Below are 72089 nucleotides of genomic sequence, written 5' to 3' on the forward strand. Positions count from 1 at the left end.
ATGGGGGAAGCAGGAAGGTTAAATACAGCCAGGCAAGTTTTTTTGTTTGTTTTATGTAATCACCTTTACACCTTTTTCTTCTGGATTTTAAGATATAATTAGGAAGGTTTTGACCACTCAATGCATAGAAAAAGTCAACCAATGTTTCCTAGTACTTGCTTAAATTCTATTTTTACATTCAGGTTTCATACCCATTTGTAGTTTATCCTTGTGAATAATTTAAAAAATCCAATTTTATCATTTTCCACGTAATTTTATGCAAATACTATTTATTAAAAAATAAATGACCTAACACTACACCTCAAAGCCCTAGAAAAAGAAGAACAGACCAACACCAAAAGTAGTAGAAGACAGGAAATAGTTAAACTCAGAGCTGAAATCAACGAAATTGAAATGAAAGAAACAATACAAAAAATTGACAAAATAAATAGTTGGTTCTTCGAAAAAATAAACAAAATTGATAAACCTTTAGCCACACTAACAAAGAGAAGACGAGAGAAAACCCAAATCACTAAAATTCGGAATGAACAAGGAAATATCACAACAGACACGACTGAAATACAAAACATAATTAGAAGCTATTTTGAAAATCTATACTCCAACAAAATAGAAAATTTTGAAGACATCAACAGGTTTCTAGAGACATATGAATTGCCTAAACTGAACGAGGAGGACATACACAATTTAAATAGACCAATTTCAAGTAATGAAATAGAAGAAGTCATCAAAAGCCTTCCAACAAAGAAAAGTCCAGGACCAGATGGGTTCTCAGCCGAGTTCTACAAAACTTTTAAAGAAGAGCTCATTCCAATACTTCTCAAAGTATTCCATAAAATAGAAGAGGAGGGAACCCTCCCAAACTCATTCTATGAAGCCAATATTACCCTGATTCCTAAACCAGACAGAGACACATCAAGAAAAGAAAATTTCAGACCAATATCCTTAATGAACATCGACGCAAAAGTTCTAAACAAAATTTTAGCAAATCGCATACAAAAACATATTAAAAAGATAGTGCACCAAGATCAAGTGGGTTTCATCCCAGGGATGCAAGGTTGGTTCAACATCAGGAAATCAATAAATGTCATTCACCATATCAATAGACTTAAAGTCAAGAATCACATGATTATTTCGATAGATGCAGAAAAAGCATTTGATAAAATACAGCACCCCTTCATGCTCAAAACACTAGAAAAAATAGGGATAGTGGGAACATTCCTTAACATTGTAAAGGCCATCTACGCTAAACCCATGGCTAATATCATTCTAAATGGTGAAAAACTGAAAGCATTCCCTCTAAAAACTGGAACAAGGTAGGGATGCCCTCTTTCACCACTTCTATTCAATATCGTCCTTGAAACTCTAGCCAGAGCAATTAGACAGATCAAAGAAATTAAAGGGATACGAATAGGAAAAGAAGAACTCAAACTATCCCTATTTGCTGATGATATGATGGTATACTTAGAGGAACCAGGAAATTCCACCAGAAAACTTTTAGATCTCATAAGTGAATTCAGTAAAGTAGTGGGATATAAGATCAATGCACATAAATCTAAGGCATTTTTATACATAAGTGATGAATCTTCAGAAAGAGAAATTAGGAAAACTACCCCATTCACAATAGCTTCGAAAAAAATAAAGTATTTGGGAATCAATCTCACAAAAGAGGTGAAAGACCTCTACAATGAGAACTACAGAACACTAAAGAAAGAAATTAAAGAAAACCTTAGAAGATGGAAAGATCTCCCATGTTCTTGGATAGGCAGAATTAATATTGTCAAAATGGCCATACTACCAAAAGTGCTATACGATTCAATGCAATTCCAATTAAAATCCCAACGATGTACCTTACAGAAATAGAGCAAGCAATTATGAAATTCATCTGGAAGAATAAAAAACCCAGAATAGCTAAAGCAATCCTTGGCAGAAAGAGTGAAGCAGGGGGTATCGCAATACCAGATCTTCAACTCTACTACAAAGCAATAGTAACAAAAACGGCATGGTATTGGTACCAAAATAGAAAGGTGGATCAATGGTACAGAATAGAGGACACGGACACAAACCCAAATAAATACAATTTTCTCATACTAGACAAAGGTATCAAAAATATACAATGGAGAAAAGATAGCCTCTTCAACAAATGGTGCTGGGAAAACTGGAAAACCATGAGCAACAGAATGAAACTAAACCCATATCTCTCACCATGCACGAAACTAAACTCAAAATGGATTAAGGACCTCGGAATCAGACCAGAGACCTTGCATCTTATAGAAGAAAAAGTAGGTCCAGAGCTTCAACATGTCGGCTTAGGACCAGACTTCCTCAACAGAACTCCCATAGCACAAGAAATAAAAGCAAGAATTAATAACTGGGATAGATTCAAACAAAAAAGCTTTCTCTCAGCAAAGGAAACTATCAGCAATGCGAAGAAAGAGCCTACAGAGTGGGAGAAAATCTTTGCCACTCATACTTCAGATAGAGCGCTAATCTCCAGAATCTATAAAGAACTCAAAAAACTCTACACCAAGAATGTAAATAATCCAATTGACAAATGGGCTAAAGAAATGAATAGACACTTCACAGAAGAAGATCTACAAGCAATCAACAAACATATGGAAAAATGTTCAACATCTCTAGTAATAAGAGAAATGCAAATCAAAACCACCCTAAGATTCCATCTCACCCCAATTAGAATGGCAATTATCAAGAATACAAGCAACAACAGGTGTTGGCGAGGATGTGGGGAGAAAGGTACACTCTTACATTGCTGGTGGGGCTGCAAATTAGTGCAGCCACTCTGGAAAGCAGTGTGGAGATTCCTTAGAAAACTTGGAATGGAACCACCATTTGACCCAGCTATCCCACTCCTTGGCCTATACCCAAAGGACTTAAAATCAGCATATTACAGAGATACAGCCACATCAATGTTCATAGCTGCTCAGTTCACAATAGCCAGATTGTGGAACCAACCTAGATGTCCTTCAATTGATGAATGGATATAGAAAATGTGGTATATATATACAATGGAATATTACTTAGCCATAAAGAATGATAAAATTATGGCATTTGCAGGCAAATGGATGAAACTGGAGAATATCATGCTAAGTGAGATAAGCCAATCTCAAAAAACCAAAGGAAGAATGATATCGCTAATAAGTGGATGATGACACATAATGGGAGGTGGGAAGGGTTAGTGTTGGGGTTGGAGTTGCATTTAGGGAGGGGGGCAGGAATGGAGGAAGGAAGAACTGTATAGATGGAGGGGAGGGGTGGGAGGGGAGGGGGGAAGGGAAAAAATGGCAGAATGAATCAAACAACATTACCCTATGTAAATTTATGATTACACAAATGGTATGCCTTTACGCCATGTACAGACAGAGAAACAACATGTATCCCATTTGTTTACAAAAAAAAAAAAAAAAAAATTGTTTTCCACCAACTGAATTTTATTGTATCCCAAATATCCAGTGCAGTCGCGTCTCTTTCTGGATGGTCTGTTCTGTCCCACAACCTGTATATATTCTTGGGCGTGGATGATGGTACAAGTTTTCATTATAGAGTTTGCCTTCCCCTCCTCCTTCCAGCTCCATTGCTCTTATTTTTCATTGCTTTCCTGCCTCTTCTTGTTTGACTGTCCTTTTGAGACGACTGTATTCAACTTGACATATTTTTAAAAATCCACATATATTCATTCCCTCGCCAAGTTAAATATCCCCAGTTTCTTAAACTTTTAGCACGTGCTTTCCAGGCTATTCATGATCCTAATCTTTTCCACAAGTCATTCAACCTTAAAATGTGGAATCCAGGAATGAATCCATTGGCGTAGGGGTGATAATGACACGATAGGGTGAAACTTTTAAAAAGTAGTGTCATTCAGAAGTAGAGGTGGGTTAGGGAAGAATCAGCAGAGGAATGGAGTGAGCAGGAAAGGAACGCCCACTCTGAGCAGTGGTCCTTACCAAGGGAGCAGGAGAGGCCTCTCCTCCAGTCTGGACCTTTGGGGCAGGTACCTGGTGTCTCAGCACATTGTGACAAAAGAGTTCTGCTCTGGGAGGGCCCGGGAGGCCTGACTTTCTACTTTTTCCTAGTCCCCGACCATAATCCCCTACTGTTAGATTCCTAGCTACGTTATGGGCCCTCTAAACCGTGTGTCCCCTCCCAGTTCCGGGGGCAGGCGATCCTCTTTCCTCTCCGTGTCCCTTGACTTGCACTCTTCAGTTGGGCTCTGCTGGCGCTCTCCCCCGCCCGAATCCGCAGTTGGTTCTTCCCGCTCCCTCCCCTCCCCTCTCTTCCCCTCCCGCCCCGCCCCTCCGCTCCCGGTCCCTCCCCTTCCGAGCCTCCCCGCCCCTCCCCTCCCCGTCCCTCCTCTCCCTGCCTCGCCACAAGCTCAGCGCACTGGGGTCCGCCCCGCCGCACTGGCTCATGATGTGATTTGCAGGCGTAGGACCGGAAGCGCCAGCGGCGCGGGAAGGCGAGGGTCATTCCCAGTACCCGCCCCCCGTGCTGCATCCTTCGCAAGTAGGAAACGGCGGAAGAGGTCTGAGTCCTGTGCGGTTCCGCAGGGAAGCATCGTCTCCGCTCAGCTGTCCGTGCACAATGGACTCAGTACCTGCCGCCGTGCCTTCTGTCGCCGCTTCTCCCGGGGACCCCGAGTTTCTGGGACCCCTAACGGTGCTCTACGCAGCCCTCGTAGGAGGGACCCCGCTGTGGCCGGCGGGTGGCTGAGTGGTGAGCGGAGTGGCTGCACTGACTGACGGCGACGGGGAAATGGAGCGTGTCAGGCCCGGGCAGGCAGCACCGAGCTGTATTGCTAAGCGAGCCGGTGAGTGCACTGGACGCTCTCCTCATTGCACTTTGTCACGCAGTACTGAGAGGTGGCAAGCCCCTCGCTAGGTTCCCAAACGCAGCTGACGTCACAGTAGGTCTTGTCCCTCCGGAGACTGTTGGGAGGTGGGGCCAGAATGAGAGTCCTCTGGACACTTGAGGAGGGCGGTGTGGAGTAGAGGAGCGAAGGCTGGTGTTTGATACGCTCGCTTTGAGCGCACATTTAGAGTTAGACATGGACTTTCATAGAAGGAAGTTAGATTCCTCATATACTTAAGTTTTTGTCTTTGTAATTTTTTTTACTCATACAGACCGGGTTGTCTGTGAGAGAAGTATCATAGGGAGGGATTCTAGCCAGGTGTTAGACAATATGATGTCGGCAGGGCCTATTCCAAATGGAAATAGATGCTCAATTTCAAGTATTTAAACACTGCGGGCAAACAAGAAATATGACACTGCCAGGATCCTGTCTCTCAAAGAAGCTATTGGAGAATTTTGATGAGGTAGTTCTCAGATGATGGTGGTGGTTTTGGAACTGCCATGATGATTCTTTGTGACTGTTTTGTTATGAATGTAAAGTTTCTCATTGCTTCTAACCTGTCTATTTCAGCTAGTTGCCACATTGCCCAATGATGTTCAGCCTGGACCTGATTTTTATGGACTGCCGTGGAAGCCTGTACTTCTCAGTGTCTTCTTGGGAATTGTTTCATTTGCCATTTTCTTCTGGAGAACTATTCTTGTTGTGAGTAAATTCACTTCCTTCTACCTTAGCACATAAATGCATGGGGTATTCTGTAGTCACTGCCCCTCCCCTTTCCAGTTTACTAACTTAAACACAAATTAGTGGTTGAAGTCACACTCACTTTATGAAATAATTTAGTGTAATCTTTGTGTTGGTAAAGACTTAAGAAAACAAGCTAACCTGAAAAATCTCAAGGAGAAATCGTCAATTTATAAGCTTCTTGTATCAAAACCTAAAGATTAAGAATGAGGTAGGTACAGTGAGTAGAACTGGTAATTCTTATAGCCATTCTCTCCAGTAGTTTCATATGTGTCAGAAGTCTTCAAGTGAGATAAAAGATGGGATAAGTTATATAAATATCCTTTTATGTAGCATAATATGTTCGGTAGTCTATCCTAAAGAAATAACTAACTGTGCTTTAATGATTTTCGGTAAGGGTTTTCAGCAGAACTGTGTATTAGGTTGAAAACTTAGCACAACTTATTCCATTACAGGGGTATTTTTAAGTTCTTGTATGTTCGTATAATGGAATAGTAGACAGCTTTATGTATTTCAAAGACTTGAGGCACAGAAAATGCTCACAATTTAATGTGAAGTAGAAAAAAGCAGAAACTAAGATTTAAATGTTGATGAACTGTATGTTATATAAACACATACACAGGAAAAAGTGCTGCAGAGGAGTATAGCAAAATGATAAAAAGGAGATGAGGTAATTTTTCAGGTGTTTTATATAAGCATTTCCAAGATTTTGTCATTCTATCATATGTTAAGAAAATAACTTTATATTTGTTTATATAGATTATATGTTGTCCAGAGACATATAATTAAATTTTTTGTTTCTTAGTCTTTTTTTTTTCTGAGCCGAATTTGTCTATATATGTGTGTATGTGGACATATATGTATGTGTATGTACACATGTATATATGCTTAAAGATAGGTAGGTTTGTACTGTAAGTCATTCTGCCTGATAGTTACTTAACATAATCGGAGGAAAATTATTTTAGGTAAGTGAACTTTGCATGAAAAGCCATCAGTGGAAACTCAATAGTTAAAGTGGCCAGAAACATTGTCCGCAAATTTCTCCAAATCTTAATATTCCTTTTCTGATTACTTAATCATATCAGACATACCATTGTTAATACAATTTGCTCTCCTTCTACAATTGAGTATAAAAGCACTTAAAAAGAAATGCCTTCTTAAATAGAAGAATCCTTTGCATAGATTCCTGTGAGGACTTTTCTAATCTCATCTCCTTGAACTTGTTCTTAGCTAAAAGGAAAAATGAGGATAGAAAGGTAAAGAGAAAAGGAAAAAATGAAAAGGTTTTCTATTTCTCTCTTGGTTCTTTCAAGAACCCTGGCACCTGTTTCTATTTTCACTAGGTTAGGTAGCATTTGGGTCTTAGCTGCTGCTCCTCACTCTCAGCCTTTGACTTTGGAGTTTTGGTCCCTGCCTTTGATGCCTGCTTTTTGCTACTTCCCATTTTCCCCTGCTGTCATTTTGGGTGAAAGCTTACTCTCTGATTAGTAAGCCTAGGACATGAGAATGACATGTCCATTTCTTTCTATGTTGGAGTTTTCTGAATGTATTTTTCTATAACAAGATCATTCTAAGTGGTATTTTAGGGTCTACAGTATTACCAAGATACCATGGATGATCTGTGGATACATCTGAGTATCCCATCACCATTTATAACATTGTAAAGAGAAATATATGCTAATTTACAGAGAAATTTAGTAAAGTTTTAAAAGAATGATTGCTTAGGTTTTATTATGTGACAGTTCATTGCCATCTTTGGGAAATAATTCAGGTTTTGCTCTTTCCAGAAAATGTTAACTGTCATTTCTCTTGTTGCTTGTGTATTTTCTTCTAGCAATCTTTTTTTTTTTTTTTTCAGAATTCTTACTGCTATTTTTAGTGGTTTTCAGAAATAGGTGATGTAGCCTCTTAGATTATTTCTAAATTCAGCCAATAGCCCAATTGAAATTGGAGTTCTAAGATTTTTTTTGGTGAGTGAAAGCAGCACATGTCGGTGGTGGGTTTGTGGCTCAGTGATAGAAGGGCTTGCTTAGCATGTGCTAAGCACTGAGTTCAATTCTCAGCACCACATATAAAGAGATGAATAAAATAAAGGTCTATCGACATCTAAGAAAATAAACAAGTGGCAGATCTTTAATTTTGTTTCCTCAGAGTTCTTTGAACAGTCAGTTTCTAGACTTTATCCTGACTGTTTAGAATTATCAAATAAACAATTTTGAGTAAGTGAAGCATTAGTGTACTTTTATGAATATAGACATTTCTATTATTAAAGGTAAGTTCTCACGTCATAAGATTGGAATAGATATATATTCACTGTAGCATAAGATACATACCTTAGTATTTTTATATGACAGATGCTAATGAAATTCTTGTTCTCCTTTACTAATTTTTTAATCCAGAACCAGACAGTTAGTATATTCTCATTTGGTTTTGATTCTGTTTTTTTAAGGAGATGCATGACATCCAATTTAATATTTATTTCTCTCTCTTTTAGGTCAAAGAAAGAATATATCAAGGTAAATTTTTAGCCTTCTTCTGTAACTTGTAGTAACCCTTTGTATTTGTGTTTGATGTGTGTTTTATATATGTTAGAAGTAGATAGTGATTATTGATGTTTATTATTTTTTTAACTCCTATAAATTTTACTATTCCTAGGTTGCTAACTTGGAAAATAGAGTAGATGTTGATGGTACCAACTGAGATAGGAGATGAGGAGGAACAAATTGTGGGAAGAAAATGATTAGTTTTAAATTGGGGCATATTCACTTTGAATATTGATGTAATGCAGATGTAGTACATTTGAACAGTATTTTGTGCTAATGATTTAATCATACATTCAATCATTGATTTAAGTAGATAAAGAATGGTACTGTCAGTCAGTATGCTTTCACTTTGTTTTTCTTTTCCAAAAATTTACATAAATTTAAAGTGATTCCATTTTCTGAAAAGAAAGTATTTTAAGAAGTGAGGGGAAGAAGAAAGAAAAAAAAAAGAAATGAGGAATATCAAACTACATTTTAGTGTATTTCCCATGTTTGAAATGAGCTTCAATTGAAATATCATCGTTCTTATATTTTTCTTAAATTTTAATGGTGTTTCACACCCTTATTGCTATTAACTGTAGATTGTTTTTCAAAGGCTTAATCGTTATGGAAAGAAGTACTTCCTCATAATGCCAGATAACATGTCTTTGCTTTTAGTCGATTTAATTGAATTTCATTTACTGATTGTAATAATCTGGATTCCATCCCCCTTTTTAGTTACTGAACAGCAAATTTCTGAAAAGTTAAAGAATACGAAGAAAGAAAATGAAGAACTAGTGCAAAAAGTGTCAAATAATGTACTGAAGGTAGAATTATTTTTGTAGTTTCTTTCCCCCTTGAATTTCTAGCTTGAATCATTTCCACTTGTTTTATAGTTGAGATATTTTTAAATCATTTTTAAATGTTTGTTTCATTCTGGAAGGTGTCACTTACCTGGAAGTAAGTTTTAGTAAGACTATACATGTATCTTTTACTTCTGAATGCTTTATTTTACATAGATCAAGGAATTAAAGAAACACATCCACGAAACCAAAAAACAAAATATGGTCCTCTCCGACACAGCAATGAAATATAAGGTACAAATCCCTTGTTTTATGGGAGTTACATTCTAAACTCATAAGTCAATGTAATGAGTAACTATTAATCTTGACATCTTTTTTCCTAGGATAAAATCAAGCTACTTGAAGAAACTAATGAGATTCTTGAGGACAGAGCTAAAAGTCTTCATGATATGTTAGAATCTGAGAGAGAACAGAATGTCAACAATGAGGACTTGGTAAGAGTTTTGGTGGCTAAGTGTTAGTGTGCTTTGGCTTTTGAACCCATTTTGTAAAATGGGTTCAGTTGGACTTTCCCCGTGGTGTTAAGTAAAGTCAGATTAGGAGTCAGGGAAGTTGAATCGACTTTTGCCCATTTTGTGGAACTTTTCAGTACTGATCCAACAAATTAATTTTTATATTTGTGTCCTCATTCCTGGATAATTTTCATATTGCTTTACTCTGACCTCTGAAACATGCAGAAACTACTGCCCATCGAAGAGTGTTTGTATATTGTTTTGTTTTACAGCATCCTATTTTTTAAAACTTTTTACTTTAGGATAGTTCTATAATTACATAAAAGTTGCAAAGATAGTCGAGAGTGTTCTGAAATATCCCACCCCCAGGTAAGCTTGATCACCTAGCTGAGGTAGTGTTCACCAGATTTCTCCACTGGGATTCTTCCAATCCCTTGCCTATTCTTTGGAAGTTACTATGTACAGTCCATAGTGAAAGTGTGAAGAGTTAAGGGCTAAGGATACAGCTGATGGTAGAACACTTGCCTAGCATGCAGAAGGCCCAGGATTCAATCCCAGGCACTGCAAAGAGTGAAGAGTTCTGTTCCACTACCTGGAGGAGCAAATATCCTTATAATTTTTTGGAATTCTTCTGTATGTGAGATTTGTCTATTCTCCCTTAGATTCTCTCATTTTTACTTCAGGCAAGAGAGCTTTAACATGATCTTGGGAAATCTTTTTTCTCCATCACTAGAAAAAAATTCCTAATTTGAACTGGTGTACTTAAAAGAGTAACTAATTTTCTGTACGTTTAAAACTTTTATTTCCTTATTTCATTTTCATTTTCTGTACTTTGACCTTTTTGTCTGGTTACCTGAAATGTAAGGGGGTGGGCTGAAATACATTTTGTCTTGTTTATCTTTTTTAGCATATATGTATATTTCTATCAGTATTTCTACTGAAATCCTCATGCATATTTTGTGTTCAATTTTCACCGGGCAGATAATAGAAAAGAAGAACTCTGTAGAGAAGTTAAAGGCTGTTATTTCAGTGAATGCTTCAGAATTTTCCCAGGTAAACTTGCCAACACCTGCTACAGGATATTAATACAACATATTAGTTTGGTTGAAGACCGAAAATTTAAGGTGTGCTAAAATGTGCAACAAATGAGAACTACATGATGTCTGGTTTGGGAAAGTGTAACTTTGTTTTTTTCTGAGGAATAAATTCACTAACTGTGGTGTTTTGCATTAGGTTCAAATTGCTCTTAATGAAGCTAAGCTTAGTGAATACAAGGTGAAGTGCGAATGCCATCGGGTTCAGGAAGAAAATGCTAGGCTTAAGAAGAAGAAAGAGCAGGTAAAGAAAAATTGATGTCATACATAATGTAAGCTAGGAAAGTGATATTATTATCTTGTGTCTTGGATTTGTTTCTAAGGTAAGGAATTATTCATGCAAGACCTTTTCTAAGATGTGCAAATTTAAACCTTTCTCCCCAAATGGAGTGCATATATGCGTTCTCCATGTGTTTGGAATTTTCTATTCCTTACAGCTTATTTCAGTCCTTAGAGTGTTGGTCTTTTCTTATCAAACATCAATCAGTTATTAACTTGATAGCCTCAAAGAAACTTCTTCAAGCAGAAAATTAAGTATTTTATAACCCTTTTTTGAGTAGTTACTTCTTCACGGGCCAAGGGAAGTTTATATGATATGATAAGGAGTCTGAATTCAGGAGCCAGTGACATATGCCCATCCATTCTTACTGGAAGGAAGTGATTTGAATTGGCAGCAATTTTCTGGAGTATGCAATCAACAGGGTCAACTTCCTTGACAGCTCTGACGTTCTTACTGCAGCTCTGAGGGTTGGGGCCACTCTTATCTCTCCTTAACTGAAGTCTCAACCCTTAGTGACAGGCTACCAAGGAGGTATGGCTTTCTATTTCCCTGTCTAAATCTTGTGGTCCTGATGTCTCCAGGGCAAAACCCCACCCTAACCCATAGGAATTCACATGTTTTGACTTTTCAGTTGCAGCAGGAAATCCAAGACTGGAGTGAATCACATGCTGAGCTCAGTGAGCAAATAAAATCATTTGAGAAGTCCCAGAGAGATATAGAAGTAGCTGTTACTCACAAAGATGATATTATTAATGTAAGTTTATTCTCCAAATACATGCTTGGTCTCAGGAATTCTCCTGAAAGCTTCCGAATTAAAATTGAGAGACTCTTCCAACCTTTTACTTCTTTTCTAGGCTTTGACTAATTATATTACACAGCTGAATCGGATAGAGCTTGAATCGGAATGTGAGGGTCAAAATGAAGGAGGAGGTGAGTCAGATGAACTAGCCAATGGAGAAGTAGGAGGTAAGATTGGTCTCAGGGAGTTTGAATTCTTGTTTGCTTTCCTGTCTTTAAGTAGACAGATGCCACTTCTCAGCTGACTGAATTTCTTCTTAAGCTCTGTGCAGAATTGTAGGTGCATCTCCCTGGATCTGTAGAAATGTCTGTTGCATTGGCAGAGGTGGGTTGCTGGGGTGTAGTGTAGCAATAGGCCTGTGAAGAATAGGCATGTGAAGTTCCCATTGAGAACTAGGTAAGTACAGTGCAGAGCAATAGTCATGTCTTCAACCTCTGAGTATTGAACATTGTACAGTAAGAGACACTTGTTTCTCAACTTTATGCAGGTGATATTTGATTTTGATACTCATCATCTCTATGGCTCTGTGGTGTTAAGGCCCATGGCAGTTTTAAGAGTAGTGAGGTGGTTGGAGCCTTAAACTAAGACTGTGAGAACAGAGGCTAGAGGCTATAAGGAAGGTAGAGGGAGGAGTAGCAGTGTTTACTGATGTGGAAAATATTTCCAGATGTTCTCTCCCAAGTTGGATATAGCTTGCATAGAGTGTTTTACACCACACCTGTTGGTAGATTGAAGGATAAACTAGAGGATTGAATCTTTCTAAATAAGGCCCTTACTTCTCCAGGTGGAGACAGATCTGTGAGAGAAGTAAGACTTTTATCTTACAAGAGTAGCACAGATAGCATTTTATTGCACAAACTAGGAATTCATTTTTTTCCTTAAATCTAAGCTTGCAATTCTCTTAAGAGTCAATGAATTTATTCAGTTGACTCAGTCGTTCAATGGTTCAATTGATTTTTTCCTTTCAGTGTTTGAACGTGATTATTATTAGTTTGGGGATGTTGGGAGAATGTAGAGTTAAAAAGCAAGGAAATGAAAAGCAGTTAACATCTTTTGTTTTTCAGGTGACCAGAGTGTGAAGGTGAAAACTCGAATTAAGCAGCTGATGGACGTCTCTCGGGTATAGTTCTTTGTGAGAGTCCCATAGTGCCTGTGAATGCTTCCTGTGCCTCACTTTTAAGAGTATGTCTCCCTTCTGTAATTTTTAGACACAAACTGCAATATCACTAGTTGAAGAGGATCTAAAACGTTTACAACTGAAGCTAAGAGCCTCGATGTCTGCAAAGTGTAACCTAGAAGGTGGGTTCTTCTGGAGATGAAATTGCCATATGCTGGGAAGCCTCAAAATCTTATGGAAAGATAAGGAATGGCTTTTTACTCTTTTGCTTCTCATTTTTCTCAGCACTGCCCCCTCAAACAAGTTCTCAAGTCCTCATACACATATAGAGATCAGTTGTTTTATCTTTTAACAGACCAAATAAAGAAATTAGAAGATGACCGCAATTCACTCCAATCCGCTAAAGCTGGGCTGCAAGATGAGTGCAAAACTCTGAGTCAGAAAGTGGACATTTTAAATGAACTATACCAGCAGGAGGAGATGGCTCTGCACAGGTAAGGTTTTCATTGTTTGTTATTGCTATCACTCTGTGACCTCGTACACATAATTTTATCTTTTTGAAAGAATATTTACAGTTTCTTCCAGTTGTAATTAATAGAGATTTTTTTTTTCCTTTATGGTTTGTGTGCCATTACTGGCATTGTTCTTTCCATCTAACCGATTGTCAGATTCATATGAAGTGGGAGTGGCTAACTGGTACTAACAGTTACTGATGTGGAAATACCTGTCTTTTGAAGATCCAGATGCTTCCTCTGATCCGACCATTGTTTCAGTTTCCTTTCATTGTGATCAGTCATGTAATTCTAATATGTTTTGTACTTATATCTCTAACTGTTGACCTTTAAAATTCTGAGTGATTTGGATGGCATTTTTCAGAATAAAAACTTCTGAAAGGAATAAAATTTACTTACTGAAGGTATTAGTGAAGTAAGTTTTGAACTCGAATATCTCAGCTGTTCACACTAAACAATTGAACTGTGACGAGGACCTTAGCAGTTCTGATTACAGAAGTGCTCGTTTTTAGTATTTATTTATATATTAATCTTCTGAAATATACTTGTCACTGAGCTAGTTTTCTTTGTAAAGATATAATTTGGCAGTTCATTTGAAGTTTTTATCCACAAAAATATTTGAATTCTCTAATAACAGGTTGTTTGTGTCAGATTTTGTATTTGCTACTATATTTTATTCTTCGTCATATATATAGCAGTCTTTGTCTTGTGAAGCAAAGACAGACCTTACAGACCTAACTCTTTTTAGGCGTTTTTGACTTCTACTGCCTAATGCCATTAAACATTGAATCCTTACCCTTAACTTTTCTAATTCTTTCTCTCCAAGCAACCTGTTTAGAATCTCAAAATTTTGTTCTAAATGCTTGGCCGACTTCAGAGAAACATTTCTTGTTTCATCACTTGTTTTTTTTAAAGAACACCTTTTTTTCTCTGTCCCTACTAGTAATCTGAATGACCTAAATGGCAGTTGATTTTCTTTGTGATGCAGTCGAATGTAGCACACTTTTCTTCAATTCCTGCAAAATCCATTCAGTCCCGCTCTGTGGTTTGTACTCTGTTCCTCATCCCCAGGCACTGTTAGCTCATGCCTGGGTCATCTTTTCTGTTACTACCTAACTAATCACCTGTCTTTATCCTGCATCTTTTTATAACTTCTTTCAAATTTGGATTAATTTTCTTTACAACCGCTTGAGTGGACTTTCTAAAATTCTAGTCCATCCGTGTCAATATGTGCCTGAAGCTTTGAAGAATTAGCTTTCTATTTCATGACCTGTTTTTTCTTTCTTGTATCTTTTGAATAGTTTAAATATTTTTAATTGTTTTGCTTATCCCCTGTGTAAGCTTGGTGTAATCACAGATTGTTATATTCATCTTCTTATAATTTAAAGGCCATGCTGTATATCCTGAACTTCATGGAAACCTGACATAGATTAAATGATTTCTTTATTTCTGTGCTTTAAGTAGTCCCCAGATTAGATTAGATACTGTCGTGGTAATGGATGTGAGTACTTCATGTACTGCAAACTCCACAAGACGTTCATTCACCATTCATTCAATTTATACACATATTTACAGTTTCTGTAGTTCTTCATCCTACATTGTTGGTCTCTCCTTTGAAATTACTTTTTTTCTGTTCGAACATTGTCCTTTAGTGATAGGTTTGAAGTGTCTATCAGAGCGTAGTATAAGGATAAACAGAGATGAGCATTTTTATCCATTAAATATTGCTACTTTTATAATCTCTATTATAGTAGGTGGACATTCTAAGCTTCCTGCTTAGAGTTAAAACCAGTTTCCATTTTTAAAGGATCTTTCTTCTGGTTGCCGAATTTTGACTGTTACTTAGTTTAGCACTTTTCAAGATAGCCAATTAATTATCTTGTTTTAAAATTTTTCTTTAAGGAGTCCATTATCATTGTTGTTTCCTTTGTAAATGTCTCACCCCTGCCCTAGTTTCTGTAGTCATTTCTCTCTGGCTTTTTAACTGTTGTATCAGGCAGTGCCTAGGTGTAGTCCTCCCCACACCCCCTTACCTCTTGCATTTGTTCGACTCAGGGCCATTAACCATCTCTTGAATTTTGGAGTCTTTTTCTAAATGTTAATTTTACCTCATTCTCTCTTCTAATTTCAGTAAAACATGTTAGAAGTTGATTTCCCCTGCCTCCCACATTCTGAATTTGCTTCATTTTCGATATTTACTTCTGACCTAGTTAAAAGTGCTAAGATTTACTTTACTTCTCACGTCTGCTCCTAAAATCATTCATTAATGAGTTATTAATTTCAGTTACTATATTTCAGGTTTTTAAAAAACTACTGTTGTAGTTTAGATGGACACAATACCTTGATTTTGTTTATTTATTTCATGTGGTGTTTTGGATGGAACCCAGTGTCCCACATGTGTGAGGCAAGCACTCTAGCACTGAACCACAACCCCAGTCTTTTTCAGGTTTTTGTTTTGTTTGTGGGTACCACAAGCTCAAACCAGAACGTTGAGCGTGTGCTCTACCATTGGCTATGTTCCCCGCTTCCTTGCTCTTGTCATAAGGGACAGGGTTTCACTGTGTGTCCCAAGCTATCTTAATCTGATCCTTCTGCCTCTGCCTCTCGAGTATTTAGGATTATAGATAGGCCACCACATCCAACTATTTCTTAGTTTTGGAGTTTTTATTCCTTTGATGAAATTCATAATCTTGATTTTACTTCCCGGACTATGTAAAGTCACAGCGATTCCTTAATGCCAGCCTTAATTGTGTGTCTGAGATTCCTTTTTCTAATGGATCTTGGCCACATACACATATCTTCCCTGCCTTATCAACTCTGATCCCTTCAAACACATTCTGTGTATTCTTCTCAAGGTGATTTGGTTGTTCTTAGTACTCTCAGGCTAGTTCATTGATCATTGGAAACAAAATTCTCTCTCCTCTTCCTGAAGACTCAGTATTTTCCACATTCCTTCTTAAGGCAGAGTCAGGGGGAAGTTATTATATTCCTTTAGTCATCATTTATATTTGTTTCCCTTTAAAATGTCGACGGACCTTTATTTCATTCATTTCTCTATATGTGGTGCTGACAATCGAGTCCAATACCTCACACATGCTAGGCAAGCACTTCAGCACTGAGCCACAATCCCAGCTGAGTCATCATTTATACCTTAAACAGTGAGCTCCTTTCTTCTTCAGCATTTTACAAGGTAACTAGTATATTACAGACACTCAAAATATTTGCTGAAGAATTAAATGAGCACTTATAAAAGACTACATAACCCCCTTTTCTATTTGGTTACTCTAATTCTTCTAATTTTCCTTCTGATTCATGGAAAATTAAGTTACAAGTTACTTATCTTTTGAATTGGAACTATGGCTAAAGCAGTGTAAGGATAGCAGAAAGTATTTTTTAAACCGTTAAATGTGTCTACCTTTGTTATAGTAGATGAATGTCTTGATTTTCATGATCAAAGTTAAAACTTGTTGTCAGTAGATAATATCCTGATCATGGGTCAGTTTGGATTTTTTTTCTGGTTGATAGACATTGTCACAACTCAGATTTGCCTTTTTGCTTAATCACAATTCTTTTGAAATTGGTGTCTAAAGTGTGAAAATGTTCTGTGGTTAATTGTATGGTTAGTTCAGAAAAGCTTTCTCTCTGACTGACTCTATCTTGGTAACAGTTTTGGATTGGGAAACAAATTCCTGCATGACAAAGATGTACTTAGCTATGGCAGAAATGACAAAGAATTCTCCCCTGCTCTATCCTGATATGTTTGTGTAAGGTTGATCAGTCCTGACTTTCCACTTAGAAGTAAAGTGAGTTTTCATCATCTTGAGCCTAGGAGACTTGCCCTTGGGGCACATATTGTTTTTACATTTGTTTTATTTACTGGTAATTAGAGAATTAAGAGCAGAAGTTAGAAAATGTAAATGATTTACCAGTTTTGATTTCCTAAATTGCAGGTTTGAATTGCTTCCTATTTTATAATCCTAAGCATTTTAGAGAAGGGTGGGAGGTGACATTTGAATAGAGCAGTCACACACACTGCTAGGGGAAAAGAGAAAGTTTGACTTGAAAACTGGTTTTATTTTTAGGAAACTGAGTCAACAAGAGTATGAGAGACAAGAAAGAGCACAGCGGCTGTCAGCTGCAGATGAAAAGGCAGTTTTGGCTGCACAGGAAGTTAAAACTTACAAGTGAGTTCAATGTCTAATGAACTCTAGTGTTAGCTTTCTTTTGAATCTGATTTGACATGATGTAGAAGAAAAGAGCACAGAAGTATAAGTAATGAGAGGATATGAATACATTCAATTCACACAGAAGAAAAATAAATTTCAATTGAAGAAATGAAAAATATTAACAAAAATTGACTTATACCCAAATGCTGTCAAGACCATATGGGAACTTGGTTCATGCAAACAGTTCTGAGGGTTTTGTATGTTGGAGTAATTCTTTAAGAAAGCACTTTGCTATGCAGTGTTTTAAAACCATTAATGTGCCATTTGATAGAGCTGTGAAATCTCTATGGATAAAATTTTAAAAAAGAAAAGTTTTAAGGAAGAAGATATGCCTAGCAAAATTATTTGAGAACACATTGATGAATAGTTAAGGAAATTATAATTTATCAATTCAGAATCTCTTGCAGTTAAGTTAGAAAGCAATTAGATAGTATTAGGTTTTATATGTTTATTTTTCTTTATTTTTTTTTATTTTTTTTTGTTGATCCTGGGGATTGGAACGAGGGACGCTTTACCACTGAGTTATATCTCCAGACCTTTCTTTACTTTGAGACAGGGTCGGAGTTGCATATATTCTCACTAAATTTGTGAGGCTGGCCTCAAACTTGTGATCCTCCTGCCTCAGTCTCCCAAGTCACTGGGATTACAGGTGTGTGTCATTGCACCTGGGTGTAATGTTAATTTTGATCTCACATGATTGGTATAACTAGATAAAGTGTGTTTTTTATGTATGATGAAGTCTTTAAAAGTATAGCTGACAGAGTAAAGGGAACATGGTCAGATTGTTTCAGACTTTATTCAATTGTTTTGACTAATAAAACCAAGTATAATTTTTAGGTGCAGAATTGAAGCAATGGAGGAAGAAATACAGAAAGCAGAGCGCTCATTTAAGAATCAGGTAGTGATTAATACTGTTCTGTAGTTGCAGAATTTTTTGATATCTAATACAGACCATTATAGACTAGTATAATGAGTCCCTAAACATTTTTTTTAATGTGTTGTCTTCTTCAGATTGCCACTCATGAGAAGAAAGCTCATGATAACTGGGTAAGTCTTTTTCCCCCCTTTTCTTATTTTGTGTATAGCCTATTGCCTCTGAATTTGAATATTTCTTTCTCTAATAGCTCAAAGCTCATGCTGCAGAAAGAGCTATAGCTGAAGAGAGAAGGGAAGCTGCTAATTTGAGACACAAGTATGTGATTTTGATACCTTCCTGTATGTTTTATAGTGTTTTAAGACTATGCTAGATGGTATCTAAGAAGGAGTAGATTACTGTTTCACATTGAAGTCCATTCTTTCTCAATATTCAAGATTATTGGAAATGACCCAAAAGATGGCAATGCGGCAAGATGAACCTGTGATTCTAAAACCAATGGCGGGAAGAGCAAAGACACAATACCCTTCACAGAGAGGTAGGGGGCACTTTGTAAGGGGAGGTAGACTATTTCTTGGTGCAGAGTGTATGTAAATTACTTTTTATTTCTGTGTGTAATGGTTATGAAATAATCTGAATGACTTGCTAAAGGGCAGACCATGTAAAGGCTGCTTTTAAGTGGGAACAAGGCATTGTTGTCCTTAGGTCCACTGAGCAAGAATGGGTCTTTTGGCCAGTCTCCTGTGAGTGCTGGAGAACGTTCCCCTCCACTGACAGCAGAGTCAGCTGGGAGACTTGTCTCTGCTACTCTGAATGGAAGAGATATGGGTAGAAGTGAATTTGGTGAGCATTCACATGTTGCTTTGCAATAAACTGTTTCAACGGGTTTTTTCCCCCCCTTTTGAGTATTCTATTGAAAACATTATAGAATGTGGGCCTGTACATATATGGAAGAAAATTTCTTATTTTGTCTTATTGGATAAATAGTGTGCTGTAAAATCTGCTGTACAATAGACAACTTTTTATTCCTGGAGGTCCCTGTATTATTTTTTTTCTTTACAATTTTACACTGTGAAGTGTAAGCCTTTATGTTTAAATTAACTCTTTATCATCTTCCTTTTTCAAATATTCTAAAAGTAGCCTTAAAACTCTATGCAGGGCTGGGGAGATAGCTCAGTTGGTAGAGTGCTCACTTTGCAAGCACAAGGCCCTGGGTTCAATCCCCTGCACTGCAAAAAATAAAAAATAAAAAAACTCTATGCAGCATTATATTTCCATTTTCATTATAATAATGTGAAATACTGAGTCTTATTTCCAATTTTAAATGTCTGTAGTATTGGTAAGATTGGAAGTCAGGTTATAAACAGTGAAGAAAAGCCAGCCTACATACTTCAAGTCTATAGCTTGAAGTTCAGGACCAGTACTTTTAATGTGCAGGGCTTCCTGCTGGTCTTTCAGTCCAAGGCATTTCTTTTTTTACTTACTTAAGTCTCTCCATAAATTGTGACTTATATATTGGGCAACCAGTCTTTAATGTTGCTTTCTAGTTATTGTTGAACCCTGACCTGCCCACAATTGGTTTCTATCTTCTGCAAATTACATGCAAGGTCTCTGTTCTTTCTTTCCCAAGGGTCAATGGATGGACCTTTTCCTCATCCTCGATGGTCTTCTGAAGCATCTGGGAAACGCTTTGTCTCTGGTAAGGGGCCAAGTCATTTCAAAGACTCTAGGATTGTGGATGCAGGATATTTATTCTTTTCGCGTTGGAATGATTCTAAATTCATTCTCTGACTTCAAACAGATCTGGGACGTGGTCCAGCTCCCTGTGAACAGCAGCTCCAAGAGCTCTTCTCCAGCCAAGGTGAAGGATGAGGGCAAGGTAAATTCTGCAGGCATTGTGAATCATGAGGTCATGCAGGAACATTAGCTTTCCTACAGCACTTGCTCTTTACATCATCCCTGTTTGTGTTCTATTTGTGCTACCACATTTGTTTTTTGAAAAGCAAACCATTCCCCAAGAACCTGAGGCCCCCTCAGTTCCCTCAGTTACTTCTTTGGATGAGCATCTAACAGCAGTAAGTACTTAGAGGTTGAGGACTGAACGGGGTTCTGTGTATTTCTGGGAAGGATATGAGGAGCATGACATTGACCTTGTTTCCCTTAAACTGCATGCAGTACTGAGCTTACTTTTCTCCTTAACTTGGGAGTGTTGCTGAAGTGTGTGTAACCATCATTAACTTCAGAATGTGAAAAGTCATCACTCCAACTTCACATTGTACTTTGTGTTGAATGTTCTAAGGCAAAGTGAATTCATTATACATTACATAATTCATCATTATTATCCTTGGGAGTATGCTGTTTAGGAGTTCCTCCATTTGTACAGTAGGAGGCAAACCTGATTTTGAGTGATTTAAATTAGATGGGTAACAGATTTTCTGGAAGTGAAATAATGTTTCAGTGAATAATGATAATGTGAAATGACCTGTTGAGCTATTCCCAAGCAGTAAACTCATTTGTTCACATGAGTGCATTCTTTAGTTACTTGTGTAGCTGTTATATCTGGTAGGTCTTCTGCTGCTCTGTATTAAAATAAAAATTTAATTGCTTAGTTTCCAACCCACTTCTCCTAGGAAATAGTCATTATCTCATATGGTGTACTGTAAATAAAAGTAAATATGAAAGCTTTGTCTTTCTAATTTGTGTATATAGTATCGTGTTGGAAAATACTTGCGATTTGTTGTATGTCTATACCAGGAATATACATTTTTTGAGAAATCTTTTTATCTAAGGGCACCTTACATAAGACCCCAAACCCCTTCTCAGTTGAAGACTTTAAAGAGTGTAGAGACCCTTTGATAGAGAGGAGTAGAGGTGGGAGGAGCATAGCTTAGAGGCAAACCTGGGATTGAGTTCAAGCCAGGCCTTTTACATGCACTGAGACCTTCAGCAAATTTGCCTCAGTTCCCACTTAGTTAAAATAAGACACTAAAAGTTCTGGGAATTTGACTGATATATGAAAGATTTGCCAAAGATGCTCTGAACAATAGCTATTATTACATGCATAGAGAATGGAGTTTTCATTATGTTCTGTACCTTCTTAATATGCAAGTCTTGAGCTATTGTGATGAAAGAGCTGTGTTTGGGGAGGGGCTCCCTTTGAAATCGGCTGTAGTGTATAGAGCATGACGTACTGGTCAGAAATCACCTGTTAATACCTTTCTGCCAGTCTTCTTGCCTTTCCCTTTCCCGTGCAGATATAATCAGTAACACACACTGCTCGCTCTTGGGGCATCCTTCTAACCACTGTCAGCTGCCAATGGGAACGTGTGGGAGTGGTAGAGTTTTGTTGCACTGATGGTGCTCTCTGGACAGGTGCCTGTCCTGGATTTCGGCGTTTATCTTGTTGGTACTTTGTCTTAATATACAGGAATTTTGAAACTAACTGCTCTCAAATCTTAAATCACAGGTTAATATGGCTACCAAAGGTCCCCCTCATTTCCCAGGGGTATCTCTGATGGGCTCCCCTGTGGGAGGGCCCCTACCACCACCTGTTCGATATGGACCACCACCTCGGCCACTTCCTGGGCCACTTCCTTGGCCACTTCACCTCGGTGGGCCTTTTGGACCTCCACCATTTGGTATGATGATCTGAACACTACTGATTGACCTGTAAATCATATTCATCTTTTCTTTCTATTCCTTGGTAAACCAGTTGCTATCTCTGGGCTTTACAGTGCAGGAACAAAGGTGACTTAGTACATTTTAGCTTTTCCTCCAGTTTCTTGGGGCACATAAGGCAGGCACTAAATAATCTTATACCTAGATAGGCAGTAGCTCTCTCTCATAGACAAGGAAAGCGGCTGTGTAGAGGAAAACCAGAAAAATTACTTGTGCAGATGTTTGTTGGAAATCAGTTGCTATGTACTGCAATGGATGGAAAGGTGGATGAGACGGACAGTGTCACAGATATGTAAAGCCTACAACATGAAGTCGTAACCACCCATGATAGAAGCATAAGCAATAGGTTACAGAATATAGAAAAGGAAATGTCAAACCCTTCTCACCTTGAGAAAATTCAGAGAGAAGTGTTAAGGAGGATTTAACACTGACCTCATAAATGTTGCTGAGTTGAATTAGGTGACTGTGGAAGGCCTTTTCCAGGAGGGCATGCACCTTGATTCTGATGGCATGTATAAGGTCCATGCTGAAATACACCATGAATTTTTAATTGATACAGTAGTAGACAGTGGCATTTCCTTTTATCAAAATTTCTTTGATGCAATGAAGTTCTTATTTCATAATCTATCCTCTTGTCATGGTATATAGTACTTCTAAATAAAAATGGAGGTCTTTTGAGATAGAAATAATTCTGCCATCATATGGTGGGGATACAAAAATGACAAGCCTGGAGCTAAGTAGAGCCATGCTTAAATCCTGCATATGTTGCTTCATGGCTGGTTGGCCATAGGCTATAAACTAAATTTGTTCAAGCTCACTTTGCCTCTCCTGTCAAGGCAGGATGTCACCACTTGATTTTCTAGACTTGGGAGAAATGATGAGAAACTATATTAACATACTGTGAAATCATCCTCATTTATACATTTGTGGGTATTTACATAACTTCCTTTTTATTTTCCAGGTCCTGGTGTGCATCCACCAGTACGCTTAAGAGAATATGCACCAGGCGTTCCACCTGGAAAACGGGATCTGCCTCTTGACCCTCGGGAATTTTTACCAGGACCCCCACCACTTAGACCTTTAGGTTCATTTGGTCCAAGAGAGTATGTCATTCCTGGTACCCGAATACCACCCCCAAACCATGGTCCCCAAGACTACTCACCATCACCTGCTGCAAGAGACTTAACACCTTCAGGCTCTAGAGATGAGCCTTCATCTGCCTCTCAGAGCAGTAGCCAGGACTGTTCGCAGGCTTTAAAACAGCCTGTAACCATGACCTCTGACACTTAGTCAGAATGTGGACTGTGCACTCTTCATTGTGTAAAGGGATTATTGGCTTTGAAATCCAAAAGTCTTAAGGGTTTATTTTTAGAAGTAAGCTGCCTTGGCAGTCTGCATTTTTGAGCCAAAAAATTCTAAAGTATCATTCCCCTTTTAATTAATGATCACCACTTAAGCTAATGTAGCCTTCCAACTTTGAAGTGTGCAATAAGGAATACCTGTGTTTTAGTTAATGTAGCATATATAATTGCTAAATGATTTAGAATGTCATAAAATATGAACATTTCTTGTGGAAATGCTTTAAGAACATGTATTTCCATTATCCTATTTTGAGTGCAGTCCAGTTGATAGAAAGCAATGGTTGTTCATAAGCTTCATGTTTCTGTCTTAATATCTGGTCCCAGATTGTTATGGTACAAATGTTCACTCAACTTATTTCCTAAACATATTTCCCTTGTTGCTGAAGTTCTATGTGTTGGTAGTAAATAAAAAATTGTTTATTAATATTCCTCAAGTGTCTGTTGATTCATTGGATTGTCATGAAGCTTGTGTCATTTGGAAAGCATGTAAACTCAGAGTCAGAAGTGAAGACAGTGTGACCTGGCAGCAAACTCCCTGTTGCTCACTGTTAAGGAAGCTGGCCCTTGTTCACCTGTGGACTCTACAAGGGATTTCTTTTACTCCTGAGAAGTCTGTGGTTCTATTTATAGCACATTCATGTGCTTTTTTCCAACCCTCACTGCCTATCTGAGGATGAGTTTACATTAGCAGCAGGGATTGTTCTACCTGAAGTTCTATTGCATTTGCCATTATTGCCTTAAGGGTGTATACCAGCAAAATAAAAGTGATACGTCATGTCTATAAAAAATAAGGGCATTTCTTTTTTAAAATGTACAGTCTCTTCTTCCCATACCTTGCCACTGATTTTCATGAAATATGACCAAAAAAATTACAATAATATAATCCTATGAGAAAGAATGATGGAAACTCTAAGGCTTCTGACTTGTCTTCAATCAGCAACTATGGGCTGAATTAAATCCTTTTTTTGTTAGATACTATTTTACAATGAATATTTGAACACTGCTACTTTTACTGAAAACTCAATTAAGTCTCAGAATCTGGAATTGTACCATATTTAAAGTCCTGAACCTGTAACTACTATCTTTGAAATGATGCTTCTAAGAACTAGTTCTCCAGAGCTATACTATCAATTATAGTCACTTTTACAGCACATTTAAAGATTTAGATGAAATTAACATTGTAAAAGGCTGGTACTTTTGTTTACTGCAAGGCTACATTCTTCCATTCTTTTAAGTCCTAGGAAGTAATAGGATTATTGAAACCTAGAGCATGACATGTCATTGTTCTGTTGAATTCACTAAGAGTATTCTGAAAAGGGAGCAAAAACATCAGTGTGAAACAAAATCTCTTTATCCTAAAACTACTGAAGACAGTAGTTTAGAAAGACAGAATCCCTGAAAGAAGATAACTCAGAATACAACAGGAATTCATGAGTCCTCCAGGAGGAATTCAATCTACATGACTTCCATTTAATAACAAGAACAGAAGCAGCTGTATATAATAGGAAAACTCCATGTAATAGCATATGCCATTTGTAACCATGTAAAAATAAAATTGAAGTCACCAATACCAATTTTGAGCGTATCTCTTAACCTCCTAAGGACATAAGGCAATGCTGCAGCTAATATAATTTCTAATTTATTTTGGTACTGGGGATTGAACTCTGGTTTTCAAACACTGAGTCACATCCCCAGCCCCATTTTGTATTTTATTTGGACAGGGTCTCACTGAGTTGTTTAGGGCCTTGCTTTAGCTCAGTCTGGCTTTGAACTCATGATCTTCTTGTCTCAACATCCAGAGTCCCTGGGATTACAAGTGTGTGCCACTGTACAGGGCTAATGTAACTTCTAATTTAAAAATCACATTTAAATAAAGGTGAAACCAGGTAGGAAGATAATCAAACAGGAAAGGTAAATTTATTTTTTTATTCAAAACAATAACAATAGTATTTTTACCTTTAAAGCCTTTTTTTTTTTTTTTGGTATTTATTCAGTTAGTAAGATGGAAAGAATTCTATGTAGTTTATCTGAGTAGTTCTGAACCCACCCATAGTTGCCTCCCCTTACATCCATCTGAGTATAGCACTTCTGTAGCAAAGCCCAAAGTAGCTGCCCATATACAGATGGTGTAGAGAATACTGTCCCTTGATTCAATCAAACTTTTCTGTCTCAAAAGTGATGTGTTTCAGAACTCCTCTTCTACTCATTGTTTCTGGGTGTAGTTGCTAAGATTATTTCATTGGTGAAGCAGTAGTGTTTTAGCCTGAAAGTATTATGACTGCAGTTATAGTTATTATTCAGCAGCTCATTTTACCCCCCCAATGGAAAGTGAATTTAAATAACTTGGGAGATATGGAGTGTTTTGTGTGATCTGATTCAAGACAATCACTTGTTTTTGTTTGTTTTGTCATTTCATGCAGGCCTGAATTAAAACTAAGCTATTCATAATGTTCAATTTAAACTTCTTTAATTCTGAAGAAATATATTCGTTCATTTAAACCATGCTTATGTGAAGGATGCTAGATGCTTCTTCATATAAATTATTACTCTCATATACATGTGTTATGGTCTATGAGAAAAGAGAAAGAACAATTTTTCAGTTTTGCTACATTTTAATAGTAGGTTTGAAGGGAGTATTTTGTAGATCTCCTCAGCAACATCAAACAAAAAGGTACTGAGTACTCCACAGGGTACAGAGTGCTGCCAAGCACCTTGGAAAGTCTAGATGACATGGAGAAGATGGCGTTCTTGTCCCTTGAGAAGTTTACAGTCTGGAGATTTGACAACTCCAGAGTTTTAGTTGAATGAACATTTTATTAAGGCAAACTCTTCATTTCCTAGAAGTATTGTAGATGGAATTATTTTAGCATTTGAAATTAACCCAGCCAAGATGAGTGACAAGGCTAAATTTGGTTGAGAATTCCTTCAGGCTCATAGAGTTTTTATTAACATTCACTTAGTAAACAGAATTGACCTAGTAGACAACTGAAAATAAAGACTAGATCTCTTGAAGTGCACGGCTAAAACAACTGTTACTTGTTTTAAAAAGCAAACATTGGCTGGTATGACTAGGGTTTATATTAGTTGAAAAATAGACCAAGTATCGACACTGCATTCCCCTTATGCATTGTTCAGTAAGAGTGAATGTTAAAATATGTGGGTGTTACATGTAGCCCACTAAAGCCCCTCACAAATCTTAATGTACTGTGTATCAAATATCTAACTCGCGTACTATGAAAGTTTTATTTCTGTCTCATCAAGAAGTCAAAAGGAATGCAAATAATCCAATTATAATAGGCTAATGACCTGCATAATTTCATATGGAGGAATGTCAATAGATCTAAATAGGAAATAAATGGCAAATCTATCAACCTATGTTAAGCAAAATAGAATATCTTTCCATATTTTGCATACTCATCACTTTAAAGATGAGGTATGCAGGTTTTAAGGTTTCACAATCTGTCAGAAAAACAGCAGTCATTCCTGCAGTATCACAATTGCATCTAACCCACTTATTTTAGATGACATAATTTAGAAGACATAAACCCATGAAAAAATTTGCAATTATTCTGACATGGTTTCAATGTTAACCCAAAAATCATTATTGGAAAGAATAGCAATGTGACATAGAAGAACAACTAATCAACATGACTAAAATTGTGTTCACTTTCAGGAAAACAATATGGTTATCTGGAAAACATCACAGCTACAACCTGGGGAACACTCCCATTTGGGATACTGATCTGGCCAAGGCATACTATTTCTAAGTGGAACTATCAGATCAGGGTGAATTTAGGTCACCTGTAGGGAACAGCCTATAAGACAGACCATAAGTGGTCCAATTCTCTTCAAAGCATTATCTGGTACCCTGCTACCCAATTCAAAGTTTGAAGTTAATTCAAATGAAAGAGCATATTGGAGCAAAAGTGAGCAAATGTGTAAGTTCTAGCTCATTCTTATTGCTGTATTAAGTTTGAAAATGAGCAAACCTACCACAGCAGTACTTTTCCAGGAAGCAGAATAGGAACAGTGGTAAATTGGAAAACACTATTAATTGCACAAGTAATAGGAAAGCAAAAACATGTTTCAAAATGTACAATAAACCTGTATCCAAAGGAGTCTTTTATGACAGTGTGATGCTGGATTTAGTTCTCTGGTACAGCTTTGCAACGGACTCAGTGGCCTATGATATGACCCACTTCCTGCCTCATGAAGAGTCAATATGCTACACAAGCTATGATGTTTCTACTGAATGTTAAAATTTACACTAGTTTCAGGTTAAACATGTCAGAATCATTCCTTTTGTGCAAAGTTTGATGAAGATGAAGGTAAAGTGGTTTCTAAGTCAGTACCTGCAATTTCTTACTTTTAAAGTCAGTGGGTTTCTTGTATCTGCAAGAACAATAGAAAGATCATTGTTTAAAGTACTTTGATGATTGATGTATTCCAATGTCACATTCTGGATAAGAGGGACTAAGAAGTAACATGCACTAGTAACCATTAACACAGTGTGAATCCTATATGTGTATCACTTACACTTCTAGTACAATTGGCCCAGGTTTAATCTCATCCATCTCCATGAAAGAAAAACACTGGGTGCTGGTAAACCTTTTTTTTTTGGCTCATAGTGTTTGAATTCCAAGAAGATAGCTGCACCTAAGGAATTAAAGCAAACTACATAAGCCAGAGACCATACAATTTTTATTTGTCACTTTTCTCTGATCACCACAAGCATATGAAGAAGCAAAGGTTTGCATAATTTCACAAAGTAACCTGTGCCAAACACAGTCTGATGACATGATTGTTCATAACGTATTGTGGCTATCACCCCAAACTCTTCTACTGTGTCTGAGTGACATTTGCCTATATATCTATACCTATGATTTATTGCAAAACTTCCTGAGCTCAACTGACTCAAGAACGTAATTCAGTTCTGTACACAGGTGGAATCTTACATGACTGAAGAATATAAATATTTAGCACCACAAGAGAAAACAAGATACTGAAGAATTAGCAATACGTATAGAAATGGTTTCAACAAGCACCTGGATTAGACTTAAGAGTCTAATCTAAGAGTCTAATCTAAGAGTCTAATTTAAGAGTCCCTAAGAAATTAAAAAAAAATTGTAACTTGCATCATTTCTTTTCCTCCTGAAAGAAAATACAAAAGTCAATTTTGGGGGATGTTTTTATTAATCACATGCTGGTTCAAGTTTAAACTGATACCTGTTTCCCAACACCCCCTTCAGTGCTCAAGTCACTATTTCCATTTTATCCTACAATTGCATAATTCTGTATAAAGATGGTGCTTAGGAAGGGAAGGTCTAACAGCAAGCCGGTTCCACCCCTCCTCAATAATCAAGGGACACTGAGAAATTTACACAGTTCTGTCCCCAAGTCCAACAAATAAATTGTCCACCCTGTTGGGGGTGCTTTTGCCACTGCTGCCCTGGGTGCCACCTGAGAACCACTGTCCTGAAGGAAACCCTGAAAGGTAGGTCTACGAATGGTGGAACAAAGGAGGACCACAGCACCAGATCTGAGAAGTAAAATATCAAATGTTGTTAGAAGCTGAAGATGCAGAGAAGCTTCCTGCAGAGAAGGAAATTTTCAGAAACAATCTCAGGTGATAAAAAAAAATTCTAAATTCTTTTTGGAAAACACTGGTAATCCATTTGGCAAAAGGCAACCAGAAGCATTTAATCCTAAGAATTGTGCAATTTGCAAGTGTAACCTGCTTTAAAAATTTGCTTTTGTCCTTTCCCATATTCTTTTTCTTTTGTTTCTGGTAATGGTGATTGAACTCAGGAGCACTTTACCATTGAGCCACATCATCAGCCCTTCTTATTTTCTACTTTGAGGCAGGGGCTTGCTAAGTTGCTGAAGCTGTCCTCAAACTCGGGAATTCTCTTGTCTCAGTCTTCAGAGTTGCTGGAATCATAGGAATGTGTCACCATACCCAGCTTCTCCTTTCTCATATTCTTACAAACTAATAGCCACTCATACTATCTTTCAACCCAAAGCATCTTAATGAAAGAAAAAAATGATTCTGTACCTGAATGTAGTTATTATGTTCTTAAGGGAACCTGGGGTATTTATTAAGGAGCTTGCTTCCCTTAACTCTGTAGTATGAAAGGAATGTTCCCATTATGTCATAAAAGACAATGAAACTTTACCATCAAATAATATTGAAACACATCATTGGATAATACAATTGCCAATTCTATGTTTTAAGAAATCATTGATTTGACTTTCTTCAAGTCAATGTACATAATCATGTGACCTACTTCTGTATGATCCTGTATTAAATATACATGTACAAAAACCCAGATGGGTACCATGTCCTTAATAAGTCAGTGACTTCCAGCCATTCTTCTCCAAAGAGAAGATGTTACATAGCACTAGAAGAAATTGTCTATCAATGTTTTTGACCATTTTATTGATAAAAGACCAAAACTGGAAAATATCCAAAGGTCCATCAATAGGTGATAGACATATTGTGGTATATACATATAATGAAATGCTACTCAGAAATACAAAGAGAGGAACTATTATTGATAAAGTGACATAGATTAATTTTAAATTATGTTGAATAAGAGAAGCCAGAGAACACAGAATATATTCTTCCATGCACAGAAAACATTAGGAATACAAAACAGTTATTAAGATAGACATTTTGTTCGTGGGCAGGGTGGGAATGTGGGGGGCAAGAAGGTAGGGTGACCAAGGATAGAGGTTGGAATTACCTAGAGGATGAAAAGACTTTTGGAGGAAAGAGATTTATTTATTATCTTGGTTATCATGATGGTTTCACAATTTCATGTAAAAATTTTTCTAAGTCCACACTTTATTGTATTTATTTATTTATTTATCTATTTATTTATTTATTTTGCGGTGCTGGAGATCGAACCCAGGGCCCTGTGATTGCAAGGCAAGCACTTTACGAACTGAGCTATCTCCCCAGCCCCAAAGTCCACACTTTAAATACACATAATTTATTGCATGTCAATTTTAACTCCAATTTAAGAAATAGATTTATCTTTTCTCACTTTCTAATATAAAAATAGTAGGCTATAAATATTTTTCTCCACTTCATTTTTGTGTGTGTGTGTGTTAAATGTATTCTGGAAACCATATCTTAGCAGTATTTAAAATTATTTTCTTTCTTCTTCATACAATTCTTTGGTTTACTCAGCAACTCTTATTAATGAACAGTTGGTTGTTTCAGTCATTTGTGACCATCTGTTGTTATTATAATTCATGCCTGAATGACATAATTTTGTACATATGAATTTTAAACATTTGTTGAATTCCCAGTATCTTTAGAAGGCCTAGGACGATATAGCTCAAGATAGAGCACTTGCCTAAGGTGCATGAGGCCCTGAGTTCCCTCTCGAGCACTGAAAAAAGAAAAGTGTGATTGTTGAGTCATTAGGTAAATACATAAGCAGTTTTGGGAGATGTTGCCAACTTTCATTCCTAGGGAGGTTGTCTCATTTTGTGTCGTGTCCCTCGCCCGCAAGAAAGCACGACACAGGAATCTTCCTTCAGCAGTTTAATTAGGACCTTATTATTATAAAACCATGGTTTTTCTTCTTCTCCCCCTTGAGCCGAATTCAAACACTTTTATACTCTTGCAATAGCCAATCTACTCCTGCCACTTGGCCTATGTTCATAGGTGCTCCCATTTGCAACAGTTGGCTCAACCAAATATGGGCTTTTTTACCTAGAAAGCACTTCAGGAAACCAGCGCCATCTTATCATGGTGGCGAGGCGGCTCGCCACAATTTTGTACACTTATCAGCAGTGTGTGAGGGTGCAGTATTCTTCCACATTCTCTCACCTACTGAGTACGTTGTCAAAGGTTTGGATCTTGCCAACACAAGTGAGAAATGGTATCTTAGTGTGGTTTGTCTTTTGTTCATTATGAACTAAGCAGAGTATGTTTCCATATTTTATAGCTATTTGCATCTCTTTTCCTGAGATCTGTTCATCTTCAGCCCATTTTAATAAAGAGTTGCTGTATATTTTATTTATAATGCTCTTTATATTTCAGGAAAATGATTCCTTGGAGAGGAATATGTTGCAGATATTTTTTCTCAGATTGTCATTGTCAAAGTGCATGTGGGGAGTGGGGAGATTAAGCACAGGCAGACAAGGGTTTTTTTGTATGTTTTTAAATAATCATCTTTACACCTTGCTTGTGGATTTTAAGACATAATCAGGAAGGTTTTGACCATTCTTAATGCATAGCTAAATTCAACCAATGTTTTCTAGTACTTGCTTATTTTCAATTTTTACATTCAGGTTTCTTATCCATTTGTAGTTTATCCTTGTGAATAATTAGAGAAAAAAACAATTGTATCATTTTCCATGTGACTATATGCAAATACTACTTATTAAAAGGTCTGTTTTCCCCCAAGTGAATTTTATTGTATACCAAATGTCCAGAGCAGTTGGTTCTGTTCCTGGATGGTCTATTCTGTCCCACGATCTCTATGTATCTCGGGCTTCTATGATGGTACATGTTTTCATTATAGTTTGCCTTCCCCTCCTCCTTCCCGCTTCATTGTTCTTATTTTTCTTGCTTTCGTTCCTATTCTTGACTGTTGTTTTGAATCGACTATATTCAACTTGACATGTTAAGGATCCACATATATTCATTCCCTCGCCAAGTTAAATATCCCCAGTTTCTTAAACATTTCGCACGTGCTTTCCAGTCTATTCATGATCCTAATCTTTTCCACAAGTCATTGAACCTTAAAAAGTGGTATCCAGGAATGAAGCCACTGGTGTAGGGGTAATAATGACATGATAAAGTGAAACTTTTAAAAAGTAGTGTCATTCAGAAGTAGAGGTCAGTTAGGGGAGAATCAGCACAGGAATGGAGTGAGCAGGGAAGGAACTGCCAATTCGGAGCAGTGGTCCTTCCCAAGGGAGCAGGAGAGGTGACTCCTCTCCTGTCTGGACCTTTGGGGCAGGTATCTGGTGTCTCAGCACGTTGTGACAAAGAGTTCTGCCCTGGGAGGGCCCGGGAGGCCTCACTTTCTACTTTTTCCCCTTCTGTTAGATGCCAAGCTGTTTTGGGGGCGCTCTAAACCGCGTGTCCTATCCCAGTTCCGGGGCCAGATGATCCTCTTTCCTCTCCGTGTCCCTTGACTTGGACTCTTCCGTTGGGCTCTGCTGGCGCTCTCCCCCGCCTGAAATCGCAGTTGGTTCTTCAAGCTCCCGCCCCTCCCTCCCCTTTCTTCCCCGCCCCGCCACAAGCTCCAAGCACTGCGGTCCGCCCCGCCGCACTGGCTGATGACGAGCTTTGCAGGCATAGGGTGGGAAGCGCCAGCGGCGCCGGAAGGCGAGGGTGATTCCCAGTACCCGCTCCCCGTGCTGCATCCTGCGCAAGTAGGAAAGGGCGGAAGAGGTCTGAGTCCTGTGCGGTTCAGCAGGGAAGCATCGTCTCCGCTCAGCTGTCCGTGCACAATGGACTCAGTACCTGCCGCCGTGCCTTCTGTCGCCGCTTTTCCCGGGGACCCCGAGCTTCTGGGACCCCTGACGGCGCTCTACGCAGCCCTCGTAGGAGGGACCCCGCTGTGGCCGGCGGGTGGCTGAGTGGTGAGCGGAGTGGCTGCACTGACTGACGGCGACGGGGAAATGGAGCGTGTCAGGCCCGGGCAGGCAGCACCGAGCTGTATTGCTAAGCGAGCCGGTGAGTGCACTGGACGCTCTCCTCATTGCACTTTGTCACGCAGTACTGAGAGGTGGCAAGCCCCTCGCTAGGTTCCCAAATGCAGCTGACGTCACAGTAGGTCTTGTCCCTCTGGAGACTGTTGGGAGGTGGGGCCAGAATGAGAGTCCTCTGGACACTTGAGGAGGGCGGTGTGGAGTAGAGGAGCGAAGGCTGGTGTTTGATACGCTCGCTTTGAGCGCACATTTAGAGTTAGACATGGACTTTCATAGAAGGAAGTTAGATTCCTCATATACTTAAGTTTTTGTCTTTGTAATTTTTTTTACTCATACAGACCGGGTTGTCTGTGAGAGAGGTATCATAGGGAGGGATTCTAGCCAGGTGTTAGACAATATGATGTCGGCAGGGCCTATTCCAAATGGAAATAGATGCTCAATTTAAAGTATTTAAACACTGCGGGCAAACAAGAAATATGACACTGCCAGGATCCTGTCTCTCGAAGAAGCTATTGGAGAATTTTGATGAGGTAGTTCTCAGATGATGGTGGTGGTTTTGGAACTGCCATGATGATTCTTTGTGACTGTTTTGTTATGAATATAAGTTTTCTCATTGCTTCTAACCTGTATATTTCAGCTAGTTGCCACATTGCCCAATGGTGTTCAGCCTGGGCCTGATTTTTATGGACTGCCGTGGAAGCCTGTACTTCTCAGTGTCTTCTTGGGAATTGTTTCATTTGCCATTTTCTTCTGGAGAACTATTCTTGTTGTGAGTAAATTCACTTCCTTCTACCTTAGCACATAAATGCATGGGGTATTCTGTAGTCACTGCCCCTCCCCTTTCCAGTTTACTAACTTAAACACAAATTAGTGGTTGAAGTCACACTCACTTTATGAAATAATTTAGTGTAATCTTTGTGTTGGTAGAGACTTAAGAAAACGAGATAACCTGAAAAATCTCAAGGAGAAAATTTCAATTTATAAGTTCCTTCTATCAAAACCTAAAGATTGAGAATTAGGTAGGTACAGTGGGTAGAACTGGTAATTCTTACAGCCATTCTGACCAGTAGTTTCATATGTGTCAGAAGTCTTCAAGTGAGATAAAAGATGGGATAGGTTATATAAATATCCTTTTATGTAGCATAATATGTCTAGTAATCTATCCTAAAGAAATAACTAACTATGCTTAAAGATTTTCGGTAAGGGTTTTCAGCGGAACTGTGTATTAGGTTGAAAACTTAGCACACCTTATTCCATTACAGGAGTCTTTTTAAGTTCTTATATGTTCATATAATGGAATAGTAGGCAGCTTTATGTATTTCAAAGACTTCGAGGTACAGAAAATGCTCACAATTTAATGTGAAGTAGAAAAAAGAAGAAACCAAGATTTAAATATTGATGAACTGTATGCTATATAAACACACAGGAAAAAATGCTGCAGAGGAATATAGCAAAATGATAAAAAGGAGAAGAGGTAATTTTTCAGGTGTTTTAGATATGCATTTCCCAGATTTTGTCTTTCAATCATATGTTAAGAAAATAGCTTTGTATTTGGATGTATAGATTATATGTTGTCCAGAGACATATTATTAAATTTTTTTCCTTAGTCTTTTTTTTTCTGAGCAGAATTTGTCTGTATATGTGTGTATGTGTACATATATGTATGTGTATGTATACATGTGTATATGCTTAAACATACATAGGTTTGTACTGTAGGTCATTCTGCTTGATAGTTACTTAACATAATCGTAGGAAAATTATTTTACGTAAGTGAACTTTGCATGAAAACCTTCAGTTGAAACTCAACAGTTAAAGTGGTCAGAAACATTGGCCGCAAATCTTTCCAAATCTTAGTATTCCTTTTCTGATTACTTAATCATATCAGACATACCATTGTTAATACAAGTTTCCTCTCCTTGTACTATTGAGTATAAAAGCACTTAAAAAGAGATGGCTTCTTAAAAAGAAGAATCCTTTGTGTAGATTTCTCTGAGGATTTTTCTAATCTCATTGAACTTGTTCTCAGATAAAAGGAAAAAGGAGGATAGAAAGGTAAAGAGAAAAGGGAAAAATGAAAACGTTTTCTATTTCTCTCTTGGTTCTTTCAAGAACCCTGGCACCTGTTTCTATTTTCACTAGGTTAGGTAGGATCTGGGTCTTAGCTGCTGCTCCTCAGTCTCAGCATTTGACTTTGGAGTTTTGGTCCCTACCTTAGATGCCTGCTTTTTGCTACTTCCCATTTTCCCCTGCTGTCATTTTGGGTGAAAGCTTACTCTCTGATTAGTAAGCCTATGACATTAGAGAAATGTCCACTTCTTTCTATGTTGGAGTTTTCTGGATGTATTTTTCTATAACAATATCATTCTAAGTGGTATTTTAGGGTCCACACTATTACCAAGATACCATGGATGATCTGTGGATACATCTGAGTTTCCCATCGCCATTTATAACATTGTAAAGGAGAAATATATGCTAATTTACAAAGAAATTTAGTGAAGTTTTAAAAGAATGATTGCTTAGGTTTTATTATTTGACAGTTCATTGCCATCTTTGGGAAATGATTCAGGTTTTGCTCTTTCCAGAAGATGTTAACTGTCATTTCTCTTGTTGCTTGCATATTTTCTTCTAGCAATCTTTTTTTTTTTTTTTTAAGAATTCTTACCGCTATTTTTAGTGGTTTTCAGAAATAGGTGATGTAGTCTCTTAGATTATTTCTAAATTCAGCCAATAGCCAAATTGAAATTGGAGTTCTAAGATGTTTTTTGGTGAGTGAAAGCAAGCACGTGTTGGTTGGGGGATTGTGGCTCAGTGGTAGAAGCCCTTGCTTAGCCTGTGCGATGGACTGGATTCAATTCTCAGCACCACATATAAAGAGATGAATAAAATAAAGGTCCATCGACATCTAAGAAAATAAATAAGTGGCATATCTTTAATTTTGTTTCCTCAGAGTTCTTTGAATAGTCATTGTTTCTAGACTTTATCCTGGCTATATAGAATTATCAAATAAACAATTTTGAGTAAGTGAAGCATTACTGTACTTTTCTGAAAATAGTAGCCATTTCTATTATTAAAGGTAAGTTCTCAAGTCATAAGATTGGAATAGGTATATATTCACTGCAGCATAAGATACATGCCTTAGTATTTCTATATGACAGAGGCTAATGAAATGCTTATTCTCCTTTACTTATTTTTTAATCCAGAACCAGACGGTTAGTATATTCTCATTTAGTTTTGATTCTGTTTCTTTTATGCAGATGCATGACATCAAATTTAATCTTTATTTCTCTCTCTTTTAGGTCACAGAAAGAATATATCAAGGTAAATATTTAGCCTTCTTCTGTAACTTGTAGTAACCCTTTGTATTTGTGTTTGATGTGTGTTTTATATATGTTAGAAGTAGATAGTGATTATTGATGTTTATTATATTTTTAACTCATAAAAACTTTACTATTCCTAGGTAGCTAGCTTGGATAATAGAGTAAATGTTGATGGTACCAACTGAGATAGGAGATGAGGAGGAACAAATTGTGGGAAGAAAATGATTAGTTTTAAATTGGGGCATATTCACTTTGAATATTTCTGTAATGCAGATGTAGTACATTTGAACAGTATTTTGTGTGAATGATTTAATCATACATTCAATCATTGATTCAAGTAGATAAAGAATGGTACTGTGAGTCAGTATGCTTTCATTTTGTTTTTCTTTGCCAAAAATTTACATAAATTTAAAATGATTCCATTTTCTGAAAAGAAAGTGTTTTAAGAAGTGAGGGGAAGAAGAAGGAAAAAAAAAAAGAAGTGAGGAATATCAAACTACATTTTACTGTATTTCCCATGTTTGAAATGAGCTTCAATTGAAATATCATCGTTCTTATATTTTTCTTAAAGTTTCATGGTGTTTCACACTCTTATTGCTATTAACTGTAGATTACTTTTTAAAGGCTTAATAGTTATGCAAAGAAGTATTTCCTCATAATGCCAGATAACATGCCTTTGCTTTTGGTCCATTTAATTGAATTTCATTTCGTGATTGTAATAATCTGGATTTTCCCCCCTTTTTAGTTACTGAACAGCAAATTTATGAAAAGTTAAAGAATATGAAGAAAGAAAATGAAGACCTAGTGCAAAAAGTGTCAAATTTTGAACAGAAGGTAGAATTATTTTTCTAGTTTATTACCCCCTTGATTCCAGCTTGAATCATTTTCACCTGTTTTATAGTTAAAATATTTTTAAATCATTTTTAAATGTTTGTTTCATTCTGGAAGGTGTTACTTACCTGGAAGTAAGTTTTAGTAAGACTATAACGTGTATCTTTTAATTGTGAATACTTTATTTTACATAGATCAAGGAATCAAAGAAACATGTCCAAGAAACCAAAAAATAAAATATGGTCCTCTCCGACGCAGCAAAATTTAACGTACAAATCCCTTGTTTTATGGGAGTTACATTCTGAACTCAAAAGGCAATGTAATGAGTAACTATTAATCTTGACATCTGTTTTCCTAGGATAAAATTAAGTTACTTGAAGAAACTAATGAGATTCTTGAGGACAGAGCTAAAAGTCTTCATATTATGTTAGAATCTGAGAGAGAACAGAATGTCAACAATGAGGACTTGGTAATAGTTTTGGTGGCTAAGTGTTAGTGTAATTTGGCTTTTGAAGTATTTTGTAAAATGGGTTAAGTTGGACTTTCCCCGTGGTGTTAAGTAAAGTCAAATTAGAAGTCAGGGAAGTTGAACCTGCTTCTGCGCAATTGTGGAATTTTTCAGTGTTGATCTAACAAATTATTTTTATGTTTCTGTACTCAGTCCTGGATAATTTTCATATTGCTTTGCTCTGCCCTCTGAAACATGCAGGAACTATTGCCCCATCGAAGAGTGTTTGTATATTGTTTTGTTTTACAGCATCCTATGTTTTAAAACTTTTTACTTTAGAATAGTTCTATAATTATATAAAAGTTGCAAAGATAGTCGAGAGTGTTCTGAAATATCCCACCCAAGGTAAGCTTGATCACCTAGCTGAGGTAGTGTTCACCAGATTTCTCCACTGGGATTCTTCCAATCCCTTGCCTATTCTTTGGAAGTTACTATGTACAGTCCATAGTGAAAGTGTGAAGAGTTAAGGGCTAAGGATACAGCTGATGGTAGAACACTTGCCTAGCATGCAGAAGGCCCAGGATTCAATCCCAGGCACTGCAAAGAGTGAAGAGTTCTGTTCCACTTCCTGGAGGAGCAAATGTCTTTATAGTTTTTTGGAATTCTTCTGTATGTGAGATCTGTCTATTCTCCCTTAGATTCTATCATTTTTACTTCAGGGAAGAGAGCTTTAACATGATCTTGGGAAATCTTTTTTCTCCATCACTAGAAAAAAATTCCTAATTTGAACTGGTGTACTTAAAAGAGTAACTAATTTTCTGTACGTTTAAAATTTTTATTTACTTGTTTCATTTTCATTTTCTCTACTTTGACCTTCTAGTCTGGTTTCCTGAAATGTAAGGGGGTGGGCCGAAATACATTTTGTCTTGTTTATCTTTTTTAGCATATATGTATATTTCTACAGTATTTCTACTGAAATCCTCATGCATATTTTGTGTTCTATTTTCAACTGACAGATAATAGAAATGAAGAACTCTGTAGAGAAGTTAAAGGCTGTTATTTCAATGAATGCTTCAGAATTTTCACAGGTAAACTTGCCAACACCTGCTACAGGATATTAATACAACTTATTAGTTTGGTTGAAGACCAAATATTTAAAGTGTGCTGAAATGTTGAAAAAATGAGAACTACATGATGTCTGGTTTGACAAAGTGTAACTTTGTTTTTTTCTGAGGAATAAATTCACTAACTGTGGTGTTTTGCATTAGGTTCAAATTGCTCTTAATGAAGCTAAGCTTAGTGAATGCAAGGTGAAGTGTGAATGCCATCGGGTTCAGGAAGAAAATGCTAGGCTTAAGAAGAAGAAAGAGCAGGTAAAGAAAAATTGATGTCATACATAATGTAAGCTAGGGAAATGAATATTATTACCTTGTGTCTTGGATTTGTTTCTAAGGTAAGGAATTATTCATGCAAGACCTTTTCTTAGATGTGCAAATTTAAACCTTTCCCCCCAAATGGAGTGCATATATGCTTTCTCCATGTGTTTGGAATTTTCTATTCTGTACAGTTTATTTCAGTCCTTAAAGTGTTGGTGTTTTCTTTTCAAACATCAATTAGTTATTAACTTGATAGCCTCAAAGAAACTTCTTCAAGCAGAAAATTAAGTATTTTATAACCCTTTTTTGAGTAGTTACTTCTTCACGGGCCAAGGGAAGGTTATATGATAAGGAGTCTGAATTCAGGAGCCAGTTACATATGCCCATCCATTCTTACTGGAAGGAAGTGATTTGAATTGGCAGCAATTTTCTGGGGAATGCAATCAACAGGGTCAACTTCCTTGACAGCTCTGATGTTCCTACTGCAGCTCTGAGGGTTGGGGCCACTCTTCTCTCTTCCATAACTGAAGTCTCAACCCTTAGTGACAGGCTACCAAGGAGGTATGACTATTTCCCTGTCTAAAACTTGTGGTCCTGATGTCTCCAGGGTAAAACCCCACCCTAACCCATAGGAATTCACATGTTTTGACTTTTCATTGCAGCAGGAAATCCAAGACTGGAGTAAATCACATGCTGAGCTCAGTGATCAAATAAAATCATGTGAGAAGTCCCAGAGAGATATAGAAGTAGCTGTTACTCACAAAGATGATGATATTAATGTAAGTTCATTCTCCAAATACATGCTTGGTCTCAGGAATTCTCCTGAAAGCTTCCGAATTAAAATTGAGAGACTCTTCCAACCTTTTACTTCTTTTCTAGGCTTTGACTAATTATATTACACAGCTGAATCGGATAGAGCTTGAATCGGAATGTGAGGGTCAAAATGAAGGAGGAGGTGAGTCAGATGAACTAGCCAATGGAGAAGTAGGAGATAAGATTGGTCTCAGGAAGTTTGAATTCTTGTTTGCTTTCCTGTCTTTAAGTAGACAGATGCCACTTCTCAGCTGACTGAATTTCTTCTTAAGCTCTGTGCAGAATTGTAGGTGCATCTCCCTGGATCTGTAGAAATGTCTGTTGCATTGGCAGAGGTGGGTTGCTGGGGTGTAGTATAGCAATAGGCATGTGAAGAATAGGCATGTGAAGTTCCCATTGAGAACTAGGTAAGTACAGTGCAGAGCAACAGTCATGTCTTCAACCTCTGAGTAGTGAACATTGTACAGTAAGAGACACTTGTTTCTCAACTTTATGCAGGTGATATTTGATTTTGATACTCATCATCTCTGTGGCTCTGTGGTTTTAAGGCCCATGGCAGTTTTAAGAGTAGTGAGGTGGTTGGAGCCTTAAACTAAGACTGTGAGAACAGAGGCTAGAGGCTATAAGGAAGCTAGAGGGAGGAGTAGCAGTGTTTACTGATGTGGAAAATATTTCCAGATGTTCTCTCCCAAGTTGGATATAGCTTGCATAGAGTGTTTTACACCACACCTGTTGGTAGATTGAAGGATAAACTAGAGGATTGAATCTTTCTAAATAAGACACTTACTTGTGCAGGAGGAGACAGATCTGTGAGAGAAGAAAGGCTTTTATCTTATAAGAGTAGCACAGATAACATTTTTATTGCACAAACTATGAATTCTTTTTTTTTTTTTTTTTTTTTTTTTGCGGTACTGGGGATCAAACTCAGAGCCTTGTGCTTATGAGGCAAGCACTCTACCAGTGGAGCTATCTCCCCAGCCCCCATTTTTTTTTTTTCTTAAATCTAAGCTTGCAATTCTCATCACAGTCAATGAATTTAGTCAATTAACTCAGTCGTTCAATGGTTCAATTGAATTTTTCCTTTCAGTGTTTGAACGTGATTATTATTAGTTTGGGGATGTTGGGAGAATATAGAGTTAAAAAGCAAGGAAATGAAAAGCAGTTAACATCTTTTGTTTTTCAGGTGACCAGAGTGTGAAGGTGAAAACTCGAATTAAGCAGCTGATGGACGTCTCTCGGGTATAGTTCTTTGTGAGAGTCCCATAGTGCCTGTGAATGCTTCCTGTGCCTCACTTTTAAGAGTATGTCTCCCTTCTGTAATTTTTAGACACAAACTGCAATATCACTAGTTGAAGAGGATCTAAAACGTTTACAACTGAAGCTCAGAGCCTCGATGTCTGCAAAGTGTAACCTAGAAGGTGGGTTCTTCTGGAGATGAAATTGCCATATGCTGGGAAGTCCAAAATCTTATGGAAAGATAAAGAATGGCTTTTTACTCTTTTGCTTCTCATTTGTCTCAGCACTGCCCCCTCAAACAAGTTCTCAAGTCCTCGTACACATATAGAGATCAGTTGTTTTATCTTTTAACAGACCAAATAAAGAAATTAGAAGATGACCGCAATTCACTCCAATCCGCTAAAGCTGGGTTGCAAGATGAGTGCAAAACTCTGAGTCAGAAAGTGGACATTTTAAATGAACTGTACCAGCAGGAGGAGATGGCTCTGCACAGGTAAGGTTTTCATTGTTTGTTATTGCTATCACTCTGTGACCTTGTACAGATGATTTTATCTTTTTGAAAGAATATTTACAACAAGAGATTTGTTTTTTTTTTTTTTTATATAATAGAGATTTGTTTTTTTTTTTTTTTTCCTTTGTGGTTTGTGTGCCATTCATTACTCGCATTGTTCTTTCCATCTAACCGATTGTCAGATTCATATGAAGTGGGAGTGGCTACCTGGTACTAACAGTTACTGATGTGGAAATACCTGTCTTTTGAAGATCCAGATGCTTGCTCCAATCCCACCATTATTTCAGTTTCCTTTCATTGTGATCAGTCATGTAATTCTAATATGTTTTGAACTTATATCTCTAACTGTTGACCTTTAAAATCCTGAGTGATTTGGATGGCATTTTTTGTTTCCTTTTTTTTTTCTTTATTTTTTTTATTATTGTACACAAATGGGATACATGTTGTTTCTCTATTTGTACATGGCGTAAAGGCATACCATTTGTGTAATCATAAATTTACATAGGGTAATGTTTGATTCATTCTGTTATTTTTTTCCCTTCCCCGACCCCTCCCCACCCCTCTTTTCCCTCTATACAGTCCTTCCTTCCTCCATTCTTGCCCCCCTCCCTAAACCTAACTCTAACCCTAACACTAACTCTTCCCACCCCCCATTATGTGTCCTCATCCACTTATTAGCAATATCATTCTTCCTTTCGTTTTTTGAGATTGGCTTATCTCACTTAGCATGATATTCTCCAGTTTCATCCATTTGCCTGCAATTGCCATAAGTTTATCATTCTTTATGGCTGAGTAATATTCCATTGTATATATATATACCACAGTTTCTTTATCCATTCATCAATTGAAGGACATCTAGGTTGGTTCCACAATCTGGCTATTGTGAACTGAGCAGCTATGAATATTGATGTGGCTGTATCTCTGTAATATGCTGATTTTAAATCCTTTGGGTATAGGCCAAGGAGTGGGATAGGTGGGTCACATGGTGGTTCCATTCCAAGTTTTCTAAGGAGTCTCCATTACTGCTTTCCAGAGTGGCTGCACTAATTTGCAGCCCCACCAGCAATGTATGAGTGTACCTTTCTCCCCACATCCTCGCCAACACCTGTTGTTGCTTGTATTCTTGATAATCGCCATTCTAATTGGGGTGAGGTGGAATCTTAGGGTGGTTTTGATTTGCATTTCTCTTATTACTAGAGATGTTGAACATTTTTCCATATGTTTGTTGATTGCTTGTAGATCTTCTTCTGTGAAGTGTCTATTCATTTCCTTAGCCCATTTGTCAATTGGATTACTTGCATTCTTGGTGTAGAGTTTTTTGAGTTCTTTATAGATTCTGGAGATTAGTGCTCTATCTGAAGTATGATTGGCAAAGATTTTCTCCCACTCTGTAGGCTCTTTCTTCACATTGCTGATAGTTTCCTTTGCTGAGAGAAAGCTTTTTTGTTTGAATCTATCCCAGTTATTAATTCTTGCTTTTATTTCTTGTGCTATTGGAGTCCTGTTGAGGAAGTCTGGTCCTAAGCCGACATGTTGAAGCTCTGGACCTACTTTTTCTTCTATAAGATGCAAGGTCTCTGGTCTGATTCTGAGATCCTTAATCCATTTTGAGTTTAGTTTCATGCATGGTGAGAGATATGGATTTAGTTTCATTCTGTTGCATATGGATTTCCAATTCTCCCAGCACCATTTGTTGAAGAGGTTATCTTTTCTCCATTGCATATTTTTGGCTCCTTTGTCTAGTATGAGAAAATTGTATTTATTTGGGCTTGTGTCCGTGTCCTCTATTCTGTACCATTGATCCACCTTTCTATTTTGGTACCAATACCATGCCGTTTTTGTTACTATTGCTTTGTAGTAGAGTTGAAGATCTGGTATTGCGATACCCCCTGCTTCACTCTTTCTGCCAAGGATTGCTTTAGCTATTCTGGGTTTTTTATTCTTCCAGATGAATTTCATAATTTCTTGCTCTATTTCTGTAAGGTACATCATTGGGATTTTAATTGGAATTGCATTAAATCTGTATAGAACTTTTGGTAGTATGGCCATTTTGACAATATTAATTCTTCCTATCCAAGAACATGGGAGATCTTTCCATCTTCTGAGGTTTTCTTTAATTTCTTTCTTTAGTGTTCTGTAGTTCTCATTGTAGAGGTCTTTCACCTCTTTTGTGAGATTGATTCCTAAGTATTTTATTTTTTTCGAAGCTATTGTGAATGGGGTAGTTTTCCTAATTTCTCTTTCTGAAGATTCATCGCTTATGTATAGAAATGCCTTAGATTTATGTGCATTGATCTTATATCCCGCTACTTTACTGAATTCACTTATGAGATCTAACAGTTTTCTGGTGGAATTTCCTGGTTCCTCTAAGTATACAATCATATCATCAGCAAATAGGGATAGTTTGAGTTCTTCTTTTCCTATTCGTATCCCTTTAATTTCTTTGGTCTGTCTAATTGCTCTGGCTAGAGTTTCAAGGACGATATTGAATAGAAGTGGTGAAAGAGGGCATCCCTGCCTTGTTCCAGTTTTTAGAGGGAATGCTTTCAGTTTTTCACCATTTAGAATAATATTAGCCATGGGCTTAGCGTAGATGGCCTTTACAATGTTAAGGAATGTTCCCACTATCCCTATTTTTTCTAGTGTTTTGAGCATGAAGGGATGCTGTATTTTATCAAATGCTTTTTCTGCATCTATCGAAATAATCATGTGATTCTTGACTTTAAGTCTATTGATATGGTGAATTACATTTATTGATTTCCTGATGTTGAACCAACCTTGCATCCCTGGGATGAAACCCACTTGATCATGGTGCACTATCTTTTTAATATGTTTTTGTATGCGATTTGCTAAAATTTTGTTGAGAATTTTTGCGTCGATGTTCATTAAGGATATTGGTCTGAAATTTTCTTTCCTCGATGTGTCTCTGTCTGGTTTAGGTATCAGGGTAATATTGGCTTCATAGAATGAGTTTGGGAGGGTTCCCTCCTCTTCTATTTTATGGAATACTTTGAGAAGTATTGGAATGAGCTCTTCTTTAAAAGTTTTGTAGAACTCGGCTGAGAACCCATCTGGTCCTGGACTTTCCTTTGTTGGTAGGCTTTTGATGACTTCTTCTATTTCATTACTTGAAATTGGTCTATTTAAATTGTGTATGTCCTCCTCGTTCAGTTTAGGCAATTCATATGTCTCTAGAAACCTGTTGATGTCTTCAAAATTTTCTATTTTGTTGGAGTATAGATTTTCAAAATAGCTTCTAATTATGTTTTGTATTTCAGTCGTGTCTGTTGTGATATTTCCTTGTTCATTCCGAATTTTAGTGATTTGGGTTTTCTATCGTCTTCTCTTTGTTAGTGTGGCTAAAGGTTTATCAATTTTGTTTATTTTTTCGAAGAACCAACTATTTATTTTGTCAATTTTTTGTATTGTTTCTTTTGTTTCAATTTCGTTGATTTCAGCTCTGAGTTTGACTATTTCCTGTCTTCTACTACTTTTTGGTGTTGGTCTGTTCTTCTTTTTCTAGGGCTTTGAGCTGTAGTGTTAGGTCGTTTATTTTTTGAGTTTTACTTCTTTTATTAAATGCGCTCCATGAAATAAATCTTCCTCTAAGTACTGCTTTCATAGTGTCCCAGAGATTTTGATATGATGTTTCTTTGTTCTCGTTTACCTCTAAGAATTTTTTAATTTCCTTCCTAATATCTTTTGTTATCCATTCATCATATAATAGCATATTGTTTAATCTCCAGGTGTTAGAGTAGTTTCTGTTTTTTACTCTTTCATTTATTTCTAACTTCAATCCATTATGATCTGATAGAATACAAGGTAGTGTCTCTATCTTCTTGTATTTGCTGACATTAGCTTTGTGGCATAATATATGGTCCATTTTAGAGAAGGATCCATGTGCTGCTGAGAAGAAAGTGTATTCGCTCTTGGTTGGATGGTATATTCTATAAATGTCTGTTAAGTCTAAATTATTGATTGTGTTATTGAGATCTATGGTTTCTTTGTTCAATTTTTGTTTGGAAGATCTGTCCAGTGGTGAGAGTGGCGTGTTAAAATCACCTAGTATTATTGTGTTTTGGTCTATTTGGTTTCTAAAATTGAGAAGGATTTGTTTAACATACATGGATGAGCCACTGTTTGGGGCATAGATGTTTATGATTGTTATATCTTGCTGATTTATGCTTCCCTTAAGCAGTATGAAATGTCCTTCCTCATCCCTTCTGACTAACATTGGCTTGAAGTCCACATTATCTGAAATGAGGATGGATACTCCAGCTTTTTTGCTGAGTCCATGTGCATGGTATGTTTTTCCCCATCCTTTCACCTTTAGTCTATGGGTATCTCTATGAGGTGAGTCTCTTGCAGGCAACATATTGTTGGATCTTTCTTTTTAATCCAATCCGCCAGTCTATGTCTTTTGATTGATGAATTCAGGCCATTAACATTCAGGGTTATTATTGAGATATGATTTGTATTCCCGGTCATTTGGTTCATATTTAAAATTTTATTTATTTATTTATTTATTTTTTGACACATCTTGGTTCCTCCTTTATTTGACAGTTCCTTTAGGATAATTCCTCCCTTTGCTGATATGCTTCTTTGTTTTTTATTTCTTCCTCATGAAATATTTTGCCGAGAATGTTCTGTAATGCTGGCTTTCTTTTTGTAAATTCTTTTAGCTTTTGTTTATCATGGAAAGATTTTATTTCATCGTCAAATTTGAAGGTAAGCTTTGCTGGGTATAAGATTCTTGGTTGTCATCCATTTTCTTTCAGAGCTTGAAAAATGTTGTTCCAGGCCCTTCTAGCTTTTAGGGTCTGGATTGAAAAATTTGCTGATATCCGTATTGGTTTCCCCCTGAATGTAATTTGGTTCTTTTCTCTCACAGCCTTTAAAATTCTGTCTTTATTTTGTATGGTATTTTCATTATAATGTGCCTTGGTGTGGGTCTGTTGTAATTTTGTGTATTTGGTGTCCTATAAGCCTCTTGAACTTGATTTTCCATTTCATTCTTCAGATTTGGGAAATTTTCTGATATTATTTCATTGAATAGATTGTTCATTCCTTTGGTTTGTTTCTCTAAGCCTTCCTCAATCCCAATAATTCTCAAATTTGGCCTTTTCATGATATCCCATAGTTCTTGCAGATTCTGTTCATGATTTCTTACCATCTTCTCTGTTTGGTCAACTTTGTTTTCGAGGTTAAATATTTTGTCTTCAATATCTGAAGTTCTGTCTTCCAGGTGTTCTATCCTATTGGTTATGCTCTATGGAGTTCTTAATTTGGTTTATTGTTTCCTTCATTTCAAGGATTTCTGTTTGGTTTTTTTTCAATATCTCTAACTCTTTATTGAAATGATCTTTTGCTTCCTGAATTTGCTCTGTTAACTGTCAATTGGTGCGATCATTCAATGCCTGCATTTGCTCTTTCATCTCATCATTCAATGCCTGCATTTGCTCTTTCATCTCATCGTTTGCTTCCCTAATCATTTTAATTATGTACATTCTGAACTCCCTTTCTGTCATTTCTTCTGGCATGCTGTCGTTGGATTCTATTGATGTAACATCTAGATTTGTTTGGGGCATTATCTTCCCTTGTTTTCTCATATTGTTCAGGAATCAGTGGGTCATTAAGATATTGCAGATTTCCTCTATCGACTTATAATGTCCCTGAAGATTGCTAGTATATGCCCTCTTATCCTTCAGTAGCCTGAAGTCTTGGAGGAAGTTGATAATGCGGAGCTCCACGAAGAAGCTGCCTCTCTAGGGTGGTGACCCTCAGGTGGCGTATATTCCCTGCTAGTGGTCAGAGGTGTCTCCACTTGTTGACCAATGGTCATCCAACGGGGAACTAGGCTGCGGGCTGAGGCAAGGCCTGTTTGTGCCTATGTCTCTGGTTTTACCGTTCCTGTGGGAAAACCTCTCCCGGTAGGGAAGACTAACTCGGTGGGAACATCTCGCTGGTCAGTTCCCCTCCTAGAGGTTCCCCTCAATCTACAACTACCGCCTGGGCTGGGCTGTCTTCCTCTGCAACGATCCCAGGGGCCCGGACCTACCTCCTGGGCCTGGGAGACTCACCCTTCGCAGGCGAGTCTCCTTAGGCTGCCTCTCCCAGAGAATCTGCCCGCAGCCCTGGAAACTTCGCTCCGCCCCTAGGCGTGTCTCTGTGCAGTTCTTCCAGCAAGAAGCCACCTAGCTCCTGGGACCCTACTCTGCACCTAATCGCCTGGCTATGCGGCACCTCCTCTGAGCCGCCACCTGGAGCCCCGTACAATAGCTCCGAGACCCAGAGACCCGCCACACACCTCCTCCACCGGACAGCAGCCCGGCTTCCAACGCAGTCACTAGGAGCCCAAGCAACTCACTTCGGGTCTCCTCCTCCCGCCAACCTCCCGTAGCCCTAGGCAGTCACTCCAAGTCCAAGTGACCCGCCCTGTTCCTCCTCCTCCTCCTCCTCCTCCTCGGGGTAGCCCCCCGGGTGTTCAGGGGCGGTGGCTCCGAGACCAAGTGACCCACCTCGCTCCTCCTCGAGGCAGGCCACCGGTGTTCAGGAGTGGTCGCTTTGAGTGCAATCAACTCACCACTCGCCTCCTCCTCTGGCCTGGATGGCATTTTTCAGAATAAAAACTTCTAAAAGGAATAAAATTTACTTACTGAAGGTATTAGTGAAGTAAGTTTTGGACTCGAATATCTCAACTGTTCACACTAAACAATTGAACTGTGATGAGGACCTTAGTAGTTCTGATTACAGAAGTGCTCATTTTTAGTATTTATTTATATATTAATCTTCTGACATATACATGTCACTGAACTAGATTTCTTTGGAAAGATATAATTTGGGAGTTCATTTGAAGTTTTTATCCACAAAAATATTTGAATTCTCTAATAATAGGTTGTTTGTGTCAGATTTTGTATTTGCTACTATTTTTTATTCTTCATCATATATATAGCAGTCTTTGTTTTGTGAAGCAAAGACAGACCTTACAGACCTAACTCTTTCTAGGTATTTTTGACTTCTACTGCCTAATGCCATTAAACATTGAAACCTTACCCTTAACTTTTCTAATTCTTTCTCTCCAAGCAACCTGTTTAGAATCTCAAAATTTTGTTCGAAATGCTTGGCCGGCTTCAGAGAAACTTTTCTTGTTTCATCACTTGTTTTTTTTTAAAGAACACCTTTTTTCTCTGTCCCTACTAGTAATCTGAATGACCTAAATGGCAGTTTATTTTCTTTGAGATGCAGTCGAATGTAGCACTCTTTTCTTCAATTCCTGCAAAATCCATTCAGTCCCGCTCTGTGGTTTGTACTCTGTTACTCATCCCCAGGCACTGTTAACTCATGCCTGGGTCATCTTTTCTGTTACTACCTAACTAATCACCTGTCTTCATCCTGCATCTTTTTATAATTTCTTTCAAATTTGGATTAATTTTCTTTACAACCGCTTGAGTGGACTTTCTAAAATACTAGTCTGTCTGTGTCAATATGTGCCTGAAGTTTTGAAGAATTAGCTTTCTATTTCATGACCTGTTTTTCTTTCTTGTATCTTTTGAATAGTTTAAATATTTTTAATTGTTTTGCTTATCCCCTGTGTAAGCTTGGTGTAATCACAGATTGTTATATTCACCTTCTTATAATTTAAAGGCCATGCTGTATATCCTGAACTTCATAGAAACCCGACATAGATTAAAAGATTTATTTATTTCTGTGCTTTAAGTAGCTCCTGGATTAGATTAGATACTGTCGTGGTAATGGATGTGAGTACTTCATATACTGCAAACTCCACAAGACATTCATTCATCATTCATTCAATTTATACACATATTTACAGTTTCTGTAGTTCTTCATTCTACATTGTTGGTCTCTCCTTTGAAATTACTTTCTTTCTGTTTGATCATTGTCCTTTAGTGATAGGTTTGATGAGTCTATCAGAGCATAGTATAAGGATAAACAGAGAAGAGCATTTTTATCCATTAAATATTGCTACTTTTATAATCTCTATTATAGTAGGTGGACATTCTAAGCTTCCTGCTTAGAGTTAAAACCAGTTTCCATTTTTAAAGGATCTTTCTTCTGGTTGCTGAGTTTTGACTGTTACTTAGTTTAGCACTTTTCAAGACAGCCAATTAATTATCTTGTGTTTTAAAATTTTTCTTTCAGGAGTCCATTATCATTGTTGTTTCCTTTGTCAAATGTCTCACCCCTGCCCTAGTTCTTGTAGTCATTTCTCTCTGGCTTTTGAACAGTTGTATCAGGGAGTGCCTAGGTGTAGTCCTCTCCACACCCCCTTACCTCTTGCATTTGTTCGACTCAGGGCCACTAACCGTCTCTTGAATTTTGGGGTCTTTTTCTAAATGTTAATTTTACCTCATTCTCTCTTCTAATTTCAGTAAAACATGTTAGAAGTTGATTTCCCCTGCCTCCCACATTCTGAATTTGCTTCATTTTGGATATTTACTTCTGACCTTGTTCAAAGTGCTAAGATTTCCTTTACTTCTCAAGTGTGCTCCTAAAATCATTCATTAATGAGTTATTAATTTCAGTTACTATATTTTGAGTTTTTAAAAAAATAATGCTGTAGTTGTAGATGGACACAATACCTTGATTTTGTTTATTCATTTTATGTGGTATTGAGGATGCAACCCAGTGTCCCACATGTATGAGGCAAGCACTCTAGCACTGAACCATAATAACCCTAGCCTTTTTCAGGTTTTTGTTTTATTTGTAGGTCCCACAATCTCAAACCAGAACATTCAGCGTGTGCTCTACCATTGGTTATATCCCCTGCTTCCTTGCTCTTGTCATAAGGGACAGGATTTCACTGTGTGTCCCAAGCTATCTTCAATCTGATCCTTCTGCCTCTTCCTCCCGAGTATTTGGGATTATAGGTAGGCCACCACATCCAACTATTTCTTACTTTTAGAGTTTCTATTTCTTTGATGAAATTCATAATCTTGACTTTACTTCCCAGATTATATAAAGTCACAGTGATTCCTTAATGCCAGCCTTAATTGTGTGTCTGAGATTCCTTTTTCTAATGGATCTTGGCCACATACACATATCTTCCCTGCCTTATCAACTCTGATCCCTTCAAACACATTCTGTGTATTCTTCTCAAGGTGGTTTGATTGTTCTTAGTCTCTCAATCTCTTTGATCATTGGAAACAAAATTCTCTCTCCTCTTCCTCAAGACTCAGTATTTTCCACATTCCTTCTTAAAGTAGAGTCAGGGGAAAATTATTATATTATTTTAGTCATCATTTATATTTGTTTCCCTTTAAAATGTCAACAGACTTTTATTTTCTTCACTTTTCTATTTGTGGTGCTCAGAAACAAATCCAGTACCTCACACATGCTATGCAAGCGCTTTAGCACTGAGCCACAATCCCAACCCAAGTCATTATTTATATATTAAAAAGTGAGCTCCTTTCTTCTTTAGCATTTTACAAGGTAATTAGTATATTACAGACACTCAAAATATTTGCTGAAGAATTAAATGAGCAGTTATAAAAGACTACACAACCCCCTTTTCTATTTGGTTACTATAATTCTTCTAATTTTCCTTCTCATTCATGGAAAATTAAGTTTCAAGTTACTTATCTTTTGAATTGGAACTATGGCTAAAGCAGTGCAAGGATACTAGAAAGTATTTTTAAACCGCTAACTGTGTCTACCTTTGTTATAGTAGATGAATGTCTTGATTTTCATGGTCAAAGTTAAAACTTGTTGTCAGTAGATAATATCCTGATCATGGTTCAATTTGGATTCTTTTTGTGGTTGGTAGACATTGTCAGAACTCAGGTTTGCCTTTTTGCTTAATCACAATTCTTTTGAAATTGGTGTCTAAAGTGTGAAAATGTGCTGTGGTGAATTGTATAGTTAGAAGACATGTTCAGAAAAGCTTTCTCTCTGACTGACTCTATCTTGGTACCAGTCTTGGATTGGGAAACAAATTCCTGATGACAAAGATGTACTTATCCATGGCAGAAATGACAAAGAATTCTCCCCTGCTTTATCCTGATATGTTTGTGTTAGGTTGATCAGTCCTGACTTTCCACTTAGAAGTAAAGTGAGTTTCATCATCTTGAGCCTAGGAGACTTGCCCTTGCGGCACATATTGTTTTTATATTTGTTTTATTTACTGGTAATTAGAGAATTAAGAGAAGAAGTTAGAAATATAAGTGATTTACCAGTTTTGATTTCCTATATTGCAGGTTTGAATTGCTTCCTATTTTATAATCCTAAGCATTTTAGAGAAGGGTGGGAAGTGATATTTGAATAGAGCAGTCATACACACTGCTAGGGGAAAAGAGAAAGTTTGACTTGAAAACTGGTTTTATTTTTAGGAAACTGAGTCGACAAGAGTGTGAGAGACAAGAAAGAGCACAGCGGCTGTCAGCTGCAGATGAAAAGGCAGTTTTGGCTGCACAGGAAGTTAAAACTTACAAGTGAGTTCAATGTCTAATGAACTCTAGTGTTAGCTTTCTTTTGAGTCTAATTTGACATGATGTAGAAGAAAAGAGCACAGAAGTATAAGTAATGAGAGGATATGGATACATTCAATTCACACAGAAGAAAAATAAATTTCAATTGTACAAATGAAAAATGCTAACAAAAATAGACATATTCTGAAATGCTGGCAAGACCATAAAGGAACTTGGTTCATGCAAACAGTTCTGAGGGTTTTGTATGTTGGAGTAATTCTTTAAGAAAGCAGTTTGCTATGCAGTGTTTAAAACCATTAATGTGACATTTGATAGACCTGTGAAATCTTCTATGGATATAATTTTAAAAAAGAAAAGTTTTAAGGAAGAAGATATGCCTAGCAAAATTATTTGAGAACACATTGATGAACGAAATTATAATTTATCAATTCAGAATCTCTCGCAGTTAAGTTAGAAAGCAATTACATAGTTTTAAGTTTTATATATTTATTTAGTTATTTATTGATCCTGGGAATTGGACCCAAGGACCCTTTACCACTGATCTGTATCCCCAGACCTTTCTTTACTTTGAGACAGGGTCTAAGTTGCATAGATTGTCACTAAATTGCTGAGGCTGGCCTCAAACTTGTGATCCTCCTGCCTCAGTCTCCCAAGTCACTGGGATTCCAGGTGTGTGCCATTGCACCTGGGTGTAATGTTAATTTTGATCTCACATGATTGGTATACCTAGATAAAGTGTGTTTTTTATGTATGATGAAGTCTTTAAAAGTTTAGCTGACAGAGTAAAGGGAACATGGTCAGATTGTTTCAGACTTTATTCAATTGTTTTGACTAATAAAACCAAGTATAATTTTTAGGTGCAGAATTGAAGCAATGGAGGAAGAAATACAGAAAGCAGAGCGCTCATTTAAGAATCAGGTAGTGATTAATATTGTTGTGTAGTTGCAGAATTTTTTGATATCTAATACAGACCATTATAGGCTAGTATAATGAGTCCCTAAACATTTTTTTTTAATGTGCTGTCTTTTTCAGATTGCCACTCATGAGAAGAAAGCTCATGATAACTGGGTAAGACTTTTTTCCCCCTTTTCTTATTTTGTGTATAGGCTACACAACCAAATTTGAATATTTCTTTCTCTAATAGCTCAAAGCTCGTGCTGCAGAAAGAGCTATAGCTGAAGAGAGAAGGGAAGTTGCTAATTTGAGACGCAAGTATGTGATTTTGATACCTTCCTGTATGTTTTACAGTGTTTTAAGACTATGCTAGATGGTATCTAAGAAGGAGTAGATTACTGTTTCACATTGAAGTCCATTCTTTCTCACTATTCAAGATTATTGGAAATGACCCAAAAGATGGCAATGCGGCAAGATGAACCTGTGATTCTAAAACCTATGGCGGGAAGAGCAAAGACACAACACCCTCCCCGGAGAGGTAGGGAGCACTTTGTAAGGGGAGGTAGACTATTTCTTGGTGCAGAGTGTATGTAAATTACTTTTTATTTCTGTGTGTAATGGTTATGAAATAATCTGAATGACTTGCTAAAGGGCGGGCCGTGTAAAGGCTGCTTTTAAGTGGGAACAAGGCATTGTTGTCCTTAGGTCCACTGAGCCAGAATGGGTCTTTTGGCCCGTCCCCTGTGAGTGCTGGAGAATGTTCCCCTCCACTGATAGCAGAGTCAGCTGGGAGACCTGTCTCTGCTACTCTGAATGGAAGAGATATGGGTAGAAGTGAATTTGGTGAGCATTCACATGTTGATTGGCAATAAACTGTTTCAAGGGTTTTTTCCCCCCTTTTGAGTATTCTATTGAAAATATTATAGAATGTGGGTCTGTACATATAGAAGAAAATTTCTTATTTTGTCTTATTGAATAAATAGTGTGCTGTAAAATCTGCTATAGAATAGACAACTTTTTATTCCTGGAGGTCTCTGTATTTTTTTTTTTTCTTTACAATTTTACACTGTGAAGTGTAAGCCTTTATCTTTAAATTAACTCTCTATGGTGTTCCTTTTTCAAATATCCTAAAAGTAGGCTTAAAACTCTGTGCAGTGTTATATTTCCATTGTCATTATAATAATGTGAAATACTGAGTCTTATTTCCAATTTTAAATATGTCTATAGTATTGGTAAGATTGGAAGTCAGGTTATACAGACTGAAGAAAAGCCAGCCTACATACTTCAAGTCTATAGCTTGAGTTCAGGACCAGTACTTTTAATGTGCAGAGCTTCCTGCTGGTCTTTCAATCCAAGGCATTTCTTTTTTTACTTAAGTCTCTGCATAAATTGTGACTTATATATTGGGAAATCAGTCGTTAATGTTGCTTTCTAGTTATTGTTGAACCCTGACCTGCCCACAATTGGTTTCTGTCTTCTGCAAAATACATGCAAGGGCTCTGTTCTTTCTTTCCCAAGGGTCAATGGATGGACCTTTTCCTCATCCTCCATGGTCTTCTGAAGCATCTGGGAAACGCTTTGCCTCTGGTAAGGGGCCAAGTCATTTCAAAGACTCTAGGATTGTGGATGCAGGATATTTATTCTTTTCGCGTTGGAATGATTCTAAATTCATTCTCTGACTTCAAACAGACCCAGGACGTGGTCCAGCTCACGTGAACAGCAGCTCCAGGAGCTCTTCTCCAGCCAAGGTGATGGATGAGGGCAAGGTAAATTCTGCAGGCATTGTGAATCATGAGGATCATGCAGGAACATTAGCTTTCCTACAGCACTTGCTCTTTACATCATCCCTGTTTGTGTTCTATTTGTGCTACCACATTTGTTTTTTGAAAAGCAAACCATTCCCCATGAACCTGAGGCCCCCTCAGTTCCCACTGTTACTTCTTTGGCTGAGCATCCAATAGCTGTAAGTACTTAGAGGTTGAGGACTGAACGGGGTTCTGTGTATTTCTGGGAAGCATATGAGGAACATGACTTTGACCTTTTTTGCCTTAAACTGCATGCAGTACTGAACGTACTTTTCTCCTTAACTTGGGAGTGTTGCTGAAGTGTGTGTAACCATCATTAACTTCAACTTCACATTGTACTTTGTGTTGAATGTTCTAAGGCAAAGTGAATTCATTATACATTACATAATTCATCATTATTATCCTTGGGAGTATGCTGTTTAGGAGTTCCTCCATTTGTACAGTAGGAGGCAAGCCTGATTTTGAGTGATTTAAATTAGATGGGTAACAGATTTTCTGGAAGTGAAATAGTGTTTCAGTGAATAATGATAATGTGAAATGACCTGTTGAGCCAGTCCCAAGCAGTAGACTCATTTGTTCACATGAGTGCATTCTTTAGTTACTCGTGTAGCTGTTATATCTGGTAGGTCTTCTGCTGCTCTATATTAAAATAAAAATTTAATTGGTTAGTTTCCAACCCACTTCTCTTAGAAAATAGTCATTGTCTCATATGGTGTAATGTAAATGAAAGTAAATACTAAAGCACTGTCTTTCTAATTTGTGTATATAGTATCGTGTTGGAAAATACTTGCGAGTTCTTGTATGTCTATACCAGGAATATACATTTTTTGAGAAATCTTTTTATCTAAGGGCACCTTAGATAAGATCCCAAGCCCCTTCTCAGTTGAAGACTTTAAAGAGAGTAGAGACCCTTTGATAGAGAGGAGTAGAGGTGGGAGGAGCATAGCTTAGAGGCAAACCTGGGATTGAGTTCAAGCCAGGCCTTTTACATGCACTGAGACCTTCAGCAAACTTGCCTCAGTTCCCACTTAGTTAAAATAAGACACTAAAAGTTCTGGGAATTTGAATGATATAGAAAGGCTTGCCGAAGATACTCTGAATAATAGCTATTACTGCATAGAGAATGGAGTTTCCATTATGTTCTGTACCTTCTTAATATGCAAGTGTTGAGCTATTGTGATGAAAGAGCTGTGGTGGGGGAGGGGCTCCCTTTGAAATCGGCTGTAGTGTATAGAGCATGACGTACTGGTCAGAAATCACCTGTTAATACCTTCTGCCAGTCTTCTTGCCTTTCCCTTTCCCGTGCAGATATAATCAGGAACACACACTGCTCGCTCTTGGGGCATCCTTCTAACCTCTGTCAGCTGTGCAATGGGAACGTGTGGGAGTGGTAGAGTTTTGTTGCACTGATGGTGCTCTCTGGACAGGTGCCTGTCCTGGGTTTTCAGCGTTTATCTTGTTGGTACTTTGTCTTAATATATAGGAATTTTAAAACTAACTGCTCTCAAATCTTAAATCACAGGTGAATATGGCTACCAAAGGTCCCCCTCATTTCCCAGGAGTATCTCTCATGGGCTCCCCTGTGGGAGGGCCCCTACCACCACCTGTTCAATATGGACCACCACCTCGGCCACTTCCTGGGCTACTTCCTCAGCCACTTCAGCTCGTTGGGCCTTTTGGACCTCCACCATTTGGTATGATGATCTGAACACTACTGATTGACCTGTAAATCATATTCATCTTTTCTTTCTATTCCTTGCTAAACCAGTTGCTCTCTCTGAGCTTTACAGAGCAGGAACAAAGGTGACTCAGTACATTTTAGCTTTTCCTCCAGTTTCTTGGGGCACATGGGGCAGGCACTACAATATCTTATATGGAGATAGGCAGTAGCTCTCTCTCATAGACAAGGAAAGCGGCTATGTACAGGAAAACCAGAAAAATTACTTGTGCAGATGTTTGTTGGAAATCAGTTGCTATGTACTGCAATGGATGGAAAGGTGGATGAGACGGACAATGTCACAGATATGTACAGCCTACAACATAAAGTTGTAACCACCCATGATAGAAGCATAAGCAATAGGTTACAGAATATAGCAAAGGAAAAGTCAAACCCTCCTCACCTTGAGAAAATTCAGAGAGAACTGTTAAGGAGGATTTAACTCTGACCTCATAAATGTTGCTGAGTTGAATTAGGTGACTGTGGAAGGCCTTTTCCAGGAGGGCATGCACCTTGATTCTGATGGCATGTATAAGGTCCATGCTGAAATACACCATGAATTTTTAATTGATACAGTAGTAGACAGTGGCATTTCCTTTTTTCAAAATTTCTTTGATGCAGTGAAGTTCTTATTTCATAATCTATCCTCTTGTCATGGTATATAGTACTTCCAAATAAAAATGGAGGTCTTTTGAGATAGAAATAATTCTGCCATTATGTGGTGGGGATACAAAAATGACAAGCCTGGAGCTAAGTAGAGCCACGCTTAAATCCTTCCTATGTTGCTTCATGGCTGTTGGCCATAGACTGTAAGCTAAATTTGTTCAAGCTCAGTCTGCCTCTCCTGTCAAGGCAGGATGTCACCACTTGATTTTCTAGGCTTGGGAGAAATGATGAGAAACTATATTAACATACTTGAAATCATCCTCATTTATACATTTGTGGGTATTTACTTAACTTCCTTTTTATTTTCCAGGTCCTGGTGTGCATCCACCAGTATGCTTAAGAGAATATGCACCAGGTGTTCCACCTGGAAAACAGGATCTGCCTCTTGACCCTTGGGAATTTTTACCAGGATGCACACCACTTAGACCTTTAGGTTCATTTGGTCCAAGAGAGTACTTCATTTCTGGTATCCAAGTACCACCCCCAAACCATGGTCCCCAATACTACTCACTTTCACCTGCTGCAAGAGACTTGACACCTTCAGGCTCTAGAGATGAGCCTTCATCTGCCTCTCAGAGCAGTAGCCAGGACTGTTCGCAGGCTTTAAAACAGCCTGTAACCATGACCTCTGACACTTAGTCAGAATGTGGACTGTGCACTCCTCATTGTGTAAAGGGATTATTGGCTTTAAAATCCAAAAGTTTTAAGGGTTCATTTTTAGAGGTAAGCTGTCTTGGCAGTGTGTGCATTTTTGAGCCAAAAAATTCTAAAGTATCATTCCCCTTTTAAATAATGATCACCACTTAATCTAATGTAGCCTTCCAACTTTGAAGTGTGCAATAAGGAATACCTGTGTTTTAGTTAATGTAGCATATATAATTGCTAAATGATTTAGAATGTCATAAAATATGAACATTTCCTGTGGAAATGCTTTAAGAACATGTATTTCCATTATCCTATTTTGAGTGCAGTCCAGTTGATTGAAAGCAATGGTGTTCACAAGCTTGATGTTTCTGTCGTAACATCTGGTCACAGATTGTTTTGCTAAAAATGTTTTTTCAACTTATTTCCTAAACTTATTTCCCTTCTTGCTGAAGTTCTTTGTAGTGATAGTAAATAAAAAATTGTTTATTAATATTCCTCAAGCGTCTGTTGATTCATTGGATTGTCATGAGACTTGTGCATTTGGAAAGCATGTAAACTCAGAGTCAGAAGTGAAGACAGTGACCTGGCAGCACACTCTCTGTTGCTCACTGTTAAGGAAGCTGGCCCTTGTTCACCTGTGGACTCTACAAGGGATTTCTTTTACTCCTGAGAAGTCTGTGGTTCTATTTATAGCACATTCATGTGCTTTTTTCCAACCCTCACTGCCTATCTGAGAATGAGTTCACATTAGCAGCAAAGATTGTTCTACCTGAAGTTCTACTGCATTTGCCATTTTGCTTTAAGTCTGTATAACAGCAAAATCAAAGTGATACATCATGTCTATAAAAAATAAGGGCATTTCTTTTTAGAATGTACAGTCTCTTCTCCTTCCCATACCTTGCCACTGATTTTCAAGAAATATGACCAAAAAAATTACAATAGTATAATCCTATGAGAAAGAATGATTGAAACTTTAAGGCTTCTGACGTGTCTTCAATCAGCAACTATGGGCTGAATTCTTTTTTTGTTAGATACTATTTTACAATGAATATTTGAACTACTGCTACTTTTACTGAAAACTTAATTAAGGCTCAGAATCTGGAATTGTATCATATTTAAAATCCTGAAACTGTAACCACTGTCTTTAAAACAATCCTTCTAAGAGATAGTTCTCAGGCTGGGATGTAGCCTAGTGGCAAAGAGTCTGCCTTGCATTCACAAAGCCCTGGGTTCAACCCCTAGTTACAAAAAAGACCAAAAAAAAAAAAAAAAAAAAAAAAAGGAAGAACCAGTTCTCCAGAGCTGTAATTTCAATTATAGTATCTTTAGCAGCATGTTTAAAGATTTAGATGATAGTAAGATTATGAAAGGATGGTAGTTTTTTCTACTTCCTGGCTACATTCTTCCATTTTTTTAAGTCCTAGGAAGTAATAGGATTATTGAAACCTAGAGTATGACATGTCATTGTTCTGTTGAATGCACTAAGAGTATTCTGAAAAGGGAGCAAAAGCATCAGTGTGAAATAAAATCTCTTTGAAGACAGTAGTTTCTTATAAGACAGAATCTCTGAAAGAAGATAACTCAATTCAAAAGGAATTCATGAGTCCTCCAGGAGGAATTCAATCTACATGACTTCCATTTAATAACAAGAACAGAAGCATCTGTATATAATAGGAAAACTCCATGTAATAGCATATGCCATTTGTAACCATGTAAAAATAAAATTTAAGTCACCAATTTTGAGCGTATCTCTTAACCTCCTAAGGACAAGGCAATGCTGCAGTTAATATAATTTCTAATTTATTTTGATACTGGAGATTGAACTCTGGTTTTCAACCACTGAGGCACATCCCCAGTCCTATTTTGTATTTTATTTGGACAGGGTCTCACTGAGTTGCTTAGGGCCTTGCTTTTGCTCAGACTGGCTTTGAACTCATGAAATGCTGCCTTAGCCTCCAGAGCCACTGGGATTCCAAGTGTGTGCCACCGTTCCTGGCTAATGTAACTTCCAATTGAAAAATCACATTTAAATAAAGGTGATGTCTGGTAGGAAGATAATCAAATAGGAAAGGTAAATTTATTTTTTTTAACTCAAAACAATAGTAATTTTCCTGTAAAGCCTTTTTTTTTTTTTATTGGTATTTATTCTATTAGATGTAAAGCCTTCTCTGTAGTTTATCTGAGTAGTTCTGAACCCACCCATACTTGCCTCCCCTTACATCCATCCAAGCGAAGTGCTTCTGTAGCAAAGCCCAAACTAGCTGACCATATACAGATGGTGTAGAGAATACTGTCCCTTGATTCAATCAGACTTTTATGTCTCAAAAGTGATGTGTTTCAGAACTCCTCTTCTGCTCATTGTTTCTGGGTGTAGTTGCTAAGATCATTTCATTGTGAAGCAGCAGTGTTTTAGCCTGAAAGTATTATGATTACAGTTGTAGTTATTATCCAGCAGCTCATTTTTCTCCCTTTGGGAAGTGAATTTAAATAACTTGGGAGATATGGAGTGTTTTGTGTGAACTGCTTCAAGACAATCCCCCCCCCTTTTTTTTTGTCATTTCATTCAGTTCTGAATTAAAAATAAGCTATTCATAATGTTCAATTTAAACTTATTTAATTCTGAGGAAATACATTTGTTCATTTAATCCCTGCTTATGTGAAGGATACTAGATGCTTCTTCAAATAAATTATTACTCTTACATACATGTGTTAGGGTCTATGAGAAAAGAGAACACTTTTTCAGTTTTGCTACATTTTAATAGTAGCTTTGAAGGTAGTATTTTGTAGATCTCCTCAGCAACATCAAACAAAAAGTTACTGAGTACTCCACAGGGTACAGAGTGTTGCCAAGCACCTTGGAAAGTCTAGATGACATGAAGATGGCGTTCTTTTCCCTTGAGAAGTTTACAGTCTGGAGATTTGACAACTCCAGAGTTAGTTGAATGAACATTTTATTAAGGCAAACTCTTCATTTCCTAGAAGTATTGTAGATGGAATTATTTTAGCATTTGAAATTAACCCAACCAAGATGAGAGACAAGACTAAATTTGGTTGAGAATTCCTTCAGGCTCATAGAGTTTTATTAACATTCATTTACTAAACAATTGACCTAATAGACAACTGAAAATAAAGACTAGATCTCTTGAAGTGCATGGGCTAAAACAACTGTTACTTGTTTTAAAAAGCAAACATTGGCTGGTATGACTAGGGTTTACACTAGTTGAAAATAGACCAAGTATTGATACTGCAATCCCCTTGTGCATTGTTCAGTAAGAGTGAATGTTAAAATATGTGGGTGCCACATCTAACCCACAAAAGCCCCTCACAAATCTTAATGTACTGTGTATCAAATATCCACCTCATGTAATATGAAAGTTATTTTATGTCTCATCAGGAAGTCAAAAGTAATGCAAAAAATCAATTATAATAGGCTAATGACCTGCATAATTTCATATGGATGAATGTCAATAGATCTAAATAGGAAGTAAATGGAATCCTATCAACCTATGTTAAGCAAAATAGAATATCTTTCCAGATTTTGCATACTCATCACTTTAAAGATGAGGTATGCAGGGTTTAAGGTTTCACAATCTGTCAGAAAATCAGTAGTCATTCCTGCAGTGTCTCATTAGCATTTGACCCACTTATTTTTAGATGACATGATTTAGAAGACATAAACCCATGAAAAAAATTGCGATTTTTCTGACACATGTCAATGTTAACCCAAAAATCATTATTGGAAAGAATAGCAACGTGACATAGAAGAACAACTAATCAACATGACTAAAAATATGCTCAATTTCAGAAAAACAATATGGTTATCTGGAAAACATCACAGATGCAACCTGGGAAACACTCCCATTTGGGATACTGATCTGGCCAAGGCACACTATTTCTAAGGAGAACTCAGATCAGGGTGAATTTAGGTCACCTCTAAGGAACAGCCTATAAGACAGACCGTAACTGGTCCAATTCCCACTATGCTACGCACTTCAAAATTTGAAGTTTATTCTAGCAAAAAGAGCATATTGAAGAAAAGTGAGCAAATGTGTAAGCTCTAGCACATTCTTACTGCTGTATTAAGTTGGAAGATGAGCATACCTACCACAGCAGTACTGTTCCAGGAAGCAGGGTAGGAACAGTGGTAAATTGGAAAACACTATTAATTGCGCAAGTAATAGGAAAGCAAAAATGTGTTTCAAAATGTACAATACACCTGAATGCAAAGCAGTCATATGACAGTGTGGTGCTGGACTTTATTTCTCTGGTACAGCTTTGCAATGGACTCAGTGACCTATGGCTATGGCTCACTTCCTGCCTCCTGAAGGGTCAGTATTCTACACAGAGCTATGATGTTTCTACTGAGTGGTAAAATTCACACAAGTTCCAGGTTATTCATGTCAGAATCATTCCTTGTGTAAAGTTTGATGTCGATGAAGATAAAGTGGTTTCTTGGTCAATACCTGCAATTTCTTTTTTTTTTTTTAGTTTATTTTTATTGTAAACATATGGGATACATGTTGTTTCTGTTTGCACATGGAGTAACGGCATACCATTTGCATAATCAACATTTAGATAGGGTAATGGTGTTCGATTCATTCTGTTATTTTTTCCTTCCCCCCACCCCTCTCACCCCTCTTTTCCCTCTATACAGTCCCTCCTTCCTCCATTCTTGCCCCCCTCCCACACCACACTCCATTATGTGTCATCATCTGCTTATCAGCGAGATCATTTGTCCTTTGTTTTTTTTTTTTTTTTTTGTGTGTGTGTGTGTGTTTTCTGAGGATTTGAACCCAGGGCCTTGTGCTTGCAAGTCAAGCACTCTACCAACTGAGCTAAATCCCCAGCCCTGTCCTTTGGTTTTTTGAGATTGGCTTATCTCACTTAGCATGATATTTCCAATTTCATCCATTTGGCTGCAAATGTCATAATTTTATTATTCTTTATAGCTGAGTAATATTCCATTGTGTATATATATATATATATATATATATATATATATATATATACATATATATACCGCAGTTTCTTTATCCATTCATCAATTGAAAGACATGTAGGCGATCCAAGATGGCGGACTAGAGGGTGACTGCATCTCCTGTCACTCCAGAACCCAGGATTCAAGAAGGGGAGGCATTGAAAGACTCAGACTAAAATAGAGCCACGGGGTGAGTCTCCCCCACCAGGTGAAGCTCGGCCTGGGTGGCAGGCCCGGATAAGGGCAGCTTATCAGAGCAGAGCAAGGCAGCTAGAGTCTTCCCCAGATAGCCCTGCTCCCTCTGGCAGTGGGCTCCTCCCACACAGCCAGCTTCTCGGAGCAGGTCCCTGAGTGAGAGCCTTTCTGCACAGAACCTGCTCCAAGTCCCGGAGCCAGTGGAGAGCTCCGGCCCACAGGCAGCTTCAGTGACCAGGACAGGGCAGCCAGGGACTTCCCCAAGCAGCCCTGCTCCCTCCGGCAGCAGGCTCCTTTCACCGCCAGCTTATCGGAGCAGAACAACCACTGAGAGCATTTCCGCAAAGAGCTAGCTCCAAGTCCTGGAACCAGTAGCGGGACTGAAGGCAGCTTTCTTCGGAAGCACTGCATTATCAAGTTCCTCCAAGACTTCAGGCTACTGAAGTCAAAAAATTTCCCAAATCTGAAGAATGAAATGGAAAACCAAGTACAAGAGGCTTATAGGACTCCAAATATACAAATATACAACAGACCCACAACAAGGCACATTATTATGAAAATACCTAACATGCAAAATAAAGACAGACTTTTCTTTTTTATTGTAAACAAATGGGGTACATGTTGTTTCTCTGTTTGTACATGGAGTAAAGGCATACCATTTGTGTAATCATAAATATACATAGGGTAATGTTGTTTGATTCATTCTATTGTTTTTTCCCTCCCCCCCACCCCTCCCACCCCTCTTCTCCCTCTATACAGTCCTTCCTTTCTCCATTCTTGCCCCCCTCCCTAACCCTAACTCTAACCCTAAAACTATGTGTCATCATCCACTTACCAGCGAGATCATTCTTCCTTTGGTTTTTTGAGATTGGCGTATCTCACTTAGCATGATATTCTCCAGTTTCATCCATTTGCCTGCAAATGCCATAATTTTATCATTCTTTATGGCTGAGTAATATTCCTTTGTATATATATACCACAGTTTCTTCATCAATTGAAGGGCATCTAGGTTGTTTCCACACTCTGGTTATTGTGAATTGAGCAGCTATGAACATTGATGTGGCTGTATCTCTGTAGTATGCTGATTGTAAGTCCTTTGGGTATAGGCCAAGGAGTGGGATAGCTGGGTCAAATGGTGGTTCCATTCCAAGTTTTCTAAGGAATCTCCATACTACTTTCCAGAGTGGCTGCACTAATTTGCAACCCCACCAGCAATGTATGAGTGTACCTTTTTCCCCCACATCCTCGCCAACACATGTTGTTGCTTGTATTCTTGATAATCACCATTTTAATTGGGGTGAGATGGAATCTTAGGGTGGTTTTGATTTGCATTTCTCTTATTACTAGAGATGTTGAACATTTTTCCATATGTTTGTTGATGTAGGTCTTCTTCTGTGAAGTTAAAGACAGACTTTTAAAGGCCGCAAGAAAAAAGGATCAAATTACATTCAGGGGGAAACCAATAAGAATATCAGCAGATTTTTCAATCCAGACCCTAAAAGCTAGAAGGGCCTGGAACAACATTTACCAAGCCCTGAAAGAAAACGAATGCCAACCAAGAATCTTATACCCAGCAAAACTTACTTTCAGATTTGACGATGAAATAAGATCCTTCCATGATAAACAAAAGCTAAAGCAACTTACAAAAAGAAAGCTGGCATTACAGAACATTCTCAGCAAAATATTCCATGAGGAAGAGATGAAAAATAATGACGCAAATCAGCAACAGGAGGAACTAACCTAAAGGAATAGCCAAATAAAGGAGAAACCAAATCATGTCAAAAAACAAAAATGAGTCAAATGATTTTGATTACAAATCATATCACAATAATAACCCTGAATGTTAATGTCCTGAACTCATCAATCAAAAGACATAGACTGGAAGATTGGATTAAAAAGAAAAATCCAACAATATGCTGCCTGCAAGAGACTCATCTCATAGAAAGAGTTACCCATAGACTAAAGGTGAAAGGATGGGGAAAAACATACCCTGCACACAGACACAGCAAAAAAGCTGGAGTATCCATCCTCATTTCAGATAATGTGGACTTCAAGCCAAAACTAGTCAGAAGGGATAAAGAAGGACATTACATACTGCTTAAGGGAAGCATAAATCAGCAAGACATAACAATCATAAATATCTATGCCCTGAACATTGGCTCAACCATGTATGTCAAACAAATCCTTCTCAATTCCAGAAGTCAAATAGACCACAACACAATAATACTAGGCGATTTTAACACACCTCTCTCACCACTGGATAGATCTTCCAAACAAAAATTGAATGAAGAAACCATAGATCTCAATAACACAATCAACAATTTAGACTTAACCGACATATATAGAATATACCATCCAACAAAGAACGAATACACTTTCTTCTCAGCAGCACATGGATCCTTCTCTAAAATAGACCATATTTTATGCCACAAAGCTAGTTAGCAAATAGAAGAAGATAGAGATACTACCTTGTACTCTATCAGATCATAATGGATTGAAATTAGAAATAAATGACAGAATAAAAAACAGAAATTTCTCCAATACCTGGAGATTAAATAATACACTATTATATGATGAATGGATAACAGAAGACATCAGGAGGGAAATAAAAAAATTCTTAGAAGTAAACGAGAACAAAGAAACATCATATCAAAATCTCTGTGACACTATGAAAGCAGTACTTAGAGGAAGATTTATTTCATGGGGCGCATTCAAAAAAAGAAGTAGAAATCAACAAATAAACGACTTAACACTGCAGCTCAAAGCCCTAGAAAAAGAAGAGCAGACCAACACCAAAAGCAGTAGAAGACAGGAAATAGTTAAAATCAGAGCCAAAATCAAGGAAATTGAAACAAAAGAAACAGTTGGAAAAATTAACAAAATAAAGAGTTGGTTCTTTGAAAAAATAAACAAAATTGATAAACCCTTAGCCACACTAACAAAGAGAAAGAGGGAGAAAACTCAAATTACTAAAATTCGGAACAAACAAGGAAATATCACAACAGGCATGAGTGAAATACAAAACATAATTAGAAGCTATTTGGAAATCTATACTCCAAAAAAACAGAAAATCTTGAAGACATCAACAAGTTTCTAGAGACATATGAATTACCTAAACTGAACAAGGAGGATATACACAACTTAAATAGACCAATTTCAAGTAATGAAATAGAAGAATTCATCAAAAGCCTACCAACAAAGAAAAGCCCAGGACCAGGTGGGTTCTCAGCCAAGTTCTACAAAACCTTTAAAGAAGAGCTCATTCCAATACTCCTCAAACTATTCCATGAAATAGAAGAGGAGGGAACCCTCCCAAACTCATTCTATGAAGCCAATATCACCCTGATACCTAAACCAGACAGAGACACATCGAGGAAAGAAAATTTCAGAACAATATCCTTAATGAACATCGATGCAAAAATTCTCAACAAAATTTTAGCAAATGGCATACAAAAATATATTTAAAAGATAGTGCACCACGATCAAGTGGGTTTTATCCCAGGTATGCAAGGTTGGTTCAACATCCGGTAATAAATAAATGTCATTCACCATATCAACAGACTTAAAGTTAAGAATCACATGATTATTTCAATAGATGCAGAAAAAGCATTTGATAAAATACAGCATCCCTTCATGCTCAAAATACTAGAACAAATTGGGGTAGTGCGAACATTCCTTAACATTGTAAAGGCCATCTACGCTAAACCGATGGCCAATATCATTCTAAAAGGTGAAAAACTGAAAGCATTCCCCCTAAAAACTGGAACAAGGCAGGGATGCCCTCTTTCACCACTTCTATTCAACATCGTCCTTGAAACTCTAGCCAGAGCAATTAGACAAACCAAAGGAATTAAAGGGATACAAATTGGAAAAGAAGAACTCAAACTATCCCTGTTCGCTGATGACATGATTATATATTTAGAGGAACCTGGAATTTCCACCAGAAAACTTTTAGAACTCATAAGTGAATTCAGTAAAGTAGCAGGTTACAAGATCAATGCTCATAAATCCAATGCATTTTTATACATAAGTGATGAATCTTCAGAAAGAGAAATTAGGAAAACTACTCCATTCACAATAGCATTGAAAAAAATAAAATACTTGGGAATCAATCTCACAAAAGAGGTAAAAAACTCTACAATGAGAACTACAGAACACTAAAGAAAGAAATTAAAGAAAACCTTAGAAGATGGGAAGATCTCCCATGATCTTGGATAGGCAGAATTAATATTGTCAAAATGGCCATACTACCTAAAGTGCTATACAGATTCAATGCAATTCCAATTAAAATCCCAATGATGTATCTTACAGAAATAGAGCAAGCAATCATGAAATTCATCTGGAAGAATAAAAAACCCAGAATAGCTAAAGCAATCCTCAGTAGAAAGAGCGAAGAAGGGGGTATCGCAATACCAGATCTTCAACTCTATTACAAAGCAATAGTAACAAAAACGGCATGGTATTGGTACCAAAATAGACAGGTAGATCAATGGTACAGAATAGAGGACATGGACACAAACCCAAATAAATACAATTTTCTCATACTAGACAAAGGTATCAAAAATATACAATGGAGAAAAGATAGCCTCTTCAACAAATGGTGCTGGGAAAACTGGAAAACCATGAGCAACAGAATGAAATTAAACCCCTATCTCTCACCCTGCACAAAACTCAACTCAAAATGGATCAAGGACCTCGGAATCAGACCAGAGACCCTGCATCTTATAGAAGAAAAGTAGGTCCAAATCTTCAACTTGTTAGCTTAGGATCAGACTTCCTTAACAGGACTCCCATAGCACAAGAAATAAAAGCAAGAATCAATAACTGGGATAGATTCAAACTAAAAAGCTTTCTCTCAGCAAAGGAAACTATCAGTAATGTGAAGAGAGAGCCTACAGAGTGGGAGAATATCTTTGCCAACCATACCTCAGATAGAGTGCTAATTTCCAGAATCTATAAAGAACTCAAAAAACTCTACACTAAGAATACAAATAATCCAATCAACAAATGGGCTAAGGAAATGAACAGACACTTCACAGAAGAAGATGTATAAGCAATCAATAGATATATGAAAAAATGTTCAACATCTCTAGTAATAAGAGAAATGCAAATCAAAACTACCCTAAGATTCCATCATCTCACCCCAAATAGAATGGCGCTTATCAAGAACACAAGCAACAATAGGTGTTGGCGAGGATGTGGGGGAAAAAGGTACACTCATACATTGCTGGTGGGGTTGCAAATTAGTGCAGCCACTCTGGAAAGCAGTATGGAGATTCCTCAGAAAGCTTGGAATGGAACTACCATTTGACCCAGCTATCCCACTCCTTGGCCTATACCCAAAGGACTTACAATCAGCATACTACAGAGATACAGCCACATCAATGTTCATAGCTGCTCAATTCACAATAACCAGAGTGTGGAAACAACCTACATGTCCTTCAATTGATGAATGGATAAAGAAACTGTGGCATATATATACAGTGGAATATTACTCAGCCATGAAGAATGATAAAATTATGGCATTTGCAGGCAAATGGATGAAATTGGAGAATATCATGCTAAGTGAGATAAGCCAATCTCAAAAAACTAAAGGACGAATGATCTCGCTGATAAGCGGATGAGGACATATAATGGGGGGTGGGAGGGGTTAGCGTTGGGTTTAGGGTTAGGTTTAGGGTTAGGGTTAAGGAGGGTGGTAGGAATGGAGGAAGGAAGGACTGTATAGAGGGAAAAGAGGGGTGGGAGGTGTGGGGGGGAAGGGAAAAAAATAACAGAATGAATCAAACAACATTGTCCTATGTAAATTTATGATTACACAAATGTTATGCCTTGACTCCATGTACAAATAGAGAAACAAAATGTATCCCATTTGTTTACAAATAAAAAAAAAAGAAAGACATCTAGTTTGGTTCCACAATCTGGCTATTGTTAATTGAGCATCTATGAACATTGTTGTGGCTGTATCTCTGTAGTAGGCTGATTTTAAGTCCTTTGGATATAGGCCGAGGAGTGGGATAGGTGGGTCAAATGGTATTTCCATTCCTTGTTTTCTAAGGAATCTCCACACTGCTTTCCAGAGTGGCTGCACTAATTTCCAACCCCACCAGGAATAATACCTGCAATTTCCTTTTTCTTTAAAGTCAGTGGGTTTCTTGTGCAACCACAATAGAAAGATCATTGTTTAAAGTACTTTATGATTGATCTATTCCAATGTCAAATTCTAGATAAGAGGGACTAAGAAGTAACATGCTCTAGTAACCATTAACACAGTGTGAATCCTATGTGTGTATCACTTACAGTTCTATTACAATTGACCCAGGTTTAATCTCATCCATCTCCATGAAAGAAAAACACTGGGTGCTGGTAAACCTTTTTTTAGGCTTGTAGTGTTTGAATTCCAAGAAGAAAGCTGCACCTAAGGAATTAAAACAAACTACATAAGCCCGAGACCATACATTTTTTATGTGTCACTTTTCTCTGATCACCACAAGCATATGAACAAGCAAAGGTTTGCATAATTTCACAAAGTAATCTGTGCCAAACACAGTCTGATGACATGATTGTTGATAACTTATTGTGCCTATCACCCCAAACTCGTCTACTGTGTCTGAGTGACATTTCCCTATATCATCTATACCTATGATGCATTGCAAAACTTCCTGAGCTCAACTGACTCAAGAACGTAAGTTATGTACACAGGTGGAATCTTACATGACTGAAGAATATAAAATATTTAGCACCACAAGAGAACCACAAGATACTAAAGAATTAGCAATACCTATAGAAATGGTTTCAAAAAGCACCTGGATTAGACTAGAAATCTAAAAGAGTCCCTAAAATTTTTTTAAAATATTGTAGCTTGTGTCATTCTTTTCCTCCTGAAACAAAAATACAAAAGGCAATTTTGGGGGTGTTTTAGAATTCAAAGACTAATCCCATGCTGGTTCAAGTGTAAAATGATACCTGTTTCCTAACACCCCCTTCAGAGCTCAAATCACTATTTCCATTTTATCCTACAATTGCATAATTCTGTATTAAGATGGTGCTTTGGAAGGGAAGGTCTAACGGCAAGCCAGTTCTATCCCCCCTCGATAATCAAGTGATACTGAGAAATTTACGCAGTTCTGTCCCCAAAACCCAACAGATAAACTGTCCACCCTGCCGGGGTTGCTTTTGCTGCTGCGTAAAAAGCAAGAATTAATAACTGGGATGGATTCAAACTAAAAAGCTTTCTCTCAGCAAAGGAAACTATCAGCAATGTGAAGAAAGAGCCTACAGAGTGAGAGAAAATCTTTGCCAATCATACTTCAGATAGAGCACTAATCTCCAGAATCTATAAAGAACTCAAAAAACTCTACACCAAGAATGCAAATAATCCAATTGACAAATGGGCTAAGGAAATGAATAGACACTTCACAGAAGAAGATCTACAAGCAATCAACAAACATATGGAAAAATGTTCAACATCTCTAGTAATAAGAGAAATGCAAATCAAAACCACCCTAAGATTCCATCTCACCCCAATTAGAATGGCGATTATCAAGAATACAAGCAACAACAGGTGTTGGCAAGGATGTGGGGAAAAAGGTACACTCATACATTGCTGGTGGGGCTGCAAATTAGTGCAGCCACTCTGGAAAGCAGTATGGAGACTCCTTAGAAAACTTGGAATGGAACCACCATTTGACCCAGCTATCCCACTCCTTGGCCTAAACCCAAAGGACTTAAAATCAGCATATTACAGAGATACAACCACATCAATGTTCACAGCTGTTCAGTTCACAATAGCCAGATTGTAGAACCAACCTAGATGTCCTTCAATTGATGAATGGATAAAGAAAATGTGGTATATATATACAATGGAATATTACTCTGCCATAAAGAATGATAAAATTATGGCATTTGCAGGCAAATGGATGAAACTGGAGAATATCATGCTAAGTGAGATAAGCCAATCTCAAAAAACCAAAGGAAGAATGATATCGCTAATAAGTGGATGATGACACCTAATGGGGGGTGGGAGGGGTTAGTGTTAGGGTTAGAGTTAGGTTTAGGGAGGGGGGCAAGAATGGAGGAAGGAAGGACTGTATAGAGGGGAAAGAGGGGTGGGAGGGGTGGGGGGAAGGAAAAAAAATAACAGAATGAATCAAACATTACCCTATGTAAATTTATGATTACACAAATGGTATGCCTTTACGCCATGTACAAACAGAGAAACAACATGTATCCCATTTGTTTACAATAAAAAAAAAAAAGAAAAGAAAACACTGGTAATCCATTTGGCAAAAGGCAACCAGAAGCATTTAATCCTAAGAACTGTGCAATTTGCAAGTGTAACCTGCTTTAAAAATTTGCTTTTGTCCTTTCCCATACTCTTTTTCTTTTGTTTCTGCTAATAGTGATTGAACTCAGGAGCACTTTAACATTGAGCCACATCATCAGCCCTTCTTATTTTCTACTTTGAGGCAGGGGCTTGCTAAGTTGCTGAAGCTGTCCTCAAACTCGGGATCCTCTGGTCTCAGTCTTCAGTGTTGCTGAGATTATAGAAATGTGCCACCATACCCAGCTTTTCCTCTCCCATATTCTTACAAACTAACAGCCCCTTATACTATCTTTGAAGCCAAAGCATCTTAATGAAAGAAAAATCGATTCTGTAACTGAACGTAATTATTATGTTCTTAGGGAACCTGGGGTAATTATTAAGGAATTTGCTTCCCTTAACTCTGTAGTATGAAAGGAATGTTCCCGTTTTGTCATGAAAGACAATGAAATTTTACTATCAAGTGATATTTAATTACATTATTAGATAATACAATTGCTGATTCAATTTTTTAAGAAATTATTGATTTGACTTTCTTCAAGTCAATATACATAATCATGTGACCTACTTCTATATGATCCTGTATTAAGTATACTATGTACACAAACCCAGATGAGGACCATTTCCTTAAGAAGTCAGTGACTGATGATTACAAACCTTTGGTTAATTTTTCAATATGCTTCTGGAACTCAATGTCCACATTAAAATGAACATGTGTATCTTCTTTTCTTGAAGCCACAGGAGTGTCTTGCACAGAAGTTAAATCTGTGCCATTCAGATCTGGAGAAACAAATGTTTCTACTCAGGAGTGTCACATATACACCGAAA

The 72089-nt window shown here is 37.5% G+C and overlaps 2 protein-coding genes across 4 annotated transcripts; both read left to right on the forward strand.

The window, feature by feature from the left end:
* Positions 1 to 4366: 4366 nt before the first annotated feature.
* Positions 4367 to 23812, forward strand: LOC124961546 (transport and Golgi organization protein 1 homolog). The gene is given in 25 exon segments (XM_047520222.1): positions 4367 to 4693; positions 5421 to 5566; positions 8100 to 8121; positions 8866 to 8954; positions 9147 to 9224; positions 9314 to 9424; positions 10424 to 10495; positions 10676 to 10780; positions 11448 to 11570; positions 11671 to 11746; positions 12680 to 12735; positions 12824 to 12914; positions 13088 to 13226; positions 17327 to 17428; positions 18308 to 18368; positions 18482 to 18517; positions 18595 to 18662; positions 18782 to 18882; positions 19050 to 19187; positions 19975 to 20043; positions 20146 to 20167; positions 20169 to 20223; positions 20348 to 20419; positions 21811 to 21982; positions 22984 to 23812. Coding segments are annotated over 25 exon segments (2430 nt in total). The 5' UTR covers positions 4367 to 4596; the 3' UTR covers positions 23313 to 23812.
* Positions 23813 to 32707: 8895 nt separating this feature from the next.
* On the forward strand, positions 32708 to 58229 carry LOC124961544 (transport and Golgi organization protein 1 homolog). Of its 3 annotated transcripts, none has more exons than XM_047520221.1 (21): positions 32708 to 33086; positions 33699 to 33830; positions 36358 to 36379; positions 37124 to 37212; positions 38674 to 38745; positions 38926 to 39030; positions 39696 to 39812; positions 39913 to 39988; positions 41030 to 41085; positions 41174 to 41264; positions 41437 to 41575; positions 51940 to 52041; positions 52896 to 52956; positions 53071 to 53106; positions 53183 to 53250; positions 53370 to 53470; positions 53638 to 53775; positions 54451 to 54519; positions 54622 to 54698; positions 56260 to 56431; positions 57431 to 58229. In XM_047520221.1, exons 4-21 carry the CDS (start codon positions 37159 to 37161, stop codon positions 57757 to 57759), a joined length of 1863 nt encoding a protein of 620 aa, XP_047376177.1. In that variant the 5' UTR covers positions 32708 to 33086; positions 33699 to 33830; positions 36358 to 36379; positions 37124 to 37158; the 3' UTR covers positions 57760 to 58229. The 3 variants fall into 3 exon arrangements, with proteins under 3 accessions (XP_047376177.1, XP_047376174.1, XP_047376176.1); XM_047520218.1 differs by lacking the exon at positions 32708 to 33086 and adding an exon at positions 33126 to 33591; XM_047520220.1 differs by lacking the exons at positions 32708 to 33086; positions 53638 to 53775 and adding an exon at positions 33130 to 33591.
* Positions 58230 to 72089: the final 13860 nt, after the last annotated feature.

This window comes from Sciurus carolinensis, chromosome 12, assembly GCF_902686445.1.
Source record: "Sciurus carolinensis chromosome 12, mSciCar1.2, whole genome shotgun sequence".
Classification (NCBI taxonomy): Eukaryota; Metazoa; Chordata; class Mammalia; order Rodentia; family Sciuridae; genus Sciurus; species Sciurus carolinensis.

Coding starts and splice junctions, on each gene's coding strand:
- LOC124961544 (XM_047520218.1), top strand. CDS start 33,484: ATGGAAATAGATGCTCAATTTAAAGTATTTAAACACTGCGGGCAAACA. Junction 36,380..37,123: donor CACAGAAAGAATATATCAAG/GTAAATATTTAG, acceptor CCCCCTTTTTAG/TTACTGAACAGCAAATTTAT. Junction 53,776..54,450: donor TATGGGTAGAAGTGAATTTG/GTGAGCATTCAC, acceptor TTCTTTCCCAAG/GGTCAATGGATGGACCTTTT.